Here is a 72,089-nt window from a genome sequence, read left to right on the forward strand (position 1 = left end):
TATCTACAGTGATATGTTATTGTTAATTAACTTAAACTTAATTAACCGAGCCTGAGGATTTTGCATGGAAGAAACCTCATAGTAAAGTTTTGCTACATCAATAAGGCAGAATGCTTTTGCCATCAGTAGCAGGATCTGGCTCCAGCTGTGAAATTATGAAATGAATAAATGACTACACACATTATTCTCAGATATTAGCAGATTGTTTTACATTAGCAATGAAGACGGATATATTTTATAATTATGTAGCCTAGTGCAATCATGAAGCATTCAGATCTTGTGCTGTGTGGTCAGTGTATGAAACATCAAAGCAGTTTCTACCACATAGCAACCCCATCCCAAAAAATGTCAGTGGTTTTCAGTGTCCCTTCCCCACCTCTATCAATTGATATTTAACAGTAATATCAAAATGTGTTCAGAAAGAGGCCAGTTCCACAGTCAGAGAGAATAAAATATTCTAGGTTAGCTCGTCCCTTACCAGGTCCATTATTCACTCCTGTTTACCTCTGAAGCGGAGTCTGTTTATGTAAATGTCAATATCTCTCTTCTCTGTTTAAACATGGGTCTTGACCCCTGCTGAGGGGTTAGGAGCTCCCTGTTTATCATGAGCCCCAGAGATCCAGTGGTAGCAGTCAGTGGCATTCTTATTGCGTGGGTGAACAGCACAGCGGGTGCAGTAGACGATGCCCAGCACCACCATCACTACAATGAAGATGCAGATGGGCACAAGGAGGCCCACCAGGAGCCAGGTGCTACTCTGCTTCTGTCCCCTGTCTTTTTGGACAGAATCCAAGATTTCACCGCTCTCTCCACCCTTGCTTGGGGGTGGCTGGGAAGGAGTAAGATGGGTGGGGACAGCTGGGACTTGGGAGTGTGTGATCTCCACATAGTCCTCCTCTGGGAACTGAGAGTTTTCCTTAAGGGGGTACTGTTCTTCTTCTGCTTCACTGTGGTCGCTGGGATCCATAGGCATGTTGTTTTCTATGACTGAATCCTCTGGATTTCCTAGTTTCTGGCTGGAAGTGGTGAGCCCCGCCCACCAATTCCAAGCTCCCTCAGATATTGTAGAGGTGGAGAGAAAGGGGAGAGCTGTGGTGGTCTCCTCCTCATCTTCATGCCAGTCTGGGGTAGTGTTGGAGTTGGTAGTGGGTGGAGGTGTGGTGTAGATGGTGGTTGGCAAAACTTCCAGCTCAGACTGAGATCTCTGCCCCAAATCCAACCAGTCAGCTCCTCCATTGTCTTTGTCTTCCTCATCTTCATTAGTCTCCTGTGTCGGATGGTCCAGTGCTAAATCAAAGGACACTTCCTCCTGAGGGGCACTGGTGACCCAAATTACATCAGAATCCAAAACTCTGGGTGGGTCAGTCAGCCAGTCCAGAGATTGCTCCTCCTCTGGAGGCCAGTCAGTATGGCTCTGCTGTGGGTTCCAGTCATAGTCCACAGGGTCCCATACAGGCACAGGCCGGTGAGTGACCCAAGGAAAAGGAGAGGTGACACCAGATTGGTCATCACCTTCCCCTCTCTTGCGACATGAGTATTGATCAGACATGAGTTCATAGCCTTCTTCGCAGTAGCACTCAAATCCACCCTCATAATTCACACACATCTGCTCGCAGGTCCCGGGGATCTGGCACTCATCAGTGTCTTGGCATCGGCTGGAGTCTTCAGGCACTGGGGAAAAACCCAGATGGCAGTGGCAGATATGAGAACCTGGAGTGTTCTCACAGGCATGTTCACATGGGTCATTTACACACTCATCTATATCCTCGCACCCACCCTCATCATCCGGATGGTAACCCTCCCGACATCGACATTCAAATGTCCCCAAAGCATTCACACAAAGCTGCTCACAAGGACTCTGGAGGCATTCGTCTACATCCAGACAGCCACGTTCATCTGGTGCAAGCATGTATCCTTCAGGGCAGGCACAACGGTACCCATCTGGAAGGGGCAGGCACTCAAACTCGCAAGGGGCCCCTTGACAAACATCAGACAGCTCACAGTTCAGCCCATCATCTCCTAGTTGATACCCATCGGCACACTCACAATAGAAGTGAACACCAGCCGGCCTGCAGAAATGCTCACATCCGCCGTTATCCTGGTCACACCAGTTGTGTGATACTGGGGGATCGGAGCAGAGGGGGGAATCTCTTGACCACCCCACTGAGCCATCTTCCTTCAGCATACACAAAACTGACTGTTCCTCTTTGGTGCCTGCAGGGCAGGGCACAGTAGCAACAGATCCAAAGGGTACATGGGTTAGCAGTGTGCTTAGAAGGTTAAATGGTGTGGTGTAGAGGGCATTGCCTGCTCCTTCACTCCACAAGGCAGAACACATTCCTTTGTAGGCATAATGGCAAAGATACCCATCTACGGAGACTGAGCAGGAACCGTCCAGCCATTTGAAGTTATCATTCTGCTCTTGAGCGCTGTAGCCCATAACCACACAGCGTGGGACTGAGCACATACTAGGGGAGTCTTCTTTCTGCCAGTTGGTATACTCTGTGTCCTGGTCACCAGTAGTCCAAGAGAAACCCCGCAGTGCCCGTGTGGTGGTACACTGGCGAGGCTGGCGCTGCAGACCAATCCATACCTGGACCTTGGTGCGCAAGTGGCGCAAGTCCAGAGTGGAGAAGAGAGTGGCAATAGTGGTGGCATCCTCCTTGCGTTTGATAGTAGCTAGGTTGCCACCTTTCTCCTTGCAGGCCCTCCATGAGCCCAGAAAGGTCTTGCGTTGGAAGTAGACCACAAAGCAGCCATCCGTATTGCATAGTGCATCCCTCTCTCTCAGTTCCTGGCCCAGGACTGAGGAAAGTCCAAAGAGCAAAGCCAGCAGAAAGGTTAGGAGAAGAGCAGCAGCTCTGCTCACTAGGGAGCCCATTCTTTTTTAGAACTGAATATATATCTCAGCTCTCCGTCTGTCTCTCACCCTGACTTTCTCCACACTTTTATCTCCCTGCCTTTGAAAGTTTCTTTCTGCTGTGGCTTTCTGTCTTGGCCTGCTTTTGTTGTCTATCTGAACTTTTCTCCCTTCATTTGAACCCAGATTTTTTTTCACTGTCTGCCTGTGCTCTTTACTCTACTCTGCTGTAACAGATCTGCGCTGGAGTTGAGTGCATGCAGATTGTCCCAAGATTTCAGAGAGCAGAAAGGGAGGGAAGAAAGGGGAGGGGAGGATAGAGGCAGAGAGATATAGCAAGAAGGGGGGTAGGCTGAAGGGGAGAGAGGGAGGGAGTTGAGAGAGGGGGTGTTGCAGCAAACGGTGCATTTCTTTCTTTTTCAGATGTCATATGGTTTTCATAAGCCCCGTTCATGGACATAGTTTGGTACTCTGCCATTTGCCCACACACACACACACACACACACACACACACACACACACACACATGCATCAAATTGTGGTACTTGAAAAAAAGTTTTCTTATCCCTAATAACTCAGATGAGACTGAATAATCGCTTGAACAGATGCAATCAATCTTTCCAGCAATCCATCAATTATCTTCTATCTCCTCTTCTTTAGCCTTTAACTTCTTTGTCTCCCTTTGTGAATCATTTCTCTCATCTTTTTATTCAATGACTCAGACCAGCAGGTTCTTAACATGCATACCATGTTAAGAACCTGCTGGTCTGAGTCACTGAATTTTATGTCCTATGGAGTTCTACTTTTGAGAGTATATCTTCTGTCTGCTTCATTTAATTCCATACAGGATGATGGGAGGTTTTCCAACAGGCACTCCTCATGTATTTTCAAGTACACCCAGTTTCTTTAATGATGTTTTATATATGTATTTCAGTGTGTGTTTCTGTGATGAGTTTGTTGATGATAAAAAAGCTGTTCACAAAGGTAATATGAAAAGGAACCAAGCTTGGACTTTAGCTTGGCATCTGGCATCTTACACTGACAATAGAACCCTGGGCCAAAAAGAATATACACAAAAGTTCTGCAGCTACATTAAAAACAACAATGCTAGGGTGCCCCGGTGGCTTACCTGGTGGAGCGTGCGCCCTATGTGCAGGGCTGAGTCCTTACTGCAGTGGCCCAGGTTCATCCCCTCTCTCTCTCCCACATTTCCTGCCTCTCTTCAGCTGTTCCGATCAAATAAAGGCAAAAGACCAAAAAAACAATCTTTATAATAATCTTTAAAAAAAAACAACGACAATGCTCTCCTCCATGCTAATAACTTGCAGATTGTGATGGGGAAGTAGGGAAAGTTGTCGGGGTTGCCGGTGGGGAGGAAGAGGGCCTCTGGGTTTGCTATGAAAACAAAGCTAGGCCGGTGAAATGGAGACTTGTATGTGTGTGTCTGGTAGAGGAGGTTGAGGAATTGGTTTTGGAGGGGGTAGTGGGGGGAGTAGTGGGAGTCCAGTGAGTCTGTAATATGTCCAGCCGACTGTTGTTATAGAGCCACTGTGTAGTAGGCAGTTCACTGTTAGAGTGGTGTAAAAAAGTCAAAGAGCACCTGAAACTACAGTACAGTAAATGCCTTGTGTAAGATGATTTAAGTGATCCATTTCCTAATTTTTACACTCTTAGTCTGGGTACTTCTGCAATGCAGAGTATCAAAAAGTATTGAAAGCTGACACTAAATGCTTGGCAGAGTTTTTGGCTGGACCACAGCAAAGCGAGGTCAGCCCTATAAGTCTGTCCCTGACTTACTGACTGAGTGACTGAGTGAGTGTAATGAAGTTACACTATTGGTCAAGAGTTGGAGTTTCCCCTTTAGCCGTTGCTCTTTCAAAATGAAAGCGTCCTCAGGAGGCTTTTATGGCAAGTCATGGACAGTCCTCAATCACGTCCTCAGGAGGCTTTTAAGTTTTGTTTATGCTCATGCGAGACACCGTGGCATGGGCCTCCACAGATGGCGTGTGAGCTACAAGCACACACAGAGGTGTTTATGCTCAATGCACTATCCGTTGCAGTAATCACCAAAATGCCAGGGGGCGTACAAACAAAACATTCTGTGAAGAAGCAAGAAATCAATGAGTGTTACCAGAAGAACGCCATAGACCAAACATGGCTATACAGCTCTGTAAATAATATTATAAAGAGTACGGTCTAGACCTGCTTTATAGGAAAAGAGCAATGAGATAACTTCTGTTATGAATTGGCGCTATATAAATAAAACTGAATTAAATAGTTACTTTTGGCCCTAATTCCATTTTCCCTATTGTAGCTGCAATCCATAGACAGAAGGGAAACGACAAGTGAGGGGACAGTCAACGAGAGAGAGAGAAAGCTGCGAACTGTAAACAGTAGTTTCTACGTTCCTCCCTTTTGAGTGATTATTGTGAATGCTCTGAATAATAAATGTAAATAATGCTGTGTGAATGAGTTACTTTCTTTGGACTGATGAGCAGTGGGCACCTGCCATCAGTGTATGAATGTGGGTCAATGTGATATGTAGTGGCGCTATACAAGTACATTCTATTTACCATTTTAACAGCTAGCTCCTAGGTAATGTCCAATGTGCTCCTGGCACTGTGGAATTTTGATGCGTTCCGTGACTTTTTCTCTCTCCCTGATCTGCCAGAACAACATCCTCTCTGTGGTCCGGGACCTCCTGATTTACAAATTAATGGGTCCCCCAACACTGCTCTATTCATGGACATACTTTCTCGCCATTATACAATTCCTGTAAAGAAAGAAGTCAAGTATTTGGAACAATAAATGTATTCTAATGAAAGGAAGGTTAAATATCCTGTAAACAAATTGATTCTGTTGGCAAATGTAGATTTTTAAGATCTCCTGTTTTTGAAGGATTTGAAAACGAATTGGCCAGCTTTTTATAATCCTTGAGGCATATTAATATTAAAAATACATTCATTACTTTACTTCTTTAATTACTTTAAATTACTTCTTAATTTAAGTTATTTGCTTTTATCAATATTTGTAGCAGTCATGTTCTCAGTTGTATTGTAATGAACTAAAGGCATATGTAAGGCAACAAAAATACATCTTGAAATGAAAAGCCCTGTGCATGCAGTGGGCGCCTAGTCTCAAAAATTGGGAAGTGCAGGCCACGCGCTGCGACAACTTGCGGAGCCTATTGGATTGGACGGATGGATTGCCATGAAATTTGGTGCAGACATTCATGTTCCCTTTCAGGATGAAATATAATAACTATGGTAATGTAATACCTATGGGCTTTCTGTTATACATTTGTTGAGATACTCAAATAATGTCACAAGTTGTTTTTTTTCTCACACTTGAGATTTTGATCATACACACTACTGTAGTTGGTCTGTTTCACATGACCAACTCTGGATTACCACACACATGCCCAGACTTTTGGGCTTGTGACCCCTTAATATGAAGCAATGTCTACTTGCAGTCCTTCATCACTGGAAGTCCTGAAAAAGTAATGTTGTTATTCACAAGAAAAAAAAGCCCATTAAAGATTAGGGGATGATCCTTGGAAGCCAAACACATAACAAGCTAGTTTATTGGAAGCATTTAGACAAGTTGCTCTTCCACATTAAAAATGTGTATGGACAAATTAGCCTCAACCTCCATTTCATCACTGGTCATGCAATGAAATTTTGGAATTGTCTATCGATGGAGAGAAACCGTTTATTGTCCCAGTCACACCAGCATTTTAAAATTGCTGCAATCAGCAGATTCACTTGCTGTGGCAAAGAAAATCCGCACCAATCTTTCTCATCGAGTTCAACTTTGGTGAATAGCCCAATACAGAGGTAGCTATCATGGTTTATTAGCTGTGTTGCACCATCTGCTTTTATATGACCCTGCTCTGCTGGAGTATAAACTGTGCTCCACAAAAGAGACATGGTTTTCAGATCGTTATGAGTCAGGAGTCATTGGTACAAATATGTCTCTTGAACAAACTGCAGTTAGCATTTAAGTTAGCTTGGAGAGCTTTTGTGACTGACCAGTGCTTGTATGTTCCCGACTAGCTAGTGCATTAGTGATTAGCTTGCTAGATACAGTAGTTTGCCAACAACCTCTGCATGTAGTCACTATGTCACCAAGCTTTCAGCACCACCTGTTTTGCAAGGACGTGCAGAGGAACTTCGCTGTACAATTTTCTGGTGTGAGTGGGGTTTTAATAATTTGCCTTTGGGTTCAATCAGTATTTTGCCATTTCAGTCAGAGACAGGAGGTAGCAAAATGGTAATGATATGTTAGGAAATGTTCTAGATGAATAATGACCTCCTTAGGGAATGGTCACAGTTATCACAAGACAGTGGATATAGATAAGTAGACAAACATATATATGAATATATATGAATTTATGCATATATTAGTGCCCCTTCACCTTGAAAAAATACAATTACACATTAGATTCACACAAACATATCCCCTGTCTCAGCTTGGTGAAATTCAAGCTAGGGGTGGCTCAGGCCATTTGACCCTCGCTGTGACATCACTTACACCAGGCGACCTCACTTGGCTGGCCTGTTTTTATGACAGCCTGACGTTTTGAGGTTAACTGCTGTTTAATGACCATGACCAGCATTTAACGCACACTCACTAAAAACCTTTTAACAAGTCCCTGAACGCCTGTCTCTCAGCATCCATCAGTGCTCCACTGTCCCCAGTGCTGGGTCAGACAGCATATATACCATGTGTAGGTCACTATCACAAGATTGGAGCTACATTGGTGTGAACAATATGTGGGCAGGGTTGCATGACAGTGTGGCAGCTTTATTTGGTTATCTGTACAGGTAGAGCTTTCATTCACACATGCACATGCTAACCTCAAATGTGACAGAAAATGTGTCTCTCTAGGACATGAACAACATTTGGCCTGTCAATGGTCAGGTTGCCACTGGCTTAGTTGACTGAAGATGTCAATTTTCAAAAACAGCTGAAAAATATATAATTTCTATTTTTTTAAAGGCTCAGTAATTTCCTAAAACAGCTGAAGTCAAAATGAACTACAGTGGCTGTGTTCATGTAACACGTGGAAATGAAGGAACATATCAGCCAGTGCAACAGTGTGGCTCATTGCTGTGTTTTTAATAGTTTACAGACAAAATACTTGTTAATAGGATACATTCTTTGTTGGTTTGAGTCTGCACATGGGATTTGTTGACAAGAGGAGAAATAGAGCATATCACCAGACTGATCCTTTCACATTTAACAAGCAGCACCTCACTGTGCAACTTGTAATATAAACACTTCACCTACAGCATGAAAGACAGCACTCACATTTACTACAGTGCACCTGACTCAAAAATCTGTCTCTCTAAAGATTGACCTGGAAGACAGACAATTTCAAGAGTTTAATGCAGTCAGAAGCAGTCAGGAATCCAATTTTATGTCGCCACATTCCACAATCTCGCAACGTGATGTTATTATTAATGATAGAAATCACAGCCAAAACAAAAACAAAAATATGTATGTATCATTGTGCATCTGCCACACCATGTACAACACTTTATAGCTGCATGTGTTCCATTAAATGGGAATATTCCAGATGTCTTGTGCATCATGTACCGAGCATCAGTAATATCGGTGAGGTGAGGTGTCTGCACAGAGCCCAAATGATACTAAAAGACAGTACACAGCCTGTTCACCCTGCTGCCGTATGGAAAGAGATACAGAAGTATCTGCTGCCGTACCACCAGACTACAGAGCAGCTTCTTTCCTCAAGATGTGAGACTCCTCAATTCATTCTCTGTACTCCACCATAAATAATAGTTTTCTGTTTGTTTTTTGTATGTGTAGCACAAAGGGACTACAGCTTGCTTTTCGTTGTACAACCCTGTGTTGTATAATAAATAAATAAATAAACCTTGAACCTTGAATCACTAATACACAAATTTCAAGCCTCCTGACATTTGCATATATTTGAAAAGGGCATGCTTCATCTTCTTCCACTTTAGTTAATGACCTTACATTTGTGAAATAGCTTTTTAACAAATGACCTTGTCACATTCAGCAGTGGGGTTTTGTGTTAAAAAGCAACAGCAATGTTAAGAGCAAGAGAGAGTTTTTCCAGGAGAGAAAAAAAAGAATAATCCTTTTACTCAAGGTTTTTATGTATTATGGCTGCATTTCTGATTGTTTAATATCGATACAAAATGATTTATTTATTATTTAGTTTATTTCAGAAGGACAGAAACCCAAACCCAAATGGTGTTCTTGAAGATGTCTCTGTGGGATCTTATTAAAAAAATACTGATGTGCTTAATAGTTGTGTTGTACTTGGTTGCTTAACTGTCACTGTTAACTGAGCCTTTTACTTTTGTATGGTTCTTCCTAAACATATACTGTATGTTATGCCTTCTCATTTGATCCATATACATTGCCTTTTCTGAAACCAATAAAAATGCAGACATGCAAGATACAATAATTCTTAGTGAAGCTTAATTTAAACAGTAAGTAAACCTGTGCTCACTGGGCTGGCAACCAGCACAAACGCTCTACACAAGTACTGAGTGGATTGATGCAGTATTTTTCATCTACTACTAACTACCCCTAAAACCACAATTTGCACAATCATTTTTGCATTTTTGTGTATGGATTAAACAAATGAGTTACAATGTGTTAATCAGTGAGCTTTAGAGGTGTTGGTAGGTTTTTTTTCAACTATGGACAGAGCCAGTCTAGCTGTTTCCCCCCATTCTCTATGATAAGCTAGGCTAACCACATCCTGACTCCAGTTACATACATAACACACAGACATGGGATTGATATCCAAAATTAATAACTAATAACATTAACGAGTCAACATGCATAATACCAAGACCCTGAAACTGAAGTAGCTAAATGCAACTCAGCTGTCATTTATTTCATCAACACCAGTGCTTTTCCTACTGTGACGTGAAGCTATATCTTTTGTGAAAAAGGTCTAAGCGTATTTCCCAAAATGTTGAACTATTCCATTATAGAGACTTGTACAACAAGTTTCAAGTCCCTCATTTTCTTAATGTGCTGAAATGAAAGGTCAGAAAAACTTGGCTGGCATTGAGGCAATACACAATTTGTAAATAATGGTGTAAAACATGCTAAAACACAAGTTTGTCAGTTTTAATTAGCTTAATTTGGCAATGTTAGCATATCTGCAAAGTACATTAGCAGTAACATATGCTGCTATTTTGTAGCATTTACTGTAGCTATGATTGGTAATTCGATTTTGACATATTATTTATCAAATCTCACAGATGGCAAACACTGATCTGAGCTGGTTTTCACATTGAAGTCAACACTGGTCAGCACAGAGGTAACTCAGTTCACATTTCACTGAAGGCCAATAAATTAATAGCTGATGCCTCAAGGCTTCAGTGGTGTTTCCTGACTGTACAGACACATCAGTAAATAACCAGCTGTCCTCGGGGGGGGGGGGGTTCATACGGGCCGGGCACCTCCAAAGTGTATTTCACTTGTTGTGAGTGTCTGATGTTGAGGCTTGAGAGTTCCCAGCAGTTTCTCTATATGAAGTATTTCCACATACTGACGTTACCATAAACACAGTGCTGTCAGGACTGCCTCTCTTACCAACTCTCATGACAGAAAAACTGAGAACTAAAGATAGAGTTAGGTATAATTGCAAACAAAGCTGCACTCTGCCTAGAATAGATGACATTCAACAATATGAAACTTAATTCTTTAATCTTTTACTTTAAAATTCCATTCATTTAACCATTAATAATGATGTAGTTGGTATTTAAAGGGATAATTATTGTTAAATGAATGCTTTTATATACTGTAGCACTTGTATCCAAAGTGCTTTACAATTTTGTCTCTCATTCACCTCTTCAAACACAAAACCAAAGCAGTCAAATTATTAAACCAGAATTAAAATCCCAATCTTTATAACAGCTTAAATTGATAATGAATGGATAAGTCAAATATTTCAAAATAATGTGTAAATTTAAGGGAAAGTCGGGTACCCTTTAGAATATACTTAATTTGTTAATTAAAGGCTCTTGAAATTAAGGTGTTTTAAGAGGTTTATTTTTAGACATTTTTATTTTCAAAGCGCCAAAAAAATACATTTGAAAAAGTCAACAGCAATGTCTCTTTCCAGAAATCATGACCCGGATTCTCAAGATAATCCACAGACCTTGTTGTGAGCAGTTTCATGTAGGAACTATCAGTAGAAAGAAAATAGTCTAATAATATTTTTTTGGTGCTTTGAGCACCACAAGCCGAGTGCAATATAGTTCCATAATATTCACAAAAGTCAGACATCTCTACGGCCAATTTCTCCAATACTCGGCAACTCACACCAAAACAGTCTAAATAGATAAATAGCACTACAGGTAAGAGGAAAAATATGTATTTTTGATTTTGGGCTGAACTGTCCTTTTAAGGGGTGAAATCATCCGACGGATGATAGCAGCTGAAAAAGAAGAATGAGTCTTTCTGAGGGCTTTATTATTATCATGGAAAAACAATCTATACAAGATGTGAAGTGATCATACTTCATTTTAGGAGCCTGCAGTCTGCTATTTTACTTTCTTTAGTGCACACCTAGTGTTCTGCAGCTGTATGGGCACTGCAGATCCCAGCTGATAATTCAAAGCCGGGCTTCTGTGCTGATTTGTTTCCCATTTGCCGGAAAAGAGAAGTTCAGGGCAAGATGAAGGTCTCAGAGGGATTTTAATAGTTTCCCACGCAGAGTCCAGCGATCCCAATGAGTCAGGTCTGCATGTCAGGAGCGCATATCCTGAGTATGATGGAGGAGTTTGGACAGTGACTGTGTATCTCCTTCAATCATGTTCATATGCAGTTGAAATTACATTTTTGAGGAAAATTTGTGTTTTGTTTGTGCATATAATATACTGGATTTGGAGAGCTGCTCTGAATTCAGGAGTCTTCTGTTCTTCTGAGTCTCTCCCCATCTCTTCAGCTCTGGCTCACCAGAAAATGTATTTGTTTAATATTATCTTTATAACACTGTGACTCTGGGTCATAGAGGTCCAGGTAATTTTCTACCTCAAAGCTTCTCCGTGAAAGAGGTGTAATTACAGAGAATGTTGTTTTTATTTTGGTCTTTCACAACTTGGGTCTTATTTTTGCAGTTTTTTCCAACATTTCAAGCAGTTATGAGAAAGACATGATATAAAGTCTTGCTGAGATCTGGGCTCATGTTTAGATTACTAAAAAGAAGTATGGCTAGGAAAAAAACAAATAAACGGTAATTTGGCACTGTAAATGTGATGTTTTTATTTAGTCTTGAAGACATGTAACAAAGTAGATCACTTTGTATTTGATTTCAGCTGTTCCAGAAAGAGGAATCTCTATATTTGGTATACATAAAGCGCTATATAAATGGCGTCCATATATTTAATGGTATATTGATATCAAGAAGTACGACGATGAGGTACATTAAAGTACTAGAAGGCAGGTCTGAGAATTGAATGAAAACATTTTGAAAAACATCAGGGAGACTGGTAGAAACAAATACTTATACATAAACACAGTGTTAAAGTATAATGTTATGAAGAGTTTAGTTACTGGTAGGTCATAAGTCATAGATACTTGAATTGGTCAAGATTCTTAAAAAGTATTTTGTTAAGGTTAATAGCACTCCAAACAATATTACAGTAATTAATGTATGAATAAATTAAACTGTAATACAAAAAGGTAAATAACAAGAGTGATGGATCAGTGAACAAACTTTCTTAACTATGCCAACTGTTTCCATTCACTTTTGACAGATATTTTCAGTGCGGATATTCCAAGTAAGATTTTCATCTTCGACACTCGCATAATTTCAATATTATATATAAATATCTGTGCAGTCGTTAAGGTATTTCTTGTTTATATTGAAAAATATTCTAAACCTTGTTTTTCTAATAAAAAGGGTAGGTTTGTGTAAGTTTACTATTAGTGTACCAAATCTTTATCTGAATCTATAAGATTTGTATCATCAGCAAAGAACTGGAAAAAGATCTTTACAATCTTTACATGCAGGCCATTGGCATACATTTAAAAAAGCAATGGGCCAATAACAGGTCCTTTTGGCACCAGCTTGGACATTTTGACATGTAATTATAAAAAACGACAAATTTCTCTCTGTCAAATATATAGCTAACAAACTATTTGAGAGTAACATCCTGAATTTCTGGCATCGCCAGACCAATTTACAAATGCATATTAGTCTGGAACCTCTCAGTTCATTTTTGATTACCATGGGGCGTTATCAGTGGGTGCAGACCAAAATGTCTCTGGACGCAATTGGAAAGACCTATAACCAAACAGAGCAGAGTTTCCTGTTCCTTTTAAATGTATTCTGGGGCCAGAGGCTAAGGATAAACATAAATACAGTACGATTATTAGTCACGTCTTGTGGTTAATGTTGAGTCGGTGTGTACATATGCAAAGACAATGTTGATTCTATCGCCCCTCTAAAGAAGAAGATAATAAAACAAAGACTGTTAGCTCCATGGTATAACCCCCTAACCCGCAAATTAAAGCAAACATTGCAAAAACATGAAATGGCGTTCCAACAACCTGGATCATCTCTGGTTGATCCAGAATGCTGTGGCAAGTGTACTGACAAGAATTTGGAAAAAAGATCATATTTCTCCAATATTAGCTTCTCTGCACTGGCTCCCTGTAAAATCCAAAATAGAATCCTTCTCCTCACCTACAAAGCTCTTAATGGCCAGGCACCATCATATCTTAAAGTGCTCATAATACCTTATTACCCCATTAGAACACTGCACTCCCAGAATGCAGGGTTACTTGTGGTTCCCAAAGACTCCAAAAGTAGAATGGTAGTCAGAGCCTTCAGTTATCAAGCTCCTCTCAAGCTGTGGAATCAGGTCCCAGTTTGGGTTCGGGAGGCAGACACCATCTCCACATTTAAGAGTAGGCTTAAGACTTTCCTCTTTGATAAAGCTTATAGTTAGGGCTGGCTTGGGTGAGTCCTGAACCATCCCTTAGTTATGCTGCTATAGGCCTAGACTGCTGGGAGACTTCCCATGATGCACCTTTCCTCTCTCCTGATCTACCTCTCCATCTGTATGCATTTTTATCCCATTAATGCATGTTACTAACTCGACATTTTCTCTCTCCCATAGTTTTGTGCATTCTCTTCTCTCTCCTCCTTCCTGTCGCTTTCAGCAGGTATTTCTACGTCCAGAGCTGCAGAGACTGGATCTTTGATTGTGGCCCACCTGCTGCCCTGCTCAACAACTGCTACTACTACTAAATTATTATTATTATTATTATTATTAATATTATTAATAATATTATTACTATTCCTATGACTATAATTCCTATTACTATTACTTTATTAATATTATTATTACCACTACCATTACATTATTATTACTATTTTAAAATTCTAGGTGGAATTTTCATTGTTTCATTGTTGTTGGGTCTCTGTAAATAAGAGTATGGTCTAGACCTGCTCTATAGGACAAGTACAATGAGATAACTTCTGTTATGAATTGGCGGTATATAAATACATTTGAATTGATTGACAGTTTGATCTGAGTTTTGTGAACCTGGTTCCTTGCACTGTATCAACCAATCAGAGCAGCAAAATGTGTGACATGTGACTTCAAATCTGGACCGGTAACGCTGCTGTTTTAGTTTTGGGGTTTTGTCTTGTTTCCTGTTTTATTTTCAAGTGTTCTCCTCTCTTCATGTGTCTTGTTGTTTTACTTCCTGTCTTGTTTGCTTTCCCTCCAGTTTAGATTGTTGGCCCTGCCTTGATTAATTGCACCTGTGTCTCGTTGTCTCCCCTACCTAAGTGTATTTAGTCTGGGTTTTTTCCTTTGTTCAGTGTCAGTTCGTCATTTGTATTTGCACGTGGTTTCCCTTCTGTTCAGTTTGGACTTTTTTTTTTCCTGTTCCTTGTTGACCTTGCATGGATTTTTGGATTTTGTACCTTGCCAGCTCCTTGTTGGATTTGTTTGCCTGTCTTGGACTGCCTTCCCGATTTGGACCTCTGCCTGCCTGACTATCCGTGTAAGCCTTCCCTTGTAATAAATTTGCTGACCTGCCTCTGCTCTGCTTCGAAGTCTGCGTTTGGGTCCTATTCCCTTGTGTTCCCTGTTTCCCTGTGTGACACTCATACAACAGCAGCCAGCCTGCACTCCGGCCTGCTAGCTCCCAGCAGATATCCCTGCATGCTAGCCTCCAGTTGGCATCTCAGTCTGCTAACCAGCTGGCACATCAGCCCGTTCCTGTCTTGGCGTTCTCTGGGGAACCCCCCAGAAGGAAGCATCGCCGCAGCCTCCTACTCTGGTTGGGCCGCAACCATCTGAACTCGCTGTGCTGCCACAGCCACACGATCCCCCTGAGCTGCAGCACACATCTGCCACTGCTGAAACGCCACAGGCTCCTGGTTCCCTGGCATCACTGGTTCCTCCAGCACCTCTACCAGTCTCCCCGTCCCCGGCTTCCTGTCCTGCTGCCCTGTTGCCAGACCCCGATCTCGTTCTCAAGCCACATTGCCGACCTCCAGAAGGGTGTCTTCACCGCCGGCCTCCAGTTACCTTCAACCTGTGCCACCGGCATCCCGCCAGACCTCCAGATGGTTTCGGTCTTCGTCTGCGTTCTTTTGTCTGGCTTCTGGAGGGGTTTTGCCTTCATGGGGGACCTCATGAGTTGCTCTGTATGGCTGGTCATCACTCTGACCTACTCAGCCCTTCAGCCCTGCCTCCTGGGCACCCCCCTGACATGCTCTGCTCTTCTGTCCAGCTCCCGGGCCGTCCGCCCGAGGTTCCCAGCACCGTTTGGGTCCTATTCCCTTGGGTCCTATTCCCTTGTGTTCCCTGTTTCCCTGCGTGACACTCATACAACAGCTGCTTAGGACTGGTGAAAATCTGTTTGAATGGGAGGGGGGCCAGACGTACCTGCCAGAGCAAATAAAACATGAGCTCGGCAGATTCGCCTGGTTCCCAGGCTAGAATTCTATACCTTTTTTGAAGCTTAGGTATAAGAATATATAGATAGCTCTATCTATCGAGAGGTCTAAAAATGCACCAAGTGAAAGTTTCGTGTTATTTTGCACTTGCTAAATAGTTTTATCATTATAAACTTCCATACAGAGTGTCCTTATACTGAAACACAGAACCAGCTACCTTTTATAATACTGGGCTCTTTCTCCATTTTACTCCTAGTATGTCTAAATAAACCTGGCAGGAACTAAAGGCAGGCTCTATTGTACTTGTCTCTGTCTTCCAGATGTTCTGCCTCATTGCCTAATGTGCTGTATATCTGCCTTCAATAATCTGCTGGACTTAATGTATGTCATTTAGGCAGCTGCAGCATGAACATTCTTATTCTTATTCTTCATATGGAACTACTCAAAACAACATAGGCTTTAAAGGCTGTTTGGCCTGTTTGTGTTTTGCATGCCAAGTGTCCAGAGGGAGTGTATGGGGTCTCTGAGCTGATATTCTGCTTCCCCTCCCACCACCCCCTCCGCACTTCATCACCTCCTGCTCCCACAATAAGAGCCAGGTTTGATCTAGTGGGTGTGTGAGTGTGCAGCACTGTAGTTGTGGACAGTGTCTAAAAACACCTAGCCTCGTATCACTGCTCGCCAAGCTGTTTCTGCTGTCATGGTGGGACACAATCAGCTGTGGCTGAAGCTCTCATGCTGATTTCAACCCTTCATCCTGTTTATGATATGGGATAATATCTGGGGAAAAGTTCCCTCTTTATTCCAATCAGTTTAGTCCCACAGAGCAGCGAGAGAGTAAATGTTATAATAAATAATGAAAGGGTACTTTTGAAGGGTTATGTTAACATGAATACATATTTATATTAGTCTACTTATGACAACCTTCATTGACCCCTAATTCAAATTGTAGACTTAGGTCAAAATTCTTAAACTAAACATATATGTTCTGTCCACCACTTTGGTCCAGACTGAAATATATCAGCAAATATGATTTGCCATAAAATTTTGTACAGAGATAAGGGGTCCCCAGGGGATGAATCCTAACAACTTTGTGGAGGAAGTGGGTCTGTAAACTGTGATTGGAGGTTTACAACGCACAGTTTGAGTAATAATTTTATTACTGACTATCCAAACATTTTGGCTAACATTTGACTAATATTCTTTGCCCTAGCATAGCTTCTTGCCTTCCATAGTCTTGATGATAACATACTAGAGATTTTCTGGTTAAATACATGTTTAATGTTTATTCATGTACAATATCTTAATATTTCCTCACAGGTAACTTCCGACTATTTGATATTTTTTTAACATATGTGAGATAGTTGACGTAGTTGATGTATATCTCTGTGCTTCAACTTTTTATAGAGATAGAGTTTCCATTGTATAATTGTTAATTGTTGGGTGGGTTGGATGTTAACTACACCTGTCATCAGAGAACCAATCAGCCTATTGGTATATAAATGGGTGTGGTAACCAACTGGGATTGAGACATTGACGATGTAGATAGTGTGCAGGGATTACTCTTTTCATCATATTGGATGATTCCACACTTCATGACTCAATCAGTACCAACGCAGGAAGTATTTTGTTATGTAGTGGTGGTCCATCATAGTGGTGATGGATGGAAGTGCAGTACATCTGACTTTCATGCAGGAGATGTCCCATTACAGACCTGCAATTAATGTTTGCCTTTTTATTAACTGTAATATATTTCCTTAACCATACTAGTTACCATGAAAAGATATTGGAGAAAGTACTGTATACTATTTAATTTTCTAAAATAATTACAACAGAACAAGGTAAATATACTAATCAAACATGTAAACAAATAAATTAATGAATACATTAAAACAATGAGAGAAAAACAAAACTTTGCAAGTATTAACAGGTTCATTTATTACTTGACTGATAGTTTTGCTGATATGAGGCATCTACAGTGCCTTGCGAAAGTATTCGGCCCCCTTGAACTTTGCGACCTTTTGCCACATTTCAGGCTTCAAACATAAAGATATGAAACTGTAATTTTTTGTGAAGAATCAACAACAAGTGGGACACAATCATGAAGTGGAACGAAATTTATTGGATATTTCAAACTTTTTTAACAATCAAAAAATGAAAAATTGGGCGTGCAAAATTATTCAGCCCCCTTAAGTTAATACTTTGTAGCGCCACCTTTTGCTGCGATTACAGCTGTAAGTCGCTTGGGGTATGTATCAGTTTTGCATATCGAGAGACTGAAATTTTTGCCCATTCCTCCTTGCAAAACAGCTCGAGCTCAGTGAGGTTGGATGGAGAGCATTTGTGAACAGCAGTTTTCAGTTGTTTCCACAGATTCTCGATTGGATTCAGGTCTGGACTTTGACTTGGACATTCTAACACCTGGATATGTTTATTTTTGAACCATTCCATTGTAGATTTTGCTTTATGTTTTGGATCATTGTCTTGTTGGAAGACAAATCTCCATCCCAGTCTCAGGTCTTTTGCAGACTCTATCAGGTTTTCTTCCAGAATGGTCCTGTATTTAGCTCCATCCATCTTCCCATCCATCTTCCCATCAATTTTAACCATCTTCCCTGTCCCTGCTGAAGAAAAGCAGGCCCAAACCATGATGCTGCCACCACCATGTTTGACAGTGGGGATGGTGTGTTCAGGGTGATGAGCTGTGTTGCTTTTACGCCAAACACAACGTTTTGCATTGTTGCCAAAAAGTTCAAATTTTGGTTTCATCTGACCAGAGCACCTTCTTCCACATGTTTGGTGTGTCTCCCAGGTGGCTTGTGGCAAACTTTAAACGACACTTTTTATGGATATCTTTAAGAAATGGCTTTCTTCTTGCCACTCTTCCATAAAGGCCAGATTTGTGCAGTATACGACTGATTGTTGTCCTATGGACAGAGTCTCCCACCTCAGCTGTAGATCTCTGCAGTTCATCCAGAGTGATCATAGGCCTCTTGGCTGCATCTCTGATCAGTCTTCTCCTTGTATGAGCTGAAAGTATAGAGGGACGGCCAGGTCCTGGTAGATTTGCAGTGGTCTGATACTCCTTCCATTTCAATATTATCGCTTGCACAGTGCTCCTTGGGATGTTTAAAGCTTGGGAAATCTTTTTGTATCCAAATCCGACTTCTCCACAACAGTATCTTGGACCTGCCTGGTGTGTTCCTTGTTCTTGATGCTCTCTGCGCTTTAAATGGACCTCTGAGACTATCACAGTGCAGGTGCATTTATACGGAGACTTGATTACACACAGGTGGATTCTATTTATCATCATTAGTCATTTAGGTCAACATTGGATCATTCAGAGATCCTCACTGAACTTCTGGAGAGAGTTTGCTGCACTGAAAGTATAGGGGCTGAATAATTTTGCACGCCCAATTTTTTAGTTTTTGATTTGTTAAAAAAGTTTGAAATATCCAATAAATTTCGTTCCACTTCATGATTGTGTCCCACTTGTTGTTGATTCTTCACAAAAAATTACAGTTTCATATCTTTATGTTTGAAGCCTGAAATGTGGCAAAAGGTCGCAAAGTTCAAGGGGGCCGAATACTTTCTCAAGGCACTGTATGTTTGTTTAAAATACTTTGTTTGTAACAGCCCTTCAGAATGACACATTTTTCTGATATGACGCCCATATCAGTAGGATGACATCATTCGTCTGTGCCTTCCAAAACCTTTACAAATCACTTTTGAAAAATAAATCAGTTTTATGATGTGACAATGCAGGCTAAGCGTGCTGCAGCCCGTGCGGTCACAGAGGCAAAAACTCAGGACTGGGAGAGGTTCGGAGAGGCCATGGAGGAGGACTATCGGTCGGCCTCAAAGAAATTCTGGCAAACCGTCCGACGGCTCAGGAGGGGGAAGCAGTGCTTCACCAACACCTTGTACGGTGCGGGTGGAGAGCTGTTGACCTCGACTGGGGATGTTGTCGGACGGTGGAAGGAATACTTTGAGGATCTCCTCAATCCCGCTGTCACGTCTTCCGAAGAGGAAGCGGAGGCTGGGGACCCGGAGGCGGACTCATCCATCACCCTGGCCGAAGTCACTGAGGTTGTTGGCAAGCTCCTTGGTGGCAAGGCTTCGGGGTGGATGAGATCCGTCCTGAGTATCTTAAGTCTCTGGATGTTGTGGGACTGTCTTGGCTGACATGTCTCTGCAACATCGCGTGGCGGTCTGGGACAGTGCCTCTGGACTGGCAGACCGGGGTGGTGGTCCTCTCTGTATAAGAAGGGGACCGGAGGGTGTGTTCCAATCACAGAGGATCACACTTCTCAGCCTCCCGGTAAGGTCTATTCCAGGGTACTGGAGAGGAGAATTCGTCCGATAGTCGAACCTCGGATTCAGGAGGAGCAGAGTGGTTTTCGTCCCGGTCGTGGAACACTGGACCAGCTCTATACTCTCCATCGGGTGCTCGAGGGTTCATGGGAGTTTGCCCAACCAGTCCACATGTGCTTTGTGGATCTGGAGAAGGCATTCGACCGTGTGCCCCGGGCGCTTTGTGGGGAGTGCTCTGGGAGTATGGGGTCCGGGGCCCTTTGCTAAGGGCTGTCCGGTCCCTGTATAACCGGAGCAGGAGCTGTGTTCGCATTGCCGGCAGTAAGTCAGACCTGTTCCCGGTGCATGTTGGACTCCGCCAGGGCTGCCCTTTGTCACCGGTTCTGTTCATAATTTATATGGACAGAATTTCTAGGCGCAGTCAGGGGCCGGAGGGTGTCCGGTTTGGGAACCACAGGATCTCATCTCTGCTGTTTGCAGATGATGTCGTTCTGATGGCTTCTTCAAACCAGGACCTGCAGCATGCACTGGGACGGTTTGCAGCCGAGTGTGAAGCAGCTGGGATGAGAATCAGCTCTTCCAAATCTGAGGCCATGGTTCTTGACCGGAAAAAGGTGGTTTGCTCTCTTCGCGTGGGTGGGGAGTCCTTGCCCCAAGTGGAGGAGTTTAAGTATCTCGGGTCTTGTTCACGAGTGAGGGACGGATGGAGCGTGAGATTGACAGGCGGATCGGTGCAGCGTCTGCAGTGATGCGGGCGCTGTATCGGACCGTTGTGGTAAAGAAGGAGCTGAGTCGAAAGACAAAGCTCTCGATTTACCGGTCAATCTACGCTCCTGCCCTCACCTATGGTCATGAGCTTTGGGTAGTGACCGAAAGGACAAGATTGCGGATACAAGCGGCCGAAATGGGCTTCCTCCGCCGAGTGGCTGGGCGCTCCCTTAGAGATAGGGTGAGGAGCTCAGTCACACGGGGAGCTCGAGTAGAGCCGCTGCTCCTCCACGTCGAGAGGAGCCAGCTGAGGTGGCTAGGGCATCTGATCCGGATGCCTCCTGGACGCCTCCCTCGGGAGGTGTTCTGGGCATGTCCCACCGGGAGGCGGCCCCGGGGAAGACCCAGGACACGCTGGAGGGACTATGTCTCTCGGCTGGCCTGGGAACGCCTCGGGATCCCCCCGGAGGAGCTGGAGGAAGTGTCTGGGGCGAAGGAAGTCTGGGAGTCCCTGCTTAGACTGCTGCCCCCGCGACCCGGCCCCGGATAAGCGGAAGAAGATGGATGGATGGATGGATGGATGTGACAATGCTACACTATGCTTAAGGTTTGGTTAGGTTTAGGCACAAAAACAGCTTGGTTAAGTCAAGGGAAAGATCATGATTTGGGTTGAGATTACTATTATGTTAAGGTCAAGGGAACTTTCTAACCACAATGGTTACCATCCAACCGTCCTGAGTACATCTCTGACCTGCTTCACCCTTATATAACCAGTAGGTCACTGAGGTCTTCCGACCATGGCTTACTGGTCGTCCCTCGCGCTCCACTGAAAACAAAAGGTGATCGTGGTTAAGGTTATGGAACGATTGTTGTCATAGTTAAAAACAGGTAGCAAACAGTGGTCTCCTGTGTTAAAGTCTGACGTTTTGTTGATAAAACCTTCCACCCCCACCTCCTCCCTGTGTGACTTTGTGATTCTATAGTCTTGACTGAACAAGACATTTTAGATAATTTCCAATCTGGTTTCTGTCAGAATGCATTCCACTGAAACCGCTCTTCTCAGGGTCTCCAATGACATCATGATGTGTTCTGATGTGGGTGGCTCTGTTTTGGGGCCGCTGGATCTTAGTGCAGCTTTTGATACTCTAGATCACAGCATCCTGACTGAAAGGCTTAGACAGTGGGTGGGTGTCTCTGGGAGAGCCCTGGACTTGTTCTCCTCCTATCTCTCGGATAGGAGTTTTTCTGTGTTGTACAGCTGTACAATCCAATCTCAGAAATCTCGGTGTTGTATTTGATCAGACTATGTACTTTGACAAACACATCAAATCACTGACCCGCACATGTTTTTTCCATGTAAGAAATATTGCTAAACTCAAAGCTATTGAATCACAACCTGAGATAGAGATGATCAGTCACGCTTTTATATCATACCGGCTAGAGCACTGCAATTCCCTTTTCACCCTTCCCTTTTGAAGTGGTGGCTCCAACAGTCTTCCTGTAGACTTCATTCTGCAGTATCTGTTGATGCCTTTAAAAAGCAGCTGAAGACTCTCCTATTCAAACAGGTCTTTGTCTCTTTGTCTTTTTTGTATTTACTCAATACTTTTGTTGTTAATGAACTTCCATACTTGAGTGGTAGATGTGATTTACTTGTATGGTATCAACCAGATAGACTGACATTCCTTCCACTTTATCAAGTCCCATTAGTCATTTGCAAGTGAAATCTAATTAGGATAACTGTGGCTAGCTGACCTCATGTACATCAACACTGTATTAGCATATTTATAACTAAGCAGCTGCCTAAAGACACAAATTACCAGGCTCTCCTGAGAAAATCATACCATGATAAGACTCCAACACTGCATGCACTAATCTGCTCCTGCCCAAATATAAACTCTGGCACAAGCAATTCTCCTTCACTTTGGATGTGCGCTAAATACCCATAAATCATGCTGTTAATCTCGCTGTTTTGCTGGCGCTTCAGCTACTTCATATCAGAGGGTGGGAGATCATGGTCAGCTCCCAGGTTTGTTTTCTCAACCTCTGCCTCCTGCTCACTCTGCTCTTGCCAAACATTCAGGGAGCTCCAAAGTTTCCACACAGCACAAAGCCCAGATACACCATGCTGACCATCATATAATGCTACTCTGCAACCTGTTGATCTCCATTCTACAGGGAAACACATTTAACCCTCCATGTAATTACATCCACTCACAACATCACACCTCAACACAATACACAGTAATCTGGCTTGACTGTGACCTTAATTTTAGTTTAATGCAATCTGACAGCACTGAGCCAATCAGGCAGCATGAGGATAAAGATGTATAGGAACAGACATACAAATAGGTACATCTGTATCTGAAGCCAAGGTCTAACTATAATGATGCTGACACAACTTTTAGCAGTGTGTGTGTATGGTCTGTTTGGAAAAGGAATTGACCCTTTGCAAACTGGCCATATTCAGCATTAAAGCAGTGAAATAAGGAATGTTGATGGGAACGCAACCCTATCCCCATACAAGAACACTGATACTGGACAATTCTGCAAAACCCCAGATTACATTCATGGGAAACATTAGTGATGGGTCGGTCGCGAACGAGTTGGCTCCTTTTAAGTGAACGATGGGAGCTGTATCCCTTCTGAGATCCCAAGATAACACAGTAGTGTTATAGTTGGCCACCCTATCCTCCCCATCCCTGTGTGTCTTTTTGTGCTCTCCTCTCCTTGTGTTTCTTCTGTGTCCTTGGCTTGTCTTTAGATGTGTTTGTGTGTGTATGTCTTCTGGTCTGGCTCCCTGGTTTCCCGCCTGCTGCTGATCACCGGCACACCTGTCTTCAATCAATCATCAGTCTCCACAGCTCAAATACCAGGCTCTCCCACACCACCAGCGCCAGATCGTCTCTGTGCACTTGATTATCCTGTGCCGGTGATCGCGGCTCCTGTCCCCTTCTGGATTTCTTCCAGCCTGTCTACCCATCTATCCAGCCATTCTGCCTTGCCGCCCGACTCCCTGTCTCAGCAAGCCACATCTCTAAGCCAGACCTCTGGGACCTACACTACACCGCCTGTTCCTCGCCACGGGGTCCGCTGTCTGTCCGGATCCACACATCACCGCCAACTCCACAATGCAGATCCGCTGCCAGCCCAGGCCAACACTCCACTGCCTGCTCTGCATCACGGACCCGTCTGCCGGTCCAGATCCACACGGCACTCTCAGCTTCCACTCCTGTACCATCGCTGCTTCCCCCGAGGCATTGAGAATGGCGCCGAAGTCACCACTCTGGAGAACGATCCCCCTTCCCACTGCAACTACTTATATCAAATAAAGAGTGACTTGGTCAATTAAACTTATCCTTTCGTGTTCTGCATCTGTGGGTTCATAGATCGTACATTACGACAAATAGGTACAGTAAATTCTAACTGGATTTAACTATCATATAGCAATGAAGACTTACTGTAACAAGTGTTTCATGGATGTCTTCTTTAACATAGCCATAGATTAAGATGTATGTCAAAGAGGAAGGCTTCAATTCCTCTGGCACACTCAACAGCAGTAAGGTCATGTTCAGACAGACAACATTGCTTTATGAAAAAAAAACTTACCATCCTAATTTTTCCTTTTTTTTAAATAGTTGACCTTTATCTTATCTTGAAAAAATTAAAACACATTTATTGTAATATAAGCAAGCAGGCTAAAAGATAAAAAAATAAAACAGACATTACAATTAAAAAAAAATAATAACGGCCTCAACTTTTGCCACACTGCAAGGTACTGTGTTGCCCAATGACATACAAGGGGTAATACTACTGTTTACTTCAGGATCATTGTGACCAGTGATAAGATGATTGTTGATGATAACTCGAGAATTATAAAATTATGTCACATAGTATTATAAACTGTGACATCTGCTTCAAAATCATGGATATATTATTCAAATCATCCTTCCTGGATTGATCCATTCACTGGTACCTGAAGCACTTGAGAGATCAAATATGCTCAATTTGGTGGTAAATGAAGTATTAATCTCTGGAAAAGTCCAGATTCCAAAATATCTAGATACAAAATTGCATGTCAATCCATCCAATATTTGTTGAGATATTTCACAGAAAACCAAAAATATGAACCACATGGTGGTGCTGGATGAAAAGTCAGGAAAACCAAAGTCAGTTGGATTTATCCTCTGGGGACCATGAATGTCAGTACAAAATTTTATGTCAATCCATCTTATACTTGTTGAGATATATTAGCATGGCTAAAAATAAAATAACATTATAAAAAGGACAATGCTTATATATTTCCTAAGACATAATGATCTATCTAATAACCATGTTAAGGCCCATGTTTGTTTAATGTGAAACCATTTACTGCATGGTTTGAATCATGTCTTTTCCAGTCCTGAATGCATGGGCATGATTTCTGTAACCATATAAGTCTCAAAGCTGAGATCCTTGAAATGTTCAGTATTTATATATCAGTCTTAAACTAAGTCTACCAGTAATCCAAATTCTACATTCTACATATTTTCTCCCAGATTGTCTTTGGACAGAAGGAAAAAAAAAAGACTAAATGAAGCATGATTTTAACAACATCTCTACAGTATTTTGAAGAGACATTCAAATGATATTTAGCTTGTTCAAATGGTATAATAAAGCAGCACATCTATATTTTCCATCACGCCAAAGTTAGTCAAGAATTCCACAAGGTTCTGTGCTTCCAGTTACTAAACTTCAAGCATGCCTTAAGGACATAAAAACCTGGATGACCTGCAATTTTCTGATGTTATTGTACTTGGCCCCAAACACCAACGAATATCATTATCTAAAGATATAGTTACTCTATATGGCATTGCCCTCGCCTCCAGCACCACCGTAAGCAATCTGAGAGTTGTCTTTGATCAGGATTTGTCCTTTAACTCCCACATAAAATAAACTTCAAGGACTGCCTTTTTTCACCTACGTAACATTGCAAAAAGTAGGCACATATTCTCAAAATGACGCAGAAAAACTAGTCCATGCATTTGTTACTTCGAGGCTGGATTATTGCAATTCCTTATTATCAGGCTCCTCCAATAAGTCCTTTGAGACTCTGCAGTTGATCCAGAATGCTGTGGTACGTGTACTGACCAGAACTAAGGAAAGACTCCATATTTCTCCAATATTAGCTTCTCTGCACTGGCTCACTGTAAAATCCAGAGTAGAATTTAAAGTGCCTCATAGTACCTTATTAGCCCACTATAACAATGCACTCCCAGAATGCAGGGTTACTTGTGGATCCTAGAGTCTCCCAAAGTAGAATGGGAGTCAGAGCCCTCAGTTATCAAGCTCCTCTCCTGTGGAATCAGGTCCCAGATTGGGTTTGGGAGGCAGACACCATCTCCACATTTAAGAGTGGGCTTAAGACTTTCCTCTTTTATAAAGCTGGCTCAAGTGAGTACTGAACCATCCCGTAGTTGCTATGCTGCTATAAGCCTAGACTGCTGGGAGACTGCCCATGATTCACCTCTATCCTCCTCTCCATCTCTAACTGTATGCATTGTTGTCCCATTACTGCATGTTACTAACTCAACATCTTCTCTCTCCCATAGTTTTGTGCTTTCTTGTCTCTTGTCTCTCGTCTCTCTTCCAGTTGCTTTCAGCAGGTCTTTCTACGTCCGGAGCTGTAGAATCTGGATCTATGATTGTGGGCCACTTAGTACCCCCATGTTCCTGCGCAACACCTGCTACTACAATTTATTATTATTAGTCTTATTATTATTATCATTATCATTATTATTCCTACTATTATTTAATTAATATTAATATTACCACTACCACTACATTATTACTTATTAAATCACTGCATTGGCGCAGTGGTCTCACCCACACACAGAGGACTCCAGCAAATATCCAGGTCCATAATGGACATGAACATCCCAGTCAGCCAGTATTCATGCACATTTAGGCTGCTCTCATAGGCAGGAATTTAAAATGGCATTAAACTTAGTGAAGAAGGCATTATGATTGTTTAGGATCCAAAACCCAAAGCTTAGATCTTGGGACTTGACTGTATTTTTAGCCATGCTAGCAGCATGGGTCTAGGGATGGCAATGCCAGTCTTTTTGTCTGTTGGTCGGTGCACCACTTTGGTCCAGACTGAACTATCACAATATAAAATATGAACTATAACAACTATTCAATGGGTTGCCATGAAATTAGAGATATTATTTGTGCCAGATGTATAAATTCTACTGACTTTTGTGATCCTCTGACTAGTGCCACCAGCAGGTCAAAGTTTTCACTTTCTGTGAAATATCTACTTCTACTTCATGGATTGGCACGAAACTTTGTACAGACATTCATAGGTTCTAGAGGATTAATCCTATGTCTTTGCTGATCCTCTGACTTTTCATCTAGCATGACCATGAGGTTCACATTTGTGGTTTTAAGTGGAATGTCTCAACAACTGTTGGATGGACTGCTGTGAAATTTGGTACACATATTCATGAATTGGAATCAATTATGTGATCCTCTGACTTTTCATCTTGCGTCATCATCTGGTTCAAATTTCTGTTCATCCAATACTTCCTATATTGTTTTTTGACCAATACCTGCAAAACTAACAACATTCCGATCAGGCTCTGCTTTACTTTGTGTTTAGTGCTAATTAGCATGCTAACACACTAAACTAAGATTGTGAACACAGTAAACATTATACCTACTTAGCATCAGCATGTTAGCATTGTCATTGCATGAATGTTAATTTTAGTATTTAGCTCAAAGCATCAGCCCAGATAGCACACATACTGTATGTCTAGTAGATGTAGCCCGGATGTATAAAGTTAGGTTGGCAAGTAGTATAGACAACATTTGCAATGTATCACATAGATATTGGCATTTGGTCGAAAATGCCCTCTAGATTATGTCTGGCCGATGAATCAAGGCTGATCTACAGCCTCTGACCGTCTTATTTAGGTTGGCAAATATTTCATTCTCCGTGACCAAAATGAACATGTATAAACATCAAATTTGATGGGAATATAAGGAAACAATGAAAAACAATATACTAAAAATAGCTACCTGATTTTGTGTGTAATGATGAAGAGACAAAATTCAAGTTAATGACGATAGATTTAATATTGGGCTGAAAATATAGCCATCAGGCTCTTAAAAGAACTCCAGCACAGAGAAGAGAAGGAACAGAGAAACAGAAATATGTAAACATTACAGGTCAGCAGGTGTTGAGACACAATGCGGCAGCACACGGCCCAGATTCCGCTAGCAGGCTCTGCTAACAGACAGCCTGCGAGTAGGGTTGCCAACTGCCCTGTAAAATACAGAATTGTCCCGTAATTGGAAACTAAAAGACATGTTCTGTATTGAACTGATACAAGATGTTGTTTCCCCCCCATTCTGACTCTCATAGTTGAAGTGTACCTATGATGAAAATGACAGGCCTCTCTCATCTTTTTAAGTGGGAGAACTTGCACAATTGGTGGCTGACTAAATACTTTTTTGCCCCACTGTACTTGGATGACGTCATCATCCACAGTGACAGCTGGGCGGAGCATATGCGGGTGGCTGCAGGCCTGTCTCAACGCCAACCCGAAGGAGTGTGCGGTTGGACGGAGGGAGGTACAACATCTGGGGTACCACTTGGGTGGAGGGCAGGTGCGCCCCCAGGTAGACTGTGATTGCCACCTGCCCAAAAAGTCAAAAGAGGTGAGGGGGTTCTTGGGGCTGTCCGGCTATTACCAGAGGTTCATTCCCAATTTTGCAGAGCCGACCAGTCCCCTGACCGATCTCACCCAGAAAGGTGCCTCAGATCTGGTCCCGTGGACGGAGCAGTGCCAAATGGTGTTCGAGAGGATAAAATAAGCCCTCCGTGGGGAGCTGCTTCTCCACACACCTAACTTTTCTCTCCCTTTTGTTCTGCAGACTGACACGTCGAACAGGGGAGTGGGGGCCGTTTTTTCCCAGCAGGTGCAGGGGTTCGACTGCCCAGTGGTTTACATCAGCCGAAAGCTTTCAGAGAGGGAGACCAGGTACAGTACCATTGAAAAGGAGTGCCTGGCCATCCGGTGGGCAGTCGAGGCCCTGCAGTACTACCTGCTGGGTCGCCCATTCACCCTCTGTTTGGATCATGCCCCTCTCCAGTGGCTCCACTGCATGAAGGATACCAATGCCCTGATCACCCAGTGGTATCTGGCTTTACAGTTTAATTTCAAGGTGATCCATAGGCCCGGGGCGCAGATGGCCATGGCAGACTTCCTCTCCCCTCTTCCCATGGGGAGGGAGTAGGTCAGGTGAACAGCATCAGGGAGAGGTAATTGTCACAGCTGAAACCGATTGACAAATTATCCTCTCTATCCTCTCCCCAAATACTCAGTAGCATGCTGGACCTGGAAAGGACACACACACCAAGCAGGGACACGTCAGCCACTTAAGCTTACTTAAAAGTAGTAGTAGCATAAAGTAGTTAAAACTAGCTCCACCTTGACCGGTGACAAGAGTAAAATGCTCCTTAAGCAATGATAATTATTGATATTGATATTTATTCATACCTCTATTACTGCTGTGCATTATCCTCTGTCTCATTAAAATCTTAGTAAGCTACACTTAACTTGTCGGTTCATGCACTATTACCTTATACCATATTATTATCAACCGGTAAACCCACTTTATACTTTACACTCATTTTATTTTATACTTCCCTCGGGGTATTTCTGATTCTGATGATGCCATTATTGCTTAAGCAGTAATGGGGGGGGGGTCATCTTATGTGCTACTCCTATAAAGGTACTATCATTTTGTACTTTCTTATATACTTTGTATATGTGTGTATGTTGGATATTGATTAATTACTCTTTCTATTTTTTGCACATTCACAGCCCATCCTCACTCACTCACTATTCCTTACTTTTCCTCCCTATAGCTTATTGTTATAAGAGTAGCATGGCTACTTTAAGGGGCAGTGCATAGTGAGTGTGTGGGAGAGCAATAGAGAAAGAGAGTGACAGTAGCTGCGCTCAGAGCAGACAGGTGTTGGCGATCGGAGCAGAGGGAAAGGTTAGCAGTGAAGTTGTCTAGTGGCAGAAAATGTACAGTGTAGGTTACAGTTTGCCCATGAATAAACGCTGCAGCTCCTCAATACCCAAGGCGTTCCCTTGTCTTGCCTCCCAGGTGCTGGGTAAAAGTAAAGGGGGTTAGCCCCAAGGTTAGCATCAACTTCAGCCCTGAAGGTCTTTAAACCACGACTTGCCACAAAACGGGTGGTAAAAAATTTGGTTAAATGCAGGTGATGTTAGCTTGTGGGACAAGCTATAGTCCAGTGCTATAAAAATACACAGATATGTCAGTTCATCAGGAAAAATACTGAAAACAAAACTCTGTCAATGTCAGAAATCACTAACATTGACAATTTTCTTCAAAATGGATAGCCTAACATAAAATAAATTAATGTGGGGGGGATAAGACGTTGATGTGGTACCATATTTTATTCGGTATCACCTTATGCAACAATTAACAATCACATAATCTGACTGATGTTAGTGATGATTTTGACAGCACTAGTCTGCAGTGAGTTAATAGGAACCCCCTCAAAACAACACAAGGGGAAAATATATCCGAAACCAATTCAGTCCATGAGTTTTCTAATGTACTAATACTGCAAACTACTTTGGATGTTAGCAACTTCTGAACCTGTGATTAGGGATGAGAAGAATAAGGGTGCAGGAAAACAGTAAGGAGTACAAAGTGAGAATGTATCACAAAGGAGATAACTGAAAATAAGTTATGAGGTAACCTCAGGTGAGAATGTATTGCACATAAAAAACACAGGTTTGATTGATTTTTCTATCTTTACTTTTTATCCCTGGACATTAGATTGCACATTACACTCTCCTGGCTTCATGTAGGCCGATCTTCCCACAATCCCTTTATCTCACTCTATTCCAGTCAAATCACAAACTCTTTCTGAGGTTACTGCAAATTGGAGAGATACTGGAACTCCTTGCTGGTCTACCCCTACCAATCACCTATCCAACCACCAAATGTGATCATATATGACACGTTTAAAGACTTAAAAGACTTAAAAGCTTTCTTATTCTTATTATTCTAGCTCTATCTTCAGACCTGAGTATACACATAAGACAAGGTTGGTGTCAGTGAAGCATTCACCATCTCACTCACACATGAGTGATATTTCACTTTGTGCTGTAGCCAAGGTTACCAGGCACACATACACTCACACGTACTACTAAATATTCCATACAGAGATCCACCCTGCTACAACCTTTCACCAAATGGCGAATACCAAGTCTGTGTTGAATGTTGTGTGTTTTTGGAAATTATTTGAAGTAGCCTGTATAAATAAAAGTTAAAATAAAGTTAAACTTATTGTAATAACATACCTTGGACACAGTGTGTTCACTGCAGAGAGTTTGCATGTGGCCAGGGCAAGAATATGTAGAAAAAACTTCCCTCTCAGCCCGTGCACTTTGTAATCAGCAGACCTGTTTGATCTGTGAACCAGATCACTTCTCTTTATCTGTCTCTGTGGGGGGAGGAGGACACTCCTTTCACTTCCTGGGTTTCCATTCAATACATCAAACAGGAAAAGTGAAAGTAAAATTACATTGTTTTTACAAATGGACAAGGGTGTAGGTTTGGTTTCAGGAGTGGGAGGACACAATGGTGTCAGTGGTTCTTCAACCAATAAATACAAAATGCAACTAATTTAACACGACTTATGATGATTTAAAGCATGAATTAATGCAGGGTGTAGCATGAATTTTTGTTGCTCACCATTAACAAATGATCAACTCACTATGACTCCATTTACGCTTAGTCACTTCATGCATTGTCATAAGCCAAAAAGGTTGAGAACCAATGCTTTAAAGGATGCTGCACCTCAAACACAGAAACGTGTTACATAAACAGCAAAACCATTCCAAAAAAGGACAGAATTCAAATTAAAAGAATATTAAAACATCTAACACAACACAAAACGTGTAAAACATTTATTAACCTGTGACCTTTCTTGCACCTCTAGAATTCTTTGCTGTTGGCCCATACATTAACCATTAAAAAGTCATTAATAAAAAAATGTCCTGAATTTGTAGTAAGTGGACTTCAGGGTCCATTATTTTGTTGTGTTCTGTAGTTTCTGAAGTTTGAGGGACCAGTAGTCAGACTACTCCATTCTGAAAAACTTTAAACATGGCTGTCCCAAGGTCCAATTCAGCCAAGTTTAAAATAACACAGTATTTTATTTTCATACATACTTGTCCCAAGTCCTACGTCTACAAAAAGATGCAAGAGTTACCAGCAGGTTGTACACTGAGAACAATAATGCTGCTCACACTCTCATACATGCATGTTCTATTTCTCACAAGTTTTCTAAAAAAAACATTGATTTAACAGAAAAAGAACTTTGGGTTAAGAGGGTTGTGAAACGAGATTTAAGTTGCAGTTCCCTTTATGCTACTCACAGAAACAGACGTTAAATACAAAAATGAAATACAGTAGATGATGAATAATAATAAGTCATAGAGATAAAACTATTTTACATGGTGGAGTGCTGAGGATAAATTAAGGAGTCTCACAACCTGAGGGAAGAAACTGCTCTGTAGTCTGGTGGTAAGGCAGCAGTGTTACCACACCGGCATAAAACTTTCTGATGTTTGGTGATGATCTTCATATACCTGATCAGGGGCCATATTACAGAAACTTCTGATCTTAAATGTTCAGTTAAGATAAGAAGAGTCTAAGATCTAAGTCCAATTTGGTATTACAGAAGCAAATCCTAACTAATCTTAGGAATCCTGTTTTACCTTACTTAATCCTATTTTATCTCAGGTTAGGAAATAAATACTCAATCCAACATTGTTTATCAACTTTTATGTCTGTTACCTAGCAACCGACACTACTTTTCTCATCTCGCCGAGCTAAACAACGTTGTAACTGTTGGGTTTTTTGTTATAACATACTGAAACATACATTGAAAAATGGAGCAAAAACAACAACGGGCAGAGGTAAAAGAAAGAGAGTGGGCTAAGACATATCCAGCCATATCCAGCATCCAACAGGGCGTTGATGCTATCAAAAAGAAAATAAGTACACTGACAAGTGATACGAAGAGGAAGGCAGCTCTTATGTCCAAAGACCCCAGAAGAAAACCGGTGGTGGCTCCTCCTGGGGTCTTTCACTGACCCCAGCTGAGACCCGTATTGTGGGTCTCCTCGGGAAAGTGAATTATGAAGGTAATAAAAGCTACAAGTTAACATCACAACGTTCACATAACATAATAATGTTTTTCATAGTTTTCTTGTCTTTACTAATCTCCTCCTATTTTACACTTGCATTGGGATACTTTTGTTAGGCTACATATACTAATATTACATTATGATACACTCTTATATGCGCTATACACCCTGGCCCTGCTGGAGATAGAGAAGGAGAAGCTGGAGCTGTACAAGGAGAGACTGGCTATTGAAAGAGAATGACTGATGCTAGAAAGGCAGAAGTTTGAATTTGAGAGGTGCAGAGCAAAACTGCTGTGCAAAAAGTGCCATAGTGAAATATAAGCATGCCATTTTTATCTGTATTTATTTTTTATAATAGGTCTGTGTTGTGAATTTACAATAAATTATTTTATCCGCTATCCATCCATATATTTATTATTTATCTTAGGGTCTTGCAAAGAAATCTTGGATTAGCTGATTTCTTATGTTAAGCCCATTGTTAATGCCCGCTTTTCTTCAGTTTCATCGCCTTCTGCTGTTCCTGCGTCTCAGGATCCCGGAGGTTTGCCAGTCTACATAGGTTGTGTACCACTGCTGTGACTTTGATAAATAAGATCACTTTCTCTGGTGAATACTGGAGGTAGCCTCTACTTGTGTCAAGGCATCTCCAGCTGATATTTGAAAAAATATTAACTATATTAGGTTCATGCACTGTTAAGAGATTTGGTCTCATGCTAGTTCAATAAACTTGGTGTGTTAATTTTATAATACCTGCTGATACTTGCTCTTCCAGACTCTCTTGTCTCACCTTTCATTTTCTGTGAGTCTGGTTGTACGTAATAGATAACAAATAAATTGAAAGCAGCCTACCAACAATACTACTGGTAGGTCTGCTATTTAGCTTGTGACACAAAGATGTTACCGCATATCTGCTGGGTGCGTTCATTTCCTACTGGAGTCATTAGGAATGGCTTTAAGACCCCAAAGTGACCCAGAGTCACCAAGCAGCCAGCCACTCTGGCCTTTTTCCTCCAGATAAGCATTGATGTCACTGCAGACATATGCTTAACAACACTCAGTTTCTCAGTGTGCACACTCAGTGTGCTGGTCGCCACACAGACTATGGTGAGAGCTTACTGTTATGCTAAACAGAAGGACCGCCTGTTCCCGAGAATACATCTGTAATCTAACGCAGATCTTATCCCTGCTTTATGTGTCATAAATATACTTTTCATTGCTCCTCCTTCACTTTCAGTCAGGTAAAGAAGGATATTAATGACCTATTACTGATTTACTGTCTATTACAGTATTTCAAGTCAAGTCAAGTTTATTTATATAGCACACTTCATACGACTGGCTTAGATTCAATGTGCTTAAAAAAAAAAGCAAAAAAAGAGGCAACTTATCATGTCATACATGACATGAACTTTAATTAAAATTAAAAGTCCTTGGGGGCACCACTCTTCTTAAAGAAGAGAAATGATCAGTCAGTTGATTCTCATATAATATACTAAACTATCAATTTGGAACTCAGATCAATAATTAAATTAATAACTATAACCAGAATTACCACCAATAGCTAGTTTAAGGATTTGGAGTTCAACATAGAAGAGGTTGGCAAATTATTCACTCTTGTGCAACATTAAAGAAACCAGCATAATTATATTATAATATTTTTATATATTAAATATTAAGCATTTATTAACAGAAAATAAAGCAAAAGCACACAATATGAAGTCTAACTCTAAATGCACTAAACTACAGAACAAAGGGTGTGTGTGTGAGAGAGAGAGAGAGAGAGAGAGAGAGAGAGAGAGAGAGAGAGAGACCCAAAATGGCTGCTTGGGTCTGAAATGGGATCAAACAAAAGAAATCCAATTCAAAATGGCGGCTGAGCAGCGGCCACATGGTTAAACAAAAAAGGAAGAAAGGACATTCAAAATGGCGGCTAAGCCATGTTTGAAAAGAGTGTGGCTCTGTTAAAGGTCAAATTGGAGTGGACGTGTGAACTGTATAGGATAAATGATGGCAGGTTAGAAAGAAGACAATTAGTTGCATGCAAGACTGTGTGTCTGTGTGAACATCACTAACATCAACTTAGCATGTGGCTAACAAATTTACCTAAAAGTGAAACACATCACAACAATAAAACTCAATGAATGTTCAATATGTTTTCCCTCTCCTCCAAATACCAATATCACCCACAAATAATGACAGCCTAAACCCATGGTAACAAAAACTGCAGTGCATCACGGATTCAGGTTTTTTAAATAACGGCAGAAAATGTACATAACTACTAAAAATGTACTACAGTTTTAACACATCCTGCCATAAATCTTCCTCTCCTCAGGACTCCTAAAGGATTTATATAAATAGAATATATGGTATTTCCATCACAAATCTAGGAGATTTCAAGGGTTTCACTGCAGTCCATGTCCCATGAATGGTTAGGTAAATTAGATAAGTATAATAGGTGGTGATAGGTGGAATAGCTAGGTGGTAACGTAAAGTGGATAATGAAAAGTTGGTTAGCTGATACAGCAAAAGCTGGAGTGGAGTATAGGGTTAAGAACACCACTTGGAAAGTCAGTGACAGAGATGCAGATGTGAAGAGACAGTCACTAAATTCTACCTCTAAAGACAAAATGATGTCCCTTCATACAAAGTGCAAAACACTCACATGCTCTGTCATCAGGATACAGACACCTGAAGGAGTATAGCATTTTGTGTTAAGTTTTTGCAATTTGAAAGTGTTGTGAAAACTGTGCTAAAGCAATTGTAAAAGACTGTAGCTGACATGGTTAGGTAGAAGGAGATAGGTAAGCATAGATGGATTAGCTAGATTGGATAAGTGGGTTAGCGGCTTAAGTGAAGTATGTGATGTTTAGTTTGTTGCATAGACTAAGCAGCTACTTTATAGAGTAGGTTGATGCAGCCCAGGCTCCACCCCTGAGACCCGAGAGTTTGCCTGGTGTGCCCTGAAACATGGCTAAAATGTAAACAGCCTGAAACATGGCTAAAATGTAAACAGCCAGAAACATGGCTAAAATGTAAACAGCCAGAAACATGGCTAAAATGTAAACAGCCAGAAACATGGCTAAAATGTAAACAGCCTGAAACATGGCTAATAAAACAGCTAAAGTGCAAACTGTAACAGTAACAAACAGTTGAATTCAGCAGAGCAGCCTTTGAACTGTGGCTTTTTCTAACTAGCTGCCTCTATCTTTCCAGCCTGTCTGGAATAGCCCCTATTGGCCGGTGTGAAATGCTGCAAAGCAGTTTCGTTCACTTTGCAAGCACAGATGCACATTGCATGTCATGCATCGCACACGGGATTTCCCAGTGCAGCCTTGTGCTCTGCAACGCATGGGGTTTTTCAAGGCCACCATCTCCGGAGATGAGCAGCACTGGAACGGACTGAGATATGGGGATTGGAGCGACCGAGATTTTTGCCTGGTGGTGGAAGGTGTCCGTTCTCATTCTCTTCTTCTGTGACATGAGCACCTTCATGAAGAACATCACACTTGCTGAGGAATACCTGAGCCACTACCATGCGAAACTCAAGAAACTTCATGATAGATTTCCTTGGGGTGCCATTTTCCTGGTTATCTCTGCGATACAGCAGCCAGCTGTTGGCAAGGGCAAGATCCATGAAATGCATCAGCATGCGAATTGTCCACTTCTTCGTCCGCACAGACATTCGGTAGTAGCTCATCATTCTATCTGACATGTCTACACCTCCCATCTTTGAGTTGTACTCGCGCACGATGCTTGGTCTTGTCACGGTCACATACTTTTTTCCCTTCTTGGACCACCGCTGGCAAGTATCTTCTGGCTGCTCTGAGTGAACAGTGGAGAGCATCACAACTGGCTTGTTGTCGTACCACTTGACCACGCATAGTTTCCCATCTGCCCTGGTTACTGTGGAGACGGCACCTCTCCCTTGGTGTTTCAGGGTTTTGTCATCGGGTAACTTGTTCATTGCTTGTTTGACTCGGCCCTTCATCACTGTACCAGTAAGATAAATATCATCCTTCAGCATGTGGTCAACTGCTTGTATGGTGGTAAAGAAGCGATCACAATACACTTGTGTGCCAGCAGTGAGGGTTTCGGAAAGACGTTTGATGACTAGTGTTCCTAGACCCAATCCATCTGAGTCCTGAACCTTGAAGCCAGGGTTTTGAACCTTGATAGACTTCAAAGTCTAGCACGAGTCCATCCACAGATGCCAGCACAAAGTTCTTCATTCCCACTGGATTTGGCTTTAGTGGCACGTATTGTCGGAATGGACAGGCCCCTGTAAACGGGATCATCTGCTCGTCTATTGAGACGCATTTTGGACGAACCTGAAGGCGGCAGCCGGTAAGTATACGGTCCATAAAAGGCCTCACCTTCCAGAATTTGTCGGTTTCCCTCTTATCTTCTGATACATCATAGTCGATAACTACTTTCAGATGGCTCCTAAGTTTGAAGAAGCGATCACGTGACATTGTGTTACTAATGGCGGGGATTTGTAGGGCATTGGACCAAAACATCCTTATCTGTGGATAAGGCACGCAAGACATCAAGATTGCTGCTCCAAAAAAGTGATAAATCTCATCTACCGAAGTTGAGAGAGATCTCCCACTGTTACCCAGTGACATGGCATTTGTGCAGTCAGCAATGAGTTTCATCAGGTCTGAGTCAATGTACTGCTCCACATAATCCAGTGGCTGCCAACCTGTTCGCTCATCTTTCAGTCCATCATCTCCATCCTGAAACTGGACCAAATTTGGTCTAAATGGAGCAGACCGCCAGCGTTCTCCACGTCCAGCATTCCTTGGTTCTGGTCTGGGCTCTCCATGTCTCTGATCTTCCTCATCCAGCTCATCATTCTCAATATGCTGTTGTTTACGTCCACGTCTGTGCACTTGTGGATGATTTGGCTGACTTTCATTCTCAGAGTCAGTATCTTCAGCTGCATCAGGTGGTGTGTACTCTTCACCGGAATCATCTCCTGAATCAGGTGGCGAAAAATCAGGATGCTCATCCATGAGGTCAACATCTTGTAAAATGACTTCGTCCACAGCAGGATCATTATCTTCCCCATCTGAGAGGTCCTCCACCTCAGAGTTGTTTGCAATTGCCATGAGCAATTGTTCTGCTCTTGACAATGAAAGTTTCGCTGTAATAACGTAAAAAAATTAGAGATCCAGCTGGGGTTTGAGTAGGCCTATCTGCCGATAGCTGATATTTACTAGAATGATTTACCAGGATTCTAGCATGATTCACCTTGATAAACCATATTGTAGTATTATTTACTATGATTTACCATGATTTACTCTGCTCACACACACACACACACACACACACACACACACACACACACACAGACAAATGTTGTTGTTTTTTCAATGCTAATGTGATCCATCTAAATATTCCCATGTTTTGCTAACCACATGGTAGAAAAAATAACGTTATATAGTCCCAATGTCCTCAACGAGTGCTTCACATTTACTGATGTCCTAGAGTGATACTATTACTAAAATATGTAAAATTTTAATCCCCATATGATGATAGAGACAGTATTGTACATAAATACATTTGTTTCATTCATATAATTTGAATAGATTTTTTACCTGGGTCATTTTTCTTTCGGGAACTGGGGTAGAAGTTTTTTGCTGATATTCCAGACATTTTGCTCTCACTGACAGTGGTGTAATGTTGTGATATCACCACAAGATGGTGTGGGCAGTGTCCCTAAATGTGACCAACAGGTCTAAGATTTACAAAATTGACTATCATTGTGTCAAGAGGCAAAAATGTAATGTCCTCATATGAGGTCGCAGGGTCTCAGGACGTAGCAGGTGAGGGCACAACCTGTCCCTGAGGGGATGGATGGATAATTATAACCTGTGCTGATTACATTTGTTGCATTAATTTCATTACATTAACTTCACTGTTAAGTGGATTAGTTTGGATTACATAAAGGGTACAGAGACAGGGATGCAAGGTGGATGTCACAGAGACCATAGCAGCTGGATAGTGTACAAGTTAAGATTCAATTAAATTAAATTTATTTATATAGCACAAATTTATAACAGAAGTTATCTCATTGCACTTTTCCTGTAGAACAGGTCTAGACCATTTTCCTTATAATATTATTTAGTCCCAACAATTCCCACCATGAGCAAGCACTTGGCGACAGTGGCAAGGAAAAACTCCCTTCTAAGAGGCAGAAACCTCGAGCAGAACCAGACTCAAGGTGGGTGGCCATCTGCCGCTGCCGGTTGGGTTGAGAGAGAGAGAGAGCAGGAGGAAAGAGAGCATACAGTAGCACAATGCAAATTCCACATAGAATTTTATAATAATGATAATAATGTAATGGTAGTGGTAATATTAATACTAATGAAATAATAATAGGAATAATAATGATAGGAATAAGAAGACTAATAATAATAAGAAAAATAGTAATGATTGAAGTAGCAGGTGCTGAGCAGGAACATGGGGTCAGAAGATGGCTTACAATCATAGATCCAGACTCTGCAGCTCCGGAGGCAGAAATACCTGCTCAAAGTGACAGTAGGTGAGAGGAGAGAGGAGAGAAAGCACAAAACTATGGGAGAGAGAAGATGTTGAGTTAGTAACATGCAGTAATGGGATACGAATGCATGCAGAAGGAGAGGGAGAGGAGGAGAGAGGTGCATCATGGGATATCTCCTGGCAGTGGCCATGGCTATAGCGGCATAACTAAGGGTTCAGGATTCAACTGAGCCAGCCCTAACTATAAGCTTTATCAAAGAGGAAAGTCTTAAGCCTACTCTTAAATGTAGAGATCGTGTCTGCCTCACAAAGCCAAAGATCCCTGCTTGGAGAGTGGAAGACCAAGGTTTGAATGCCAGTTGGAGGACCTCCTCAATTAAAGGAGGAGCAGAACATGTTTTAATATGTCCCTGCTCAAACATGATTATAAAATCAAAGAATTCATCATTATTCCGATATCTTCACCTTCCTCTACCGCTACAGTGTGATGTAGCCTGACTTGATCTCTCATAAAGTCATGTAAAGTTTGAGGGTCATAGTCCCTCAAATCCAAGATCCTAACTGCTGCCTCAAACACAAATGATTATGTGCAACAATGTATTCTTTTCACTGTTGTTATAAATAATGTACTGTTAATGTCATTCTTTGCAGATTGTGAGATGTTATGATGCTCTCTGACACCCTGAACTTGCTGGACTCAAACATACGCAGTATGGCACTTAGCACATCTTCAGCTTTTCTGAGGTTACAGTGACCTTGCAGGGGAGATCCCAGCCTACCCAAAAGGTTAGATTGAATTTTTTGTTAAATACGGAGGTTAATTAATTAGGTTTACTGGAAAACTAGGGTTAAAATCCCAAGGAGTTTTAATAAGTTCTTGCTCACTTTGACCCCTCCTGACAGTGGCCTTGCCAACTGCAGTGCGTCACTGATTCGTATGTAAAATCTCTACACCTCCAACTAGTCTTCTGCATTGTGAACCCTGGAACCGCTCCCTACAGCTGTCTGTCCCCCAGCACTAAGTTTACTTGACTCTCATAAAGTAATGTGAAGTTTGACAATGTAGTCCCTAAGATCCAAGAAACTTACTGCAGCCTTAGACACAAACATGATTACATGAGAGCTTGATTTCTTGTCCCTGCTTTCATTAATCACTATTATAAATGTCACAAGGGATTCTTTGCAATTTGTGACAACATCCGGATTAGCCCTGGAAGGAAACAGTGATTGGAAAACCAAAGGACATTCTTCCCAAATCAACTGTTGCATTTTGACCTTTCACTCTCTTTAAAGCTCCAGAGATGTTATGTTGTTCTCTGACATCCTGAACTTGCTGCACAAAATATGCAGTATGGCTTAAAACATTAATTGCACACAGCTCCCGCAATTGGCTGCTTATGGTTGGATCAGTTGTGTTCGTCTAAATGCAGTTTACTGCTAGCTTTTATTATTATTGCCATTTTTGTACTTGGTCCCTCGCAGTGGGGCTTTCATGGATTTAGTTATGTATGCGTAACATTTTGCAAGGATAGGAATTGTAGTAACGTTTAATTAGGTATTTTGCTGACATCTCATATTTGTATAAACCTTTTTGGAAAAATACTAGTGTTGATCATCTTTTTCTGTCTTGTGTCTTTGAACACCTTAAAATCACTGCCATGTTTCAGCCCTCTCCCCCCTCACTAAATCTCCATATCATGTGATTTATGAACACAATAACACAGCCAAGCAGCATTAAAGAAATCAGAAAAATGGGATATTTCAAGATGTCTGTGTGTGTTTCCCATCAGGGAAACTCCCCCTGATGTAAGGGGGTTGTTGAACTGAGAGGTGTAGACAATGTGGTGGGGAGTTTTGTTTAGTAAAGTCTGCTCTTTAGACAGTGGGGCTGCAGTTGATCCAGAACAGGCCTGAGTCACACAGGAGGTCATTAGGTTGACACATCAAAAAGGATTTGGAGTGAGCTCTTATCTTCTCCCTGGGTGGGAGATACTTCATGGATCCAGTCAGATTCAAAGTAACCAGATATTTGGTCTGTCTAATAAAGTAGAATTTAACCAATTTACTGTTGACAACAGATTTCAGTAGTCATAGAATAAACTTGTCAGTTGTCAACGTTTTGTGTCTACTCTTTTGTGACCGTTTTCATTTACCAGAAATGCTTAAGGTCCAGCCCTCCCCCATTATTCCGTTACTGATTCAGTAGAAAAAATCTCCAGAAACAACATTTAGTAAGAATATTCTTAGCTTCACCTCAACTGAGCTTCTTAAATAATAATATTATATTATATTAAATATTTGTGAGATTATAGATGGGTCATGCTAACTTGATGATGTCCATCAATAAAAGGCCTTTACGGGCTCAAAACATTTGAAATCAATACAGTCTAACCCGAACAGAATAAGCATATCTGCTGTCTGTTATCTTCAAAAGTACTGGGCAGAGTGCCATTAAATAGGTCCAGAGGATGTTTTTGACCCCCTGTCACTTCCTCTATCACCACCGGGTCGAACCTTTCTCTTTGGTCCCTAACAAGGTTTATAAAAATGGATTTATTTTGATGAAACTTGCTGTAGATATTAGTAGTTCCCAGAGAATGTATCATAACCGTCAGGCCAGAACTTCAACTTGTACATAAGAAGTATCAAGATCTCATGGCATGTCCAGGCAGCTTGTTCTCATGGTCTTTCCTGTGTCTACTAAGGCTCTAAAAGGCCAAAATCAGTATGTTGTTTATTCCATTCAACCTTTTCATATAGAATTTATGAGCTGCTAGCCATGTTTAGGCTTTGTCTTATCTGAAATAGAATTACATCTGGTCCACAAAACCAGACATGACTTGTGATGAAAATATGTACATGTCTGGGGAAGACTTGTTGAAATTGTGGTAGTTGCAACAAAAAAAAAGGCTAAAGAAACACAACTGATGAGAAGAGGGTGAATATTGGTATGTAATACACACAGATCAGTCCATGGGTGATCTGAACACATACATATATGGAAACGTATATGGGACTATATTCAAATGATAATGTAAACTTAAAAAATGTAAATGTAATTCAACAATGGCATTATAATTTTCAACATATGTATGTATTATTTGAGTAAAAATGAAAATGAAATAATCCAATTTTCATTTTCATTTTCACATACTTATATGGGCGTTCTATGACTATATTAAAATGGAAATGGAAAAGAAATTTCCTAACAATTTGAAAATGAAAACTGCATTTGACATTTAATTTTCAAACACTTAACCTGCTGTACAGTGGACAATATTAAAATGCAATAAGCAAAACAGCACCCCCAGTCTATTGCATCTACATTTACATGTCACCACGCTCTTTTGTAATTTTCTGTTACAAACTGTTTTCACCAGTGCTGTCTCTGTGCTATGATGCACTCTAAATCCTGGCCTAAAACATACTATTGTTATTTAGTCACACAACTGATTGGCGACTGCTTTCTCAAGGATCTTAGAGAGAAAGAGGAGGTTAGATATAGGTCTGTAGTTGGCTAAAACCCCTGGATCAAGAGTGGGCTTTTTAAGAAAAGGTTTAATTACAGGTACTTTAAAGAACTGTGGTACACAACCTGTTATCAAAGACAGATTGATCATATCCAGTAAAGAAGTGCTAACTAAGGGTAAAACATCTTTAAGCAGCCTAGTTGGAATGGGGTCTAAGAGACAGGTTGATGGCTTAGATGAATTAATCATCAAAGTTATTTGAAGAATGTCGATAGGAGAAAAGCATATATATCAGGTCTTACAGTTGTTTCTAAGGATCCTGTGTTTGAAGATAAATCGGTACCGATTGAGGGCAGGACATGATGAATTTTTTCTCTAACAGTTAAAATTTTATCATTAAAGAAGCTCATGAAGTTGTTACTACTGAGGGCTATAGGAATACATGGCTCAATAGAGCTGTGACTCTCTGTCAGCCTGGCTACAGTGCTGAAAAGAAACTACGTGTTGTTGTTTTTTTCCTCTATTAATGATGAGTAGGAGGCTGCTCTGGCATTACGGAGGGCTTTCCTATATGTTTTCAGACTATCTTGCGAGAGTAAATGAGATTCAATGCTATGTCTCAATATAACAGTGGACTCCTATGCTAATTTCAGCCCCTCCCAAATTGACCATCTTGTTGATAGTGCTGCAGGCTCACTGCGAAAGACACTCGACCCATGGTCTTTGTGACCTCATGCATCACCCATGGTTAACGTGACCTTATCATCGCAGCATGGTCAACATGATTCAAAGCATCATTTTTATATAATAAATGTAACCATCACAATCATCTGCGGCCTAATAATGTAAGGATCGATGAGGTCACAAAAGGGTCAATTCGCCAAAGACTTTTCACATTCCTCATCTTTATTATACACGTCAATAAAATTTTTGTTCACTCATGATGAAGAAATGAAGCTCAGCGTAATTTCAATCAGGAAGACTATCTTAATGCCTCAGTCATTCACATCTCTCTCTCTCTCTCTCTCTCTCTCTCTCTCTCTCTGTCTTCCTGCTTTTCTTAAAGGTTCTGTATATGAGATTCTGAACATTAATATAGCAGCAAACAACTATTTGCTATGTAACGATATAGTGGAGTAATCGCGTCCCGAGCAGAGAATGACGTCACACTCTTCTCTGTGCTTTGTTTATACAGCCGCACCAGCCATGCATTCATGTTAGTGCATGTTCGTCTGTGAGGAGAGCGATATAATGGATGGTTCTTAAGGTGGTGAATTAAGGATTTATTTAAACCAAAACAGAGTTGGTGATTGGAACAGTGGACTAACAGTAGACTAACAAAGACTGTCGTTTGTTGTTTCTGTAGAGTTTGAATGAAGTGTGTTTAACGATGAGTTGCGAGGTAACATTATTGTTTTTTTCAATGGAGTTTGGTTGCGAGCGAGAGCAATATAATTGCCGTTTCTGGTTAAACAAAAAGGATCTTACTGATTAACAAAAAGGTCTATCTCTGTAGGGATCCTTTCCATAATGTTGTCAGACACTTAGAATAACAATCTGAGCCTGTCAGTTGCAAAACACTTTAGTGGACATACTTTGACTGGCACATTTGTCCCCAGCAGCCATTGCAGGCCATTTCGTGGTTGCCGGCTGAGGTGTAGAGCCAGAATATTTTGGTGAATTAAGGGTTTATTTCGACCAAACCAGAGTTGGTGATTGTGGGAACAGTGGAAAGACTACAAAAGATGGTTTTGGTGAGTTTTATTTAGTTTCTGTCCAGTTTGAATGACTGAATGTAAAAGTCTGGTGGGCTGTAGCGCCCATTTGTTTTGGTCTGAGATGCTGGTGCTCTAGTGCGACATTTTGTGGCAGTGAATGTCGCTTACAGCTCCTTTAATCAGCTGATATGGGCATTTACTCTTTTAGTTAACCAGCCAGATTCCATCAGCCAATCGTATTGTTGTATTAAACTTTAAATCTGTTCTCCTCTCTGCCTGCTGTCAGCTATCGTTTCAGTGCGGAATCATTGTGACCCTCCTCCATCCTATTCACCTTCAGTTCATCACATGCAGAGTCCGGGTTGAGTTCATCAGAAGTCCACTGTTCATCACATCCAGATGTAGAGCCATCCTTCCACCACCACCACCACCACCAGTCTAGATTCCATCCGTGGGGTTATCCTAAACTACTCATGACTTCATTACCCCCTTAAAAAATGATGATGTCATGATGGGGTCTAATTGCCAAAGACTTCACATTTCTCATCTTTATTATGCATGTGTCAATAAATGTTTTTGTTCACTCATGATGAAGTCTCTCCTGATTGAACTCAATATATCTTGATATTACAATTTTTCATTTCATTTCAATTCTGTAGTTCTTTCAGTCATCTTTGTGCTTTTTTCATCACAGTTTTGTCCCTATGGGCACAGTCTGTGGTGGTGGAACTCTCAGCCTCTGCTGAAGTTTGTAATGCAGGCTGGAGACTTCATGTTGTCTACCAACATACTGCAATTACAATTAACAATTAACAATTACACCAAGATAGCTCTCCTTTTCAAGTTCATGAACATGAGCATGGTGGCGAACAAAACCTTTTTCAACATACAAGACACATTGTGTGGATGCAGTGAAAGAGCTTTGGCAGGAGAAGAGAGCTGGGCATGTTATTTATTTCTAAACAGCTTTCACAAACAAACATTCATAATGCCTTTCCTCCAAGTTTGATTTTTGAAAATTCTAAACATTTGATCTGTAGGCCACTGTGTGCAGTAGTGCACATAAACAACTACTGAGTAAGAGTCTAGAGAGGGAAACTAACAGGAACTTGGTCATCATGGAGAAAGAGGGGTTCTTCCAGACAATGGATGCACTGCTTGGACTCACTCTCCTGCTTCTACTACTGCCAGCCGGTAAGCTATCTGCCTTTTGGTTGTTCATTACTGGTCTGCCTGTACTTGCCTGCATACCACCACCCAATAAACACTGTAGTCACCCGGCTACTTCACCCTGATACCGCTTCCTGTTCATCTGCTTTTGGGTCCACATACCACTATACAGCACATACAACAGTTGTAAGCAAGCAAAGACTGAGAAGCAGTTCAAGGTATCCTTGTGTCACACACTACACTTGCTCATATCTATGAAATATTGGTCATCTGTTGCTGGAACTGCATACAAACCTTTGAATTGTACTTATTTTCTGATATATTCTGTCTGTTGAATCATCCTGTTCATTTATAGATGAAATGACAGGGAGGCAGTTATCATACAACCCACCAGTATACAAAGCATGGACACTTCTTCGTTTGTAGACTGTTTTTGAGTCAATGCACATACAAAATGTTCTATTCTATTTGATCTCTCAGAAATAAACAATAACAAGAAGTCTAAAAGATGGAGTGTCTACACCATTAAGGTCCTGAAGGACTACAGTTACATCCCTGAACTGCAGAGAGCCATCATTTGGAAGCGATTGCAATCCTGGAAGGGCCTTCCAAAGAAGAGGACACTGAGTCCTGATGACCCTAGGATCCCTCCAGGAGAGGTATGACAATACTAGAGAAAATGTGTTTTCTCTCTTGTAAGGATGAAATATATAGAGATATATTACATCATAACAAGCAGTCTTTCATCATTACCAAGTCATTGATCTTATATATAATACACAAGGTTCTGGGCTAACTTATAACTTGGTAAACAGTTATATTTATAACTGTTGAATAGAGGATGGGATCAAGTGACGTCGCCTTCTGTTACATTTTGTACAATCTAAGAGGTATGTTATTCCCCAGAGAAGTGGAGACACCGTGCCACTGTCCCTTGGAGGACAACATGTACCTTATCGGTGTAGATGTAAATGCATCTTCTAGCTTTTATAAGGACTTATCTAAAGCACACGAATTTCAGAATGTTGCTATTCAAAGATTTGTTCAGAAATTTTTTTTGTAATAATTAAAAAATGACACTAAGTGTTTTTTGTCCTTGTTTCCCTAATTGTTTTGTGTTTATGGAGGATGACCCGCCTTCACCAGGACTAGGTTTTTAGTGATGTAGTTTAGTCATCAAAGTATTGTATTTACAATTTATATGAATACATATTACATACATATTAATTTACAAATTGTGTAAAGTTGAGCTGGCTCTGTGACTAACAGTTTTATAACTGGTAACGATGTTTGCATTATCATCGAGTATATGATAGTAACCTTGAAACCTGAAACAAAGTAGTTCAAACTGTAAAATCATTCACACACTTATCATTGCCCATTCATCAGCTGCATGCAAAACATTTGCACCCTAGTATTCCAGAGGTGGTATTACTGACACTAGTGTTTTGCATATGGCTAATGAATGGTTTTGGCATGTATCTAGTTGCTCCTGCATTGCTTGCCTGAAATACTAAGATTCCAGTCTGGGACACCAAAAGGTTAACATTCTGTATGAGAAATACTACATTGATCTGGGTTTGTGAACATCTTTATTTATAAAAATAAAAGAGGTGAAAATTCAGAGGACGAGACGGTTCCTGTACATGAATTGAAATTGTTGGGTCTCTGTAAATATTCTAAAGAGCACAGTCTAGACCTGCTCTATAGGAAAAGTGAAATGAGAACTTCTGTTATGCATTGGCGCTATATAAATAAAAGTGTATTTAATTGAATCATGTAATGGAAGCATTAAAAAAAAATCTTAGTTAGCAGTCATACAAGTGGACCATGCACCACACACATTTACAAAGGTTCATTTCACATGGAGAAGTGGAGTAATATCTGTTCATCTTAACAGTCCACAATCAGTATTTCCCACATGTTCTTGGATCATTTGTGGTTGGGGTATGTCAAGCCAAAGCACATCTGCTTTTTCATCTGTTTGGGGAATATGTGTGGTGGGCCATCACACAAGTCTATTATTAGTGACACGTTTACATTGTGTAGCTTGTCAGGGTACATCTCATAATAATTTGTTAGGTGGCCAACCTCTTTCTTTTGTCTTATTGCTATGATAAATGTGGAATATTGCACAGGCAAATCTGATGACACACTACTTATATCTGCATACGCTACGTTTTAGTTGCATTGAGTTTACTGCCTGAATAAACTGGTCTTTTGATTTCTAGAGGGCTTTTCTTCCCATTAGCTACGGGTTTGCTTTTCTCAACACATACTAAAGAATTTAGTGGGGGATTGAAAAGTTGTCTGCTTTCCACTTTAAGGTTAGGGAAACATCATGGTTTGGGTTCAAAAGACTACTTCGTTAAGGTTAGGGGACCTTTGTCATCATGGTTACAATAATAACCACTCAGTTAAGGTTAGAACGATTGTAGTCATGGTTTTCAAAAAACATTGACTGTTGGTAGGAAAACCCTCGTGTTAAAGTCAGATGTTTTGTTGACACTCACTATAATAACTTCACGTGACTTCCTCCTTTGCTCTCATCATAATTCCTACAGCTGCCCGAGGCTTAGTCACTTCAACATAAACATTTTGGGGCACTTGCTGAAACAGCAGTTCCTTTTTTTAGGACAATCTACATGCTAGATGTGTTTGCCTTCTTTTTCACTTCCAAAAGTCGTTTGATAATAAGGATTATTATTATTAGTGACATATTTATCCTGCCGACTTCATTTTCAGGTGCCATGAAGACTGCAGTAGCAGTTGAGCAGTTACTAAAATCAGTCACTATAACAACATCTAGCTACTGCCTTTGCTTTGCTTCCACAAGAAAACAGCCATTAATTAGATGTCTAAAAGAGGTTGCTCAGGGGGGGTGAAAATGTGGAGTGGAACTAACACAGGCATGCTTTTACACTAGCAAGCATATCAATCACAGTATAAGAGAGATTGTAGACGGGGGGGGAAAGAAAAAACAGGTGAGGCTCATCAAGCAAGCAAATCAGTCAAAATGAAGTCAAGAAAATATGTTGAAGCAAAAGTTATTGTGTTTTCCATTTGCAAAACACTAACTTATGCAAAGGCGAAAAGAAACACAAGGTATATGCTCTTGATAATGTTATTTAAATAACATTCAGTCTCGCTTGTTTTGTTGCCATTTCTGCAATATTGTTAATGTCCTATAAAAATTTAACTGATATATAAATTTGGGGCATGAAACAGTTTCTCCATCACAAATTAGGTGTGACACAAAGTTTGCGAACCACTGAGTTCTAAAAGTACTGAAAATGTATGTTATACCCTGAAGGCAAATACATTGATAAATTACTCAGCATTAACCATGTGCCAGTAGCAACTTTGATCACAGCTAAATAGCACAGCTTGGCTGCTGGTGGGTGCTTTCATCAAGAATGCTTTAGAGAGAAACATATGAGACAAACATATGAGACCAAAGATTATGACAGTGACTTTTTGAAAGAGATTTCCCTTATTCATCTACTTTGAAAATATGCAAGCCATTTATCTATATGCTATGTCCTTCACTTTGTGAAGGCACCCCTGCATAGGGTCTGGGACTTGAGACTATGGAATATGTGATGGGAGGTAAAGATGAACATTAAATGGAATCTTGGAAATCACCAAAGGGAGCTGGTGGGCTAGTTCAGGGGGTTTGCAGGCTCTCAAGGTGGGGCTCAGCCCAAGAGACCAACTGCACATGTCCCTGGCCATGATAAGGAATGTTCGTCTAAAGGATCCCTGTTCTCGCTACATCGTACAACGCTAATAAGTGAAAGCCGAAGGCAAGCAGCTGGAGTGAGGCCATTTCCACACTCCTCCATTAGCCTCTGTGTAAACAAGATTAAGGGCTGATAAACAGACATGGATATTCTCTAATGAGGACCTTAATTGCCCACGTTTCTGTAGTTATTGCAGTGGTAACCCTAAATCAAGTGAACTGATGTACTGTACAGGTAAGATAAGGTAAGAGGGTGTAAATGAAGGACATTTATTAAAAGAACCTCTGGTTTTACATAAAACTACAAACCATTAACTTTGTTTATCAGCAGATAATCCAGAAAATACCACAGTAAAGAGCCCCGAGCACCTGAAATTCCCAATATTCCCTTACATACTGTCCAATTTCCAAACATGGCATTGATTGGTGTCTCTGATTCTGATGCCCTTTGTAGTACCAAGCCCATTTCAGCCCTGTTCTAGTTGGATCTAGGTCTAAGATCCCTATAATCCTCTTGATTTGGGCTGTCTGTGTACAAAGTTGGAGACCATAAGGACTGTTACAGACACGCCAGGCTCCACCTCATCACAGCCACACCGCACTCCCTCACCGGAGTACTAATTCCCAACACCTGTCAACCATTACACACCAAGGACTCGGTAACATCAGCATTTAGAACAGAGAAATTTAAGATAGTAGTCAATTAATTTCAGTGGACTGGCTCATGCGTGTGAAGTAACTTTGCAACTTTGGTGAACTGTGACTCAAGAATTTGTACCGATGAACAATTGAAAACCATCTTGACAGTGCTGACCTACGAGAGAATGGAAAACCAGAGTCCAAAATGAAGTAAGCTATCATATTTGCTCTGTCACATCGACCAGTTGTATATAAGCCTGCTCTGCTGAATGAGAATCCATACCAAAAAAGCCTTCCTCTTTGTATCCATTTTGCCATGAATGAAACTAGCCACAACCAACATGGCAACACAAGCAAGATGGCACTACATCACAAAGCATCCAGCATCACCTATATTCTTAGATGTGACCATGCACTACGGCCGCGAGCTCCAGTGCATGACCTGCCACTAATCTTTAGGTTGGTTCAGATTCCTCGAAGTCCAGTATGGGTTGATCAATTTCTAAGTATGCTTTGGTATATTTGTCTATTTTTACAGTTCTCTCCTTGGCCTGATTCAAATCCAGTTGGACAGAGCAGGGACATCCTGAAGAGTCCTGGTCCTGGTCCTGCACAGTCTAACCAATAACTGTTGTGTTTCACAAATTAATTTAGCTAATAGTCAGTTATTGGTGACTTTGTTAATACCACAGGCATATGGAAAGTTGATCATAGATGTTGTTGTTGATGTATGATGTTAACATCATAGTGGTACGAGAGTTAAAGCCAAGACATCACCAAAGTCAGTAGGATTCATCCTCTGGGTATTATGAATGTCTCTACCAGATTTAATGGCAATACATCTCATAGTTGTTGAGATATTTTAGTCTGGACCAAAGTGGTTCACCAACCAACTGACATTGCCATACATAGAGCCACACCACTAGCGTGGCTAAAAACACAGAGCCAACCAAGAACAAATGCATGTCAGCTACTGGTTCAGGACCTGGGACCTGAAAGCACCCAAGAGAAGGGCCAGAGGGCACTTCTGGGGGTAGTAAATAATGATAATTTATGATATATCACTTTACTTGGGTGGGCACAAAAATAAATCTTCTCTGGTGTCACCAGAGAGCTCACCAACAAATAGGTAGTTATGAACATTATTAGACTAACTGGATTTCATAAATAATAATGGCCATCTTGAAACAGCACAAAACAAGATGTCATGTAATGTAATATGTGGGATAGGGGTGGTTGCTTGTTGTCACTGTTTTACTCACTTTTTAATGAGGAACAGCAAAAATACATGCAGCATGACACAAAAAGCAAACACCTTTATAATTCCTTTTCACTTTCTGATTGATTAGGCAAAATCCCTGCACTCGTGCAGATGCACATTTGTGTTACCATGGCTACCAAATGACTCTGTACAATTATATAGTTCACTTAGGATGTTGTTTCCTTGACAGTGCCCACAATCAGCACATAAATTGAGCAAATTTGAGTTGTTTAGCTTGTGGTTTAAAAAGCAGCTTTGCATTTGCACCACAAACAAACTTGGAAGTGTCTGAAACCCTCCCTTATATGCGTTCTTGGTCTGGCCCACCTCAGAGTTGGATGGAAAAAGAAAAAAGGCGGACAAATGCAAGGCTGGATCACCAACTGGACATAGCAGGCAATGGGCCGAGGGCTCCAGACCCCAAGTGGCCCCAAACATCCCAGGTTCACTACATCGACTGGTTTTAGTGATTTGATTAATTTAAAATTGGTTAGATCATTTATACCAGTGACATACAATTTCAAATAAGGTGGTCCTGCATTATTACCTAATGGCTTATGGGAATTGGCTGCACATGTAGATGTATTTCCTGCAGACTTCGGTACATTTTTGTTTTAATCTTTTTTTTTCTCAGCTTTATTGCTGAAACATCACTGAATGATGTCTGATTGGATATGATTTAAAGGGCTAAGCCAAAATTGTTCAAATCGACTGGATCAGAAGATTTTTACTATGGCAACGGCTGTGCGTGCAGATGCTCCTTCAAACAAACATTCTAGTTTTTCATCTGTTTTTTTTTTCTTTTTTTGGCTTTATTGCTGAAACACGTATTACCTATGACAGTAATACATCATTTTTGTCATCGGAAAAGGAAGCTGGGTTTTGGATTAAAGAGCAGCAGACCTTGAGCCAGATCAACCGGACCAGGCACCGTGGCGATGGCTGTGATCTTCCAATAGAGAGGACAGACAGCCCGGATAGGAGCCATGCTGGCTCAGCTTGGACTTAAGGCTGCTCCTGGCTCATGTCTGGTCTGGACAAAATAAGACTTAAGCTGGCCAAGCAACGGGAATCAGAGACTGTTGTGCCCACGTCTTTACAGAGACCGGCTCCATCAACACAAGACTTCGGCAAGATGAAAGGAGGAGGACTCTGTGTTCACATCAATGATGCTGAGCTCGGTGCTCAGGCAAAGTGGACAGTCACTGTCTCACAAATGTAAAACTTTTTATGTGACGATGGAAACGATGGATTATCATCATTATCTCTATCTGCTGTTTACATTCCACCAGACACAAATTCAAAAAATGCGATGCAGAATTATTTCCTGGGTGTATACATGTAGGCTATGTATATATGTATAATAATAACTGTATATATAGTTTTATTTTATTTTATTTATTTTATATGTTATACTGTTTTAATATGAATTTAATTATCAGTTATGTTCTATGTGCGTAGCATAAAGGGACTACAAACTTTCATTTCATTATACAACCTTGTGTTGTAAAATGATAAATAAATTACCTTGTACCTTGTCCATTGTATGCTGTTGCGCTGTCTTGTAAATGTGGGGATGGGGGGGGTCAATAGGGACCCAGCAGCTAACTTTTGCCCCAGGGCTCCCAAATAGCTTAATTCGGCCATGGAAAAACACATTAAGGTTAGACGGTGTAGTCCCTCATTCGTCCAGGAATGTTCCATCGTAGAAAAGGTTTCAGTCGTACTCATCTGGACACTGTTTTCAGAATCAAGACGTTTCGGCTCCCATCCGGAAGTCATTCTCAATTGTGACAAATGGTCTGAGAAATTTAAGCTACTCTGTGCTACTTAGAGCAAGACATTAAGGTTTGTTTGAACCACACCAAACAGGTAAGGTGTACATTATAAGCACCTTCAAGTTTCCCCTTAAGTTCTTTAAATTTTGAAAATGTAATATGTGAAGCAGTCAAACTCACATGACAGCATCACATATACTGTACAGTATATTCTACAGTGTCATGGTTTGGGGTTTTAGTTTAGTTATTTCCTGTTTTGTTTTGTTAGTCCTTCCTCATGTGTCTTGGGTTACTTCTGTGTATTTTCCCGCCAGTTTTGATTGTCTGAATATTAGTTTCACCTGTGTTTAGTTATCCTCCCCTCACTAGTGTATTTAGTCTGTGTCACGGTGTCAGTTTGTTTTTGTACCGTGTGTCAAGCGTTACATTGTTTTCCTAGTGCTTCCTGTGTTTTTGGATCTTTGTTTAGTTTACCTGAGATCTATTACCTCCCTGTTTTTTGTGTTATATGTTGGCTATTCCATCAAACAAATGTTCTAAACCTCCTGTGGATTATTTTATGCATGTTTCCCCACAATTCATCCTGACATCTGCTATCTCTGGAAACTTCGGGAAACTCAAAATTTCTGTGGGTTTAGGCAAAGCTTGACCATGCACCATGAATTTATAAAGATGGATTGACTGGTGGGTTCCATCATTGCTGCAAACTTGTCAGCTATTGACTCCAACCTGTGTCAGTAGGTGTGTTACTGGTAACTTCTACTTTAAGAAGTACCAACAGAAGCATTTTCCCACACATGAAGGTGTTGAGACTACTCATATTTAAGGGTGACTTTCTGAGGATGACAGAAACCATCAATTTGTTTTTAATCCTCATAGTCTGCGAGTCCTGTTGACGGGATTTTGTTTCCCGTTCTCCTCTCTGGCTCTCGGGGTGACGGGTACAGCTTGTTCCCACTCATCCAGCTCATAAGCAGCTATTTATAGAGTGTACAAAGGCCCACTGGGGCTGCCCAGTGGAGGAGTTTGCTTAGGGAGCAAGCTACTTATGGGATGAAGAGGAACCCTTTTCCTCCTCACTTTGACATCCTCTACATCTCTTTGCTCTCCATAAACATTTCCTCTCTTCCCCTCTGCTTCCTCATTTCCCCTCTGTCTAAATGAGAAACAGTGAAACTGCAGCTGGTCATCCTCTCCAGATGTGTTTTGTATTCCCTTCCTCCACATCATGAACATGAAATATCCAACATATTTTCTCGAAGGTGAAAATGTGTCCCACAGCAGCTCAGAGGTGCTGAGAATGTGGTGCATTGCAGGGACTTATTCTTTAATCAAATTATCATTTTTATTTATTTTTCCCCATTTAAGGCTGCGGCACAGCGAGTGCTAGGAGACAGTGAAATAAGTCTAGCTCCACAGCTCTGTCTCTAATACTAGATCTCTTTGGCTGCCAATGTAGACGTAGTGATAAATCATTTCATTTAACTGGGAGACTGTTTGGAAAGGCAAATATATAGCAGAGTTGTTTGTTTTAGTTTTTTTTTCTGTCATGTGATACAGAAGAATTATACCATTATCTCAGGGTCTGTTGAGACTACATGGGTGCAGGCCTGAGTAAGCAACCATAGTGAAGATAAATGTTTCCTTGATATTGGTTCCCAAGTTGTGTTAAATATTTATCTTTGTTCTTTTACACACACACCTTTTTTGTTTGGTTTTTTTTCCCTCACTAAGCTGTCCTGACACTCAACTGACCCAAACTTAGTCACTGTTGAAATACTGCTGGAATCACCATTTTTATTTATGGCATTCACTCTGTTCATTGAGGATAAATCTACATAGATCAGGTCTCATAATAATCAGATCTACATTTTTTTTTTTAGATATCAAAGTAATCCAGGTGATAGTTGTCTGCACATCCATAGTGCAAACAGGAATTTTGATATTCTAGATGTTAATCCTCAATAATTTAAGTCTTGAACCCTAGCCATATCCCAAGGGAATGCCTCAAAATACCATTCCCAAAATTGAATCAGCAATAGTTCCTCATAGGCCTATATGCGTATATCTGGTCTCCTTTTGATAGATAATAAGCTAAATAATTTGAATTGTAAGTAAACCTATTTCTATTACCATTCCAGAGTAAATGGAGATGCAATAAAGATTATCATTCCTTGTTAATATAAAATCTAAATTTCAAGGTAATGGAACCATCATAAGAGTTCAATGACTAATAATGCTGCTGGAAATCTTCTCCTACTGCTTAAATACAAATGTAAATGTGATGAAAATACACTAAAATACAACATTTGATACAATTGTATAAAGATGCTATGTTTTGGCCATGTTTACTGTTTAATTGTTGACTGATTACTGGGACTTTTACTTCAAAACACTATTTCCATATAGCCATTTTACAATTAACATAAATATCCCAAAAACAGTGAAATATTAGTAAACACAATGAATATTGATGAATATTCATCTATTCTGAAGAGCTCCATGCTTTTCAGGCAGATGAATGCGCAATGGAAGGCCCTACAATCATGTATGACATGTCTATAGAAAGCTGTATGCCAAGCCAATGTAGTAGAATGGTTGTCATATTTGTCTAACTCGATGCAGCCACCATAGACCGTGTAATCGCATGGAATGCAGACCGCCATTTATAAACCCTTTCCCATGCAATGCCAATTAATGCATGCCAGCTTTATTGTTTTCAAGATGGCGCTGGGACATTATAGAAGTGATTACATTTGCATTTCCATGACCAGACAGAAATTTGGTTATTAAAAACAGAAAAGGTAAGAAACACTTCGTAGTTGTAAATGTACAAACTTACATTTGTTTTTATGTGTTCAACATCTATTCCGTGAGTTTGGTCTGACAGTGATGGGAGTTTTACTGTTGGAATCAGTGGCTTCTGCAGTTTTCATTGAGGGGCTGTTTGTGTGGATAGCTTGAAGTGAAAGATATCTGGGGCGCTGTGTTCAGACTGACAGAGAATGGTTTTTGCTTCACGCTCAGTCAGTTGCTTGCAGTTTGACTTGCATTTCTTAAGTAAAAGCGCTTACCATCAGCTTTAGTAGAGCTTCTTCCTGTTACATGAATATTCAAATTGTATATGTTGCTTCATGATGAGCGTGACCATATATGGTGTTGGTTGTCACTGCTTCCCCCGGTACCGTGGGCACTTCAACAGATCAATTTTCACCAGATTTGTGCAGGATCAAGTTTGACTGATGTTCCACAGGTGTCATGATCTGATATTGAAGCCTGGCAAGTTGAGAAGTGGGAAGGGCTAATTTTCCCCATTCTGTATTAACCATTTAATTTTTTCTTTACACAATATCCATACCACTGTACCATAGTTGCTGGATTCATTCTAAACTGACATGGAATTTAAAACTTACTTGATTTGAGCTGCAGATTGTGTTTTTAGTGTTATCTTTAGCTTCCTCCCACCATTAGCGGCACACGTCACAGAATTTTTAGCTCAGATGTTTCTTGCCAAAATTCACCTTGGGAGTTGTACTTCTACCTGTGGAATTTTTATCTACACAGGCTTGTACCATCAACTTTGTAAAAGAATGTTTACTAATGCAGTTGTTCATCTTTTGTACTTCAACCTGGAGAGTTTCGTGCCGATTTGCGCCGTTGAAGTGTCTATGGGTAAAATTAATTAGACTTTTACTTCTGAAACCAGAGCCATTAAATAGCTCCTGCTACTTCGTGTGAAAATCTTGTGCCACTTGACAGCAGAGACAAGCTGAAGTTAGGGACCATCTTAAAAGTGCATGAAAATTGGACAGGAGAGCTTTTCAAAATTTTGTAATAGCTTTCTCATTTTTGTCTAGGACACTTAAAAACAACCTGATTTAAAAAAAATAAATAATAATTATTTGGACCTCCTTCCTTTATGCATAATAAAGAGAAGTCGTGCAACATGAGCCAATGAGCTATTTTGACTTGTATTTTCCCACTGTTAACCATTGGACCATTAACAGTTAAACAGGTTTTATTTAGATTAAGTTTGGACTTTTTGTGGAGGTTGGATTAAAATACAGATCAAACTTTATGATTTGACTAATTCCGATTGAATATGTTTATATTTTGAGAGCTTCTAAACTCAGAGTATTAATGGCAGTAGAAAATAATTTAACACAGAAAGTCTGTCTAGACAATTTCCAACAACTTCCCACCAACTTCAGGTGTAGATCTGAATATGGATATTTTTGTAAAACAAACAGATGTTGACATTGTAATTCAGTGTTACACTCCTACCATCTATAGAAGCTGCCTCACTGCATAAATCTTTCACGCAAACCAACCTGTTTAATGAATTGTCTAAACAACTTTTTCAGTGCAGCAATATGCATTCTCATTTCTTTAAATAAAAATCTTGAAACAAATTCATGGAAGTCTACAGGTGCCAATATTAAGACAAAATCATTTAATCAAATAAACGTAATTTTTTATTTGTGTGCATATGATAAAAATTACTGTAAATTACAATGAAGAATCCATAGAAAATTTAGTTTTAGATTGCTATGATGAAAATAAAATCTTTGATAACGGCAGATAGATTTCTTTGTGAAATCTGTCAATGTCAACAATTCTGAAATTATGACAGTTATGAAAATTAATGAAATTTTCATTAGAAATCAGGACAAAATTAAAATGCAAAACTCCAGTTTATAATTTCATTTTCAAATTTAGGGTGCACATGGTCAGCCAATTAGAAAATTAAAAGTCAATTTCATATTAAACTTTATTATTATGGCCTTCTTAGGAGTGCAGTGAACATTATCTGTCAATGGAGTTTACTTTTTAATTTTCATTGACAGTTAAACAAAATTGAATCATTTCAATATTGGCAGTCATAGACTTCCATATTATGTTATTTTGTATTGGAAATAGGTTGAAATAGCTTTGCTGGACTGGCAAATTTTACTATTTGTTTTAAGGAAAACTTTCCTAACTCATGGTCCCCAACTCCATAGACCAAAATGACTTAGGATGAAGATTTTTGCAGTGCAGGTTACTTAACATCACTAGAAAGCTGCCTAAGTGTTCACAATAGGAACAAGTGTATCTCCATGTGCCTGTCTGATGTATTTGGATCAGTTTGGCTTCAGTGTTGTAGGTTGTCCATTAAAATGCAAGTCTTGTGTGTTTACCTGCATTGCATGCAGAACACACTGGTGCCAACAATATATCTTGGTCTTATTAACATCGAGAGCGCTGAATCACTTTGGAATGCTAGCTTCATCTGCTCTTTATTCTCTCAGTCCACAGAACTGTCTGTCGACAGGTTTAGAGGTCGTATCCTGTCTATTTAGGAGGCTACAGCTTCAAATGGAACTTTTTTAAAGAGCCCTCAGAAAAACACTCCTTTACAGAACCAAATGAGAAGATCATGTCCATCTCTGCATGCCCAGGAAGGGGGGAAATTTCTAGTGTAATAAGTTCATCAGCTATGACAAAAACCTGCCTTCCTGTAGGTCCAAAGCTGTCTTATTTACATGTTGCATCTTTGGTTACCAAACACAATAAAATAGAAATGAAAAAACGACAAGTTTTGGTTTTAGGAGCGGTTATATTTTTGAGCTATTTCTTAAAGGAAGTGCTTTTACAACTTAGAACTTTTAAAGGAATAGTTCAACATTTCGGGAAAAATACTATTTTGCTTTTTTCCAAGAGCAAGATCAGAAGATTACGGAGCCCCAGAAGGATCACATATAGAAACTATGTATTTTGAAGCCAGGAAGTGGTATTGCGTGCCCACAAGATACAATTTGTTCACACGTTTTAATTAACTTGTGGCCACGAGGTGTGTGTGTGTATGTATGTGTGTATGTATGTATGTATATGAGAGAGAGAACCGCGTAAAGGGCTTAACCAGCCGATGCACAGACAGTCATCGCCTTCATGACTGGAAGTTAGCCAGTAATATTTAACGTTACCTCTTCTGTCAATCTCTTATTCCCCTTACTTAAAGCCCCACATCAAGGCAGGTACACATTTTGACTGTAAATAATCAACTAACAGACCGCTTGTGTTAACTTTCCTCCCCAGTGCTTAAAAGGGACAGATGTCAGTCTTAATAATAAGTGGCCATGTGAGCCATGAGAATGGCCTATTATCATTCAGAATGACTTCATCAAACCACTTGTCTGTATTAACCTCACTCTAGCTATAAACCATAAATGGCTGTTTATCTTCTAACATCCAAGCGCTCCCATTCATGGCCCAAACCCACAAACACTGGCCTATCACTGGAAAGTGTAGGACTGAGCTGTCCAGCTGGGAGGGCGCCTCTCCCGTGATGTGCTCGTGTGTTCTGAAACCACCTTAATAACTGCCCGGCTACATTGAACACACAGCATGTGCAGAGCACTCGGAGCAGATACTGCAGCACTGTCAGTGAAAGTGGCTACACCAGGTATGACTGCAGCGTTAGAAGATAAACAGCTATTTATGGTTAACCTACCTCTAGCTGTGAACACAGAAAGGTGGTTTGATGACATCATTCATAATAATAATCATAATTTATTAATTAAATTAATTATTAATAAATAATAATCATCCATGCTCTCAGAAGCACATGGCCACTTATTAAGACTTTTCCACACTGGGGTGTGGAGAGGAAGCACATCCTCATAGGACCATTTTTCAATATTAACTTTCCTCCACTTGCAGACATCTGGGGAGGAAAGTTAACACAAGCTAGTTAGTAGAAATGTATTTATTTTTTAGTCAAAATGTGCACTTGCTTTGTTGTGGGGCTTAAAGTAAGCGGAATGACAGGAGAGATAACGTTAAATATTACACTGTAAGCCCTGGCTGCAGCATTTTCCTCCAGTCGTGAAGGCTATAGAGAGAGATCTGTCTTTGCGCATCGGCTGGTAAAGCCCTTTAAGCAGTTTTCATTATATACTTATATTGTGGCCACAAGTTAAAATTAAACAATTAAGTTAACAATTAAAACGTGGGAACAAATTGTATTTTATGGGTATGCAATAGCATTCCATGGCCTCAATATACATATTGTTACATATGTGATCCTTCTGGGGCTCCGTAGAAGATGGATATCCATCTCATGTCTGTGTGTGGTTAGCCTATCTTAGCATAAAGACTAGAATCAGGGTGAAACAGCTAGCTTGGTTCTGTCCAAAGTTCAAAAATACACCTACCAACACCTCTAAAGCTCACTGATTAACATGTATCTTTATTTTTATTTTTTTTAATCCAAACAGAAATATAAAACAGTTTGTGGCTTTTAGGGGGAGTTATGTGTTGGAACTATTTCTTGTCAAAGAACGGCCAGGGGCAATGACTGTGTGCAGCTTCCTGGAGTCTTGTTGACATAGTGAGGCTACCAGGTTTGGTACCATTGTACCTGTACAGAGACCAAAACCTGTTTAGCAAGAAATAGTTACAGTATGCAACTCCCCCTAGAACCACAAATTGTCATTTGTACACTTGTTTGTGTACAGATTAAACAAATGAGACACAAAGTGCTAATTAGTGAGCTTTAGATGTCTGAGTTCTGCGATCCCCTGACTTTTCCTCAAGTGCCACTATGAGGTTGATTTATGGTTTAAATTGAAATATCTCAAACACTATTGGATAGATTTTCATGAAATTTGTTTCAGACATTTATGTCCCCATTCAGTATGAATTGTAATAACTTTGGTGATCCTCTGACTTTTCATCTAGCACCATCATCAGGTCAAAATTTTAAATTGTCCAATACTGGTTCATGACCTGCAAAACTAATAACACTCCCATCAGCCTCAGCTGCACTTTTTAGTGATAATTAGCTAATGGTAGCATGCTAACACACTAAACTAAAATGGTGAACATGGAAAACATACCTGCTAAACATCAGCATGTTAGCATTGTCATTCTGGGCACGTGCTGACATTAACATTTAGCTCAAAGCACTGTTGTGCTTAAGTACAACCTCACAGAGACACTGGCATGGCTGTAGACATAGTCTTGTTGAACTTTGCAAGCAGGGGGAAACAGTTAGCCTGGTCTGTATAGTCTTTATGCTAAGCTAGGCTAACCACATCCTGACTCCAGCTCCATACTCAACACACAGATATCTACTCTTGTAAAGTAAGCAAAAAAGGGGATTTTGCCCAAAGTAGTTACTTAAAGTGTGTGAATATCCATAACATTTGCCACTTCCTGTTTCAGCTTAATTTTCCTTACCTGCCTGTGTGCATGCATGCAACACATAATGCCCACACAGGATGAAACTGAGGCAATACTGTGTGTAAGATGGCAAATAATATTTCCCCAAAATTGGACTGTTCCTTTTTTAAGCTGGTTTACAACTGATTTAAAACATCACATGGTGTCTGTTTAATAATGGCATCTTCATAGTTTTAACAGCTCTTTTAAGGATAATGTAGTGCCCTGAGACATGCCAGCTGCCAGTTATGTTTCTCTGCCCTGTTTTCTCTTTTACAAGAACAGATTGTTTTTATTGGCCAGTTAATACTGATGAAGATTTAAAATGTCAGAGGTTAAAGGCTAAAGTTTCATTTGGGTGTTGTTGTTGGTATTTATGGAACTTTGGAGACAACTCAGCTGGAGCCAGAGGAATGCTAAAAATACACAAGTGGTGAGAAAAGGCAGTTCCCAATGGACTGCGATACACATACAATAATATAGACATATATGGCACTAAAATACTAGGTCCTTTCAAATCATTCTTTTTCTGACTCTCCACTCCCCCCCTCTGCCTGACCGCTCTCCTCATGGTCTAACCCCCTACTTCCTGTTGTATTTTGGGGAAGGCTCAGTTGGAGCGTGGGAATGCTTTGGGGGTAGGCTGTCTTGACCCAGTGGTATTTGACGCAACATACACACATAGCTTCAAATATTTCAGTGGTATACCTCGCCCTGATGTGAGGACACAGGGCTTGGGATTCATTAGGGTTCATTTAGGATTTCATACCTTTTGTCACAATTTTTGATACATATCTGATAGATTTTGTCTGTTTAGACAAAAGAGGCAATGCAAGACTGTGTGACAGGGTGGTGAGAGAGAGAGAGAGAGAGAGAGAGAGAGAGAGAGAGAGAGATTTTGTAAACCCAAACAGTACACTTGTTTTTTCCCCCAACACAGGTTTAATTAAAAAAGAAGAGAGGAAAAAAGGATTCTTGTTCCACCCAATTACTTAACCACATGAGTTTGGCTAATAGTTTCCTTGTGTATGTAGCAGACAGTGGAATGGTGGCTTAAACACATCAACCAGCTTGATCAGAGGGTCACTGGGAGTGAGTCATGACAGCCCTGTCATTACAGCCTATCTGAAGCTCCACAGCTGTCACTCATCCTTACTTAAGTCAATGAATGCCTCCCAGAAAAGGAAGTTGTTACGGGGGTAGGAGGTGGGGTGGTAAAGCAGACCCCAGATTGGCCAATTTAAAGTGGGATTTAATGACTGGACATCCCTGGGGTTTTTGCATGGTAAACATCTCCCAGAGTTCTCCCACAGCCGAGCTGGCTCACCTCCAGGGCTCACACACCACAGCCCCTGCAGAGCCCAACTGAGTGTCCTGTCTTCTCTGGGCTGAGCGTTACCTCGCCTCCCCTTACAACCTCTGGAGCTCTCATACAGTGTTCATTACAGGCTCTGGTTTAGAGCCGGACCACAGTCTGGTTAGATTAGTGGTTGTCAGACTGATGGCTGAGCGTAGTGGTTGTGTTCTGTGGGTGGCTGGAAATGGCTGGTAATTTTCGGGGTTGGCAGTTTGGACAAACACACACACACTTAAAAACTGGAAAATAACACCATTTTCAAAAAGTTTCAATCTGGTTTCCAGAAGTATCACAGCACTGAGTGCCCTGCTTAAAGTCACCAATGACCTTTTGATGGCTGCCGATGATGGCATGTATGCAGTCCTTCTGGACCTTAGCGCAGCCTTTGACACAATCGACCATAGCATCCTGTTAGACAGACAGACTGAGGCACTGGGTGGGGATATCTGGTACAGCCTTAGAATGGTTTTCATCTTACCTGTCGAATAGGAGGTTCTGTGTCTCTGTGAACAACTATGTCTCTTCATTTTCCTCTGTTACATATGGTGTGCCTCAGGGATCGGTTTTGAGACCAATTTCCTTTTCTTTACACATGCCTCCCCTTAGGCACATTATTCATAGACATGGTGTCTCTTTTCATTTTTATGCCGATGATACGTGGATGTACCTGCCCGTTAGCTTCACAGACCCTGGAATGCTGAGTTCACTTAACGACTCTGTGATGTCAAAAACTGGATGTAAATATGTTCCTTCAGCTGAACTCAAACAAAACATTGTCATTGGGTCACAGCACATGGCAAAACCATCTGCCATCTGCTTGTTCCCTATTAGATCACATTAAGCCTGTTGCAAGGAATCTTGGCATCTGGTTTAATGATTTTTGATGATTTTCATCGATCTTAGATCGTATTTGAGACATTTCTATCTTAACTTTTAAAGACAGACCATTTTCATCTCATCATGCCTGGATTACTGCAACAGCCTTTTTACTTGCCTGAACCAAAAACCTATTGATCGAGTCCAGACTATACAGAACTCAGTTGCCAGGCTTATAACTAGAACCAAGAAATAAAAAAGTAAATATGATGGGAGCAAAGAAGGAAGTCAGGTGATGTTGTATACAAAGCGTCAGTCGCGTTGTGTGGTGGTTGGGTCAAAGAAACACAGAACTTTCATCCAGGAGACTGGGATTTGTGTCCCATGTGAAACCAAGTCAATGTTGACTTATTTAAAGTTTTAAGTTAAATAATGTATTAATAATTGACTTACGTAACTTAAATTAACCTAAACCTAACAAAACATTAATCATTAATGTGTGTGTGTGTGTGTGTGTGTGTGTGTGTGTGTGTGTGTGTGTGTGTATATATGTGTATACCGGAAAGCATGCGGTAATTTCGGGTCCAATTCCTACACTGGGTCATGGAATTGGATGTTTTAGCAGGATCTTCAGCCTTCATACCTGGCTCCAGTCTGTCTGCAGCACCCATGACGTTGGTTTTATTCACAATTTTAACTTATACTGGGATCGTTCTTCCTTGTTTGCACGAGATGGTCTTCACCCAAACAGGTCAGGTAGTCACATGCTGGCGGCTAACCTGCAGTACGTAGTTGACAGTTTCCATCACCTATATCCCCTGGCTCTACTTCTTTCTTTTCTCTGCCCACCATTAACAGCCACGCACCCTCTTCTGTCACTAACTCCCCCTTGTGGACTGATCATAGTGCTGCTATTTGGAGCCCGGATCCCTCTAATGCTACTTTTAAAATTCCTGTGGTAATTTTGCATAGGTCCTTAATACGAAACAGACACAGCCGACACAGCAATAATAATAACTTAATAAAGATCCGGCCAGAACCCTACCTCCACTCTCAACCTCAAATCTGAACCAGCACAGACTTTTTACGATGGCTCTTCTCAATGTAAGATCCCTCTCTAACAAAACGTTTATTTTAAATGATTTTATCTCTTCTACTGATTTAGATTTCATGTTCTTAACAGAATCCTGGTTACGTCCTGGTGATCACAGTCAGCTGGCTGAATTGTGCCCTCCGGATTATGACTGCTTTAGCCGCCCTAGGGATTGTCGTCGAGGTGGGGTGTAACCTCATAGCTTGCAATGGTTTTTCCTCCATTGAAGTGCTCATGTTTAAACTTGGTGGCCCCCTCCCAGTCATGTTTGCTATTATTTATCGCACCCCTAAACCAGCTGGCTCCTTCTTGTTGGAACTCCCTTTATCCAGTCTTGTTAAATTATGATAGAATTCTTCTTTGTGGTGATTTTAATATTCATGTTGATGACTCCTCTAATGCCCTTTTACTCTTTTAACTCTTTTAACTTTCAACAACATGTGTCTGGCCAAACTCATTCTCGTGGCCACACCTTAGACCTAGTCTTTAGTCTGGGCCTGACAACCCCATCTGTGGAAATCGGGGACATGTTTGTATCTGATAACTGTGAATTAGAGGCTGCTAGTACTGTCTTATCCCGCTCTAAGTACACACGCGTCCTTAATGAGCATAGTGCCTCAAAATTCTGTAGACAGAAGCAGAACGCAGATGGAAGAAATCGAGTCTCCAGGTCCACTTTGCGGCCATGAAAGAAAGAGTTATTATGACTTTATAATAGGATGGTGAAGGATGCAAGAACATGACATTTCTCTGCCCTTATTTCTGCCCATAAGCACAACCCCATTTAAGACTGTGGATCAGTTAGTTAACCCTGCCTCTGCTTGTGCATCTGCTGATTGTGACGCTGACAGTGAAAAGTTTCTTTTGCACTTTGCTGGAAAGGTGGAGTTAATAAGATCTGATATCACCCCAAATCCAGCCTTTTTAGATGTGGATCACCCGCTCAGGGAGTCTTTGATCAGTTATTCTGCTGTTACGCTGCCTGAACTCGTAAACATCATGTCGCTAATGAGAGTGTCCACCAGCCCTCTGGACAAAATCCCAACTAGGTTTTTATTGGAAGTTATGGATTGTATTGCGCCCCTTTTACAAATTATTTTTAACAGCTCACTGTCTACTGGCTGCGTCCCTGATTACTTTAAAACAGCTTGTGTCCAGCCAGTCCTAAAAAAACCTGGGCTTGATCCCATCCTCCTGGATAACTATCGCCCAATCTCCAAATTGCCTTTTATTTTGAAGATTCTTGAAAAACTTGTATCTAAGCAGCTTCTTGCTGCTGTGGAAAATAATAATACCTTTGAAAAGTTCCAATCTGGTTTTCATCAACAACACAGCACTGAGACAGCCCTTCTCAAAGTCACCAGTGACCTTTTAATGAATGCAGACGCAGGCATGTGTTCAATTCTTGTGCTGCTGGACTTAAGTGCTGCCTTTGACACAATTGATCATGGCATTCTTTTAGCTAGACTGAGGCACTGGGTGGGCATATCTGGCACTGCACTAGACTGGTTCTCATCTTATCTGTCCAATAGGAAATTCTTGGTGTCCTGTTTGATAGCAATTTATGTTTTGGGAAACATATCACTAAGCTTGTCCAATCATGTTTTTATCACCTCAGAAACATTGCAAAAATCTGATCTATTTTAAGTCTTAGTGATGCAGAAACTGTTGTACATGCATTTATCTCCTTACACCTTGATTATTGTAACAGCCTGTTCACTTAATCAAAAAACTTTGACACGACTGCAGACTGTACAAAACTCAGCTGCTAGGCTGTTAACCTTGACCAAGAAATACGAACACATCACACCTGTTTTAGCCTTTTTACATTGGCTCCCTGTTTGTTTTAGGATTGATTTTAAGATCTCATTGATTACTTTTAAAGCTCTTCATGGCCTGGCTCCAGACTACATTTTAGACCTTGTAATCCCTTATGAACCTTCACGTAGTTTGAGATCTTCGGGCAGGGGTCTCCTGTCTGTTCCTGAGTCCAGGATGAAAACTAAGGGGGACAGAGCTTTTGCTATCAGGGCCCCGAGGCTCTGGAACAACTTGCCTGAAGAAATTAGGTTGTCTGAGTCAGTGTCTTCGTTTAAGTCTCTTCTCAAAACACATTTTTATCTGAAAGCATATCCTGATTTTACCTAAACTGGCTGTTTATTTTATTGTTTATTTTATTGCTTTTGTGTATTTTATGTATTTTATTTCTTTATATTTTGTCATTCACTGTGGTATTTTATTTCTCTTGTTGTGAAGCACTTTGTACTGAGTTTTGATAAGTGCTCTATAAATAAAGTTTTATTATTATTATTATTATTATTATCCAATCACCTATGCATTGTTTTTAACTGTGAATTACAGGCTGCGAGTACTGAATTAGTACATACGCGTCCTTAATGAGCATAGTGCCTCAAAATTCTGTACACTGTTCAGTTCTCCTGGCAATGTGTTTCCTGATTCCTCCAACACGAACGATTTGGTTGATTATTTTAACTACCTGTGTTCTTCAACCTTAGATCTCATAGCTCCTCTGAAAAATAGACCAAACCCAAAGACTAGAAAACAACCATGGTTAAATGACAGTATTAGAAGCTGTAAAAGGAAATGCAGAAGAGCAGAATGCAGATGGAAGAAATCAGGTCTCCAGGTCCACTTTGTGGCTATGAAAGAGTTATTACTCCTTTTATAATGGGATGGTGAAGGATGCAAGAACAAGTCATTTCTGCCCATCAGCACAACGCCAGATTCCTATTTAAGACTGTGGATCAGTTAGTTAACTCAGCCTCTGCTTGTGCCCCTGCTGATTGTGATGCTGATTGTGAAAAGTTTCTTTTGCACTTTTCTGGTAAGGTGGAGTTAATAAGATCTGGTATCACCCCCAATTTGCCTTTTTAGATGTGTATCACCGCCTCAGGGATTCTTTGAGCAATTTTTCTGCTGTTACTCTGCCTGAACTCGCAGACATCATGTCTCTTATGAGAGTATCCAGCCCTCTGGACAAAATCCCAACTAGATTTTTATTGTCTACTGGCTGCATCCCAGATTACTTTAAAACTGCTTGTGTCCAGCCGTCATGTCATCCTTTTCCCATATGAAGTACGGTTTGCCTCAAGGTTCAGTTCTGGGACCAATACTGTTCTCCTTATACCTGCTTCCTTTGGGTGATGTCATCCGCAGACATGGTATTTTTTTCATTGTTATGCGTATGACACTCAGTTGTACCTCCCTGTCAAGCCCACTGACCTTAGTACGCTGAGTTCTCTGCAGGACTGTCGCAGAGTGCGAAATGGCTGCTAGAGGGGGATTTTGATGTAGGCACATTTCTCAATACTTGTTTGTGTCAAAGGTACCATAAACAGATCTAATTCCGATTTAACACATTCTTTCAACATATCATGTACCGAAGCCATTGCTGCTAGAATATATCTCTTGTCTTATGACATTTTGACAACTTGCTTCTCCTTGCTTGTGTATTTTTTCTTGTCTTAGTATTGCTCTTCTTATTTAATATTAGGTGACACCTCTTTGGTTGGGAACTCCTCCTTTGTCCAGGATGACGTTTTATTGGTCGATGTGATATTGCCATTATTCCTGACCCCTCTTGCTGTTTGTTGCTATGACTCATAACGTTGGTGATCAGAAACTATGTTTTTAGCTGCTGTCTTTAAATGCGGTGCTGCAATGGTAAATCCTTTCTTGAGCAGGGGAAATGAAATGCAAGTCTAAACAAGCCACGAAAACTACCCCCAAGACCAGCCCCATATTGAGAACCAAGGCTGCTATCCTGCTATCCTGGTAAATCACCACCCGCTTGTGCTGTATAGTACGCAACGTATTTGTCCGTATTGTGCATATATGGTTGATACATGGTCACTTCTTGTCCAAAAGTGATGTTTTGCAGGTCGGAAGTGTAGTTTTATTATTAAGGATAACAGGCTGAAGAATTATTGCTTATTATGACACAAAAAGCACTTCCAAATACTAGTAACAAATGCTCAATATGAGTATTTCCAGCTAACTTCAAGACATATTCTATCTTAAAATGCTTAAATATCACTTTATAATCTTATTTCAAGTTGGTGAAATCTAGAACAGTGTCACTATTATAGAACTTACAATAAGTTAAACACACTTGAAATGAAGAGGATGACATGAATGGTGAAAAACAAAAAGCTACTTTTGAGGAAAGAAATGTTACTTTTGAGCATTACAGGCCTTTTTTCCAGTGTACTGATGACATATGTAGGAGCTCATGAACATGTTTAACAAATGACAAATTAATGATTTTAAAATGTAAATGTTAAATTGCTACCTGCATCATCTTTACTAATTTTAGAATATGTCTGTGACTTATACAATAAACATCTATAATGTAAGAGGGTTGGCAAATTTCAGCCAGGTTATCGATGTAATGGGTGACAGAGAGAACATTTGTCTCTATTTGCTTAATTCCACTACAATTTTGCAAAAGCAATTGAATCAATATTTAGAAAGCCCAGTCATTTGTCTTAGGTAAATCAACTCAGAAGGCAGTCTTAGGGATGTACAAATAAATAGTCTGCTTCTAACAATTATTCATACACTAAGGTCTGATAATCAAGTCTGTGAATTCATGCTTATAACGTCCTGCAGTGGGAGACATCGTTTCCTGGATCAGATACTGTGCATTGTAGATTGTTGTTGTACAGGCTGTCTGTGGTTTCTGTTCCCCCGACCCCGCCATCACTCGAGGAGCTCCGAGCTGACTAACAATCTGCTGTTTTTGTGTCTAAAAATGCAGTGCATTAACACTGTGGATCAATTGTATGTGCGTTCATTTGAGCTTGTAATTAATGGGATAAGAATGCGTACAGAGGGAGAGGAGGAGGAAGGTGCATCATGGGAAGTCTCCCGGCAGTCTAAGCCTATCGCAGTATAACTAAGGGATGGTTCAGGGCTCACCTGAGCCAGCCCTAACTATAAGCTTTATCAAAGAGGAAAGTCTTAAGCCTACTCTTAAATGTGGAGATGGTGTCTGCCTCCCAAACCCAAAATGGGACCTGATTCCACAGGAGAAGAGCTTCATAACTGAAGGCTCTGGGACCCATTCTACTATTGGAGACTCTAGGAACCACAAGTAACCCTGTGTTCTAGGAGAGCACAGTGTTCTAGTCTGTTAGTCTAGTCGTTAATAAGGTACTATGAGCTCTTTAAGATACGATGGTGCCTGACCATTAAGAGCTTTGTCGGTGAGGAGAAGGATTTTAAATTCTATTCTGGATTTTACACAGAGCCAGTGCAGAGAAGCTAATAATGGAGAAATATGATCTCTTTTCCTAGTTCTTGTCAGTACACGTGCTGCAGCATTCTGGATCAACTGGAGTCTTAAGGGACTCATTGGGGCAGCCTGATAATAAGGAATTGCAATAATCCAGCCTAGAAGTAACAAATGCATGGACTAGTTTTTCTGCCAGACAGGATGTGCTTGATTTTTGCAATGTTACATAGATGAAAAAAGGCAGGCAAGTTTTTTTGTTGTCTGTGCCTTCTCGACACAGAATATGTTAACTGAAATACCAAACAGTAGTTAGTGAGAGCGCCATCCAAACAGGTTGTAAACGTTTATACTCTGTTCAGTAAATAGTGTGTGATTTTTTTGAGGAATTTCCTTTCAGTTATAAGTTTTAGACTTTTGTTCCTATAGTACACACCAAACAAAAGGACAAAACAAAGGTGCAATGAATTTCATTGGATTCATATATATTGACCTACAGAAATGTATCAGTCCTGTGAGCAGTATTGCCAGATTGGGCAGTTTTTCGATTTTTATTTAGTTGGGTGTGTAAAAATTATATTAGGCAGTTTGTGATAATTTGGGCTACTTTTTATTCCATTTGGGCAGTTTCCACCAACAAAAGGTTTGGCTATATTACAATAAATCTGCCCCTCCTCTCATCTGAGTAGTAGGATTGAGAATGACTGAGTTCAGCATACTCAACTCGACACGCAATGACCAATAAGTGATGACTGTCAAAACCAAATGTCATTTCAGTTTATTATAACAAGCTTACATTGAAACTTCTTTTCCCATTCCAATTATTATTCATAGCTGTCATGAGTAAACCTTGATAAAGACTATCTTTCATGTTTTTTGCCCTGTGTTTTACACTCTCCTGTCCTCCCTCCTGCCCTACAGATACCTTTCTCCCGCCTGTCCCTCACCTGAGCTTCCACGCCCATCTCCACACCTGGATCTCATTCCCCTCAACAGTCACTCATTCATATACTGGCCAAGATTCACTTATCCATTGCCAGATTGTCTAGTGTGTCATGCCTAGCTTTCCAGCGAATCTCTGCCTGTCTGACTAGCTGCCTGGCTGGCTGCTTTGTGTGACTGCATTGTCCTGTTGTAATCTTGTGCTATATATACAGAATTTGTTCTTAGATTTCTCTTGCAAAAGATAGCTTTATCTCAACGAGACCTCCTGCATAAATAAAGCTTAACTAACTCAGAGAAGTAACACTTTTCCTTTTTCCAGAGTTCTCATGAGACCTTGGCATGGCAGTAACATCATGATCAGGCCTTCAGGAGGAGTAGGATCATTACTTTCTTTGTTGCTTATCTTACAACATTTTGTCCTTCTTCAGGTTCAGTGTGAGCCATCTTGTTGTGATTACCTGCCTCGTGTTAGCACATTGAGTGGGAAGACTGCTTTGATGATTCCCATTCTTTCATTATAGTCTGTCCTGTGATAGAAGGGGCATACTATAATTTTATCTGACTGCTCTGTAATTGCTATTGAACATGTTTACCTGTAGATGGGATCTTTTATGTGCTTTACCTGTATGTCCATCCATCCATCCATTTTCTACCGCTTGGTCCCCGTTAATGTACCTGTAACCTGAGCCCTTATTCAAAATTAGGCATAATATTAGAACATAACTGCTACTCAAAATCAGATGTTAATTATTCAGGTGTCTAATATCAGCTGGACATGGCTACAATGATGTTTTGATTGTCTTTGTGCCATTTGAATACATTGAATTGTCTATACAGTAGTCTATGTAAGCTTGTATATAAGGCTTCCCACTGTATGTTTCATGCAGCTATCATAATGGCGTCTTTAACCAGCTGAATTAGTGTAATTAAATCCAACACATAACAGCAAGCATTTTTTATGTGCAGAGAAGCAGACACAGGAAAACAAATCTTTGATGTTTCCTTGTTTAGTAAGAGCCTGTTTGATATTTAGCAGGGCTTTTGTTGTGACAGCGAGCAGTAAGATCAGCTTT

General features: G+C 40.7%; 2 protein-coding genes across 2 annotated transcripts in view; both read right to left on the minus strand.

Annotated features, from left to right (window-relative positions):
- The window catches only part of cd248a (CD248 molecule, endosialin a), a 3,865-nt gene extending 704 nt beyond the window's left edge, over positions 1-3,161 (minus strand). Inside the window, exon 1 of the mRNA XM_044185165.1 lies at positions 1-3,161. This exon is cut by the window's left edge and continues 704 nt beyond it. Within this exon, the coding sequence (XP_044041100.1) occupies positions 554-2,881 (2,328 nt within the window). The 5' untranslated portion in view covers positions 2,882-3,161 and the 3' untranslated portion in view covers positions 1-553.
- A 33,261-nt stretch (positions 3,162-36,422) lies between these two features.
- Positions 36,423-38,877, minus strand: LOC122870664 (piggyBac transposable element-derived protein 4-like). The gene is made up of 3 exons (XM_044185021.1): positions 38,665-38,877; positions 37,233-38,210; positions 36,423-37,096 (listed from the first exon to the last, which is right to left on the minus strand). The coding sequence occupies exons 1-3, from the start codon at positions 38,720-38,722 to the stop codon at positions 36,423-36,425; spliced, it is 1,710 nt and encodes a 569-aa protein (XP_044040956.1). The 5' UTR covers positions 38,723-38,877.
- Positions 38,878-72,089: the final 33,212 nt, after the last annotated feature.

This window comes from Siniperca chuatsi, linkage group LG22, assembly GCF_020085105.1.
Source record: "Siniperca chuatsi isolate FFG_IHB_CAS linkage group LG22, ASM2008510v1, whole genome shotgun sequence".
In the NCBI taxonomy this organism is placed as follows: Eukaryota; Metazoa; Chordata; class Actinopteri; order Centrarchiformes; family Sinipercidae; genus Siniperca; species Siniperca chuatsi.

Excerpts from the sequence above, each read along its gene's own strand:
- LOC122870664 (XM_044185021.1), bottom strand. The coding sequence starts at position 38,722 with ATGTCTGGAATATCAGCAAAAAACTTCTACCCCAGTTCCCGAAAGAAA. Across the intron at positions 38,211-38,664 it reads CCGAAAGAAAAATGACCCAG|CGAAACTTTCATTGTCAAGA; the intron begins GTAAAAAATCTA and ends ACGTTATTACAG. Across the intron at positions 37,097-37,232 it reads AGACTTTGAAGTCTATCAAG|TTGACCACATGCTGAAGGAT; the intron begins GTTCAAAACCCT and ends CCATACAAGCAG.